We start from the raw sequence: 69443 nt of genomic DNA, 5'->3' as shown, positions 1-69443 counted from the left end.
AAAGTGGTTGTTCAAAAAAAAAAGTTAAGAAGTGGTGAAGCGATTTGGGGCCACTGATGAACCACTTGTACGGAGTGACACCGGGGAGACGACACGGCGTGGAGGTGGGCTTTACGCGTGGCACAATTCGATGGATCCATGTGGACCACCCTGTCACGTGGTACCCGTCAATAATTTCCAATTATACAAACTTGTTTTGGACAACGTATATTTATTCTATCTCTCCCCTGATCACACCATCATTCTTTCTTCTTTTTCTCCTTTTAAAATTCGGAACATACAAAATATGTTTGGATGATTGAAATCGCCAACGGAGTACCAAGTACATGGTGCCGACCCCGCACCAAAAACTTCTCGTAATTTGGACATGGGTCCGCCAGAAAGTAATCGTTTGTAGAAGAAGGTACTGGAAAAATCGGAACAACCGACTGGTAAAAACAAAAAGTAAAGGAGTGAAATTAGTGGCCAACTGATTTCACAATTGGGACCAATTATCATATCATAGTTGTGATGTTTTCTATTATTGGGGAAGTGATTTTTGGCTGGCGATCAAGGCTTGAGACTTATGAGTTTTTTGTTCTTTTAAGTTCTCAAGTTTAAAACTTTTCAAATGCTATTAATTCATTTGGGATCACTCCATATTCGATATTTGCTCCAGCTACAAGTAGATATCTACTGATGGCCGATAGGTTTATGGTTCCAAGAATTGGTCGAAATGTGACACCTAACTATAAAAAAAGTTCCTTTTAGTGACAGGTGGACCATTGATGTGCGTGCATATTGCCACAAAACCATTCGGTGGTAGAGTGAGCTTTATTCTCTTGTGGATGGAGCAAGCGATATGACTTTTGACTTGAGGTGTTACGTTAGGGCATCCGCACTGGTCTTTATAAATTTTGAACCAAATTACATCTTAAAAATTTACTTTATTACTTTAGCTACTCACTTTTCAAATGTTTATTACATCAAACTCTTTACTCCCACTCTCTACTCAATTAAATATTAATAAAATTGTCCCCACGGATGAATAGTGCCGGATTGGAAACAAATAAAAGAGGTGGGTGAGACAAAGTAAATTAATATAAAAACCTTTAATGGATGAACAGTGCCTCTCTTAAGATAAAGAGAAACTGTTGCAAAACTAAAACTTTGGCAAGTGATCCCTACTAGTAAAGAGGCTGATGTGATTTTGCTCGTTAAAATGAAGTACATGGTAGTTTAGCTACTCTAGTGTGAATGCTCTTAGTGATTAATTTACGTAGAAATTTTTTTTTAGTTCAAATTTGTTCAATTTTTTTTGGCATTTGTTAGTTTTATGTCAAACTTTTATGTGATATAGGTGAGTAAGGACGATAGGAATCGGAAAAATAAAAAATTATGACTTTTACACAAGTATTTTGAAAAATATCAAAAAAAAACTCAAAAAGTCAATGTTTGGATTTTTTCTTGAATATTTTCCAAAATACTCTACTTGTTTAAAAGTCATAATTTTTAACTTTTTCGATTCCTATCGTCCTTACTTACTCATATTCCCAAAAAATTTGGTGTAAAACTAACAAACGCAAAAAATAAAATAAGGACAAAACTAAAAAATTGTGTTGCATAACACTAGCGTGAACTTATATAAATTGGCGAGGTAAACATTCAAAGGAAATAGAAAGAACAACTAACAAGAAATGAAAAAGCTTATCACGTTACCATGTTATAAACTACGATATCACGTTGCCATGTTCTATTAATTGAAACAATTGTTTTGACATGTAGTGCAATCTAATTGATTTGGAGAGAAAAAAAAATGTTTACAACGCCGATGTATATAATTTAATTTCAGGCCATGTTACGTTTGGCCGTACATGCATACGTATGTGGAGTGGAGGGAACAAGAAGTGAAAAACGTTGAGAAGTATAACATTTAAAACATTCCAAATAAATCATTTTCAACAAGGAATGGTAAGCAGAATTACACGAAACGTATTCTATTTCTCTTTTTCTTTCTGAAGGGCTCTCTGATATATCCCTTTCATAATTTGGAGGGCCCCAAGTAAATCCCAAAAGGGAGGACCATTATTATCCATGACCACATGAAAAGCTTCAGCTTTTGCTCACCTTTCCTATTTCCCCACCTATTCTATTGGATTCTGGTCAATTCTTCTGCCTTTTCTTACTTTGGAGAATTTGTACAACTTTTTTTTATTTTTTATTTTTTATTTTATTATTTTTTTTGTTTTGAGTAAAAATTTCTGCTCCTGTAGAATTATTCAGCCTTAATACTCCTTGGGTTCAAAGGAGAGAGTATATCAACCCATATATATCCAGAGTGTTTTGAAGCCATAAGAAAAACTTTTTGTGGTTTGGGTAAAAAGTATGGAAAATTGACACAACTATATATATATTTGGGGGGCCCTGTTGCTTTTTCTTCATTGACCTGTAATTAAACCTTTATTTCCCCGAAAAGTGCGCTAGTTATATGATTTTGATTTTGTTTAACATCATGATTCATGGCAACGCGGTCTATTTTCCTTCCTTTTTTCCCACTTCTTATATATATTGTGAATCGGCTTTTGTGCTTGTACTAATTTGGCAACGGTTTTTGTACAATTGACAATACCACGTTTGTCCAAACTTCGTCGATTCTTCTCAAAATATGTAGATGCACTTTGATACTATTGTTATAGTCAACAATTGAAAACGTTTATAATGCAAGAACTGAAGGTGCTTACTCCTCATATAGAAACTCAGATGCACTTAATTTAGCCAGTTAAGTGTTGCATGTATGTTGACAAATGTGTTGCTTTCATCATCAATTTTGGGACCCTGTTTTCCACGAAAAGTTTGGTTTACATCATTGTAATCTTCACTTCTACTATTTGTATATAATTATAGAAGGACTTTGAGAGTGACAAAAATCGTATGAAACCACGAAATTTCTAAAATTGAAAGTCTTTTCCAAAAAGAGATTTCCTATATTATGATCGGCTGGTTGTCTCCTAGGAGAAATAATTCGATATTTAATTCACCGGTTATTTGTTATGCCTTCTTCCATAATGTGGATCCCATCTCAGTGAATGGCCAAACAAATTATAAGACAAGGGAGCGATCTATTGCCCTCTTCACATGATATTCTTGGACGTTCTGGGGATCCATTTCCTGATAACTTTTTCAGTATATGTATGCAATGCATGATCATATGGTACTATTAGGAATTGCCCGTGCCTTTAGGTACGAAACAATGCATTTTGAACACAAAATTTTTTTATCTCAATTTTTTTTTTTTGATCTCTCATCGCTATTTTCAATTTTCTAATCTAGAAACCCAACACCCTCTATAACTGTCGGATCGAATTTTCAAGAGATTATATCTTTCAATTTGAGAATATACTTCCTAATATAAATCTCCTAATCTTATGACTGGTAAATTCTTTCAAATGATTGCTTTTAAGTTTTTTCTTTAAAAGGCTTGATTATCTTTTTGAATTTAAATCAACTCAATAATTGATTTCCCTCTAAAGTTGATTTCCTTATATTCAATTCAATATTTGCTATTAAATTGTTTCCTTTTAGGTTGCTTCCCTCAATAATTGATTTGATTTAAACTCAAAAAGATAATCAAGCCTTTTAAGAAAAAAATTTAAAAACAATCAATTAAAAGAATTTACAAGTCATAAGATTAGGAGGTTTATATTAAGAAGTATACTCTCGAACGGACGGATATAAAACTATTCAAAATTTGATTCAACAATTGTAAATGGTATTTGATTTATATGAGTAGACAAAAATTGCTCTATTTTATAATATAGATGGTTTAGAACTTTAGAGCTACGATATCAAACAAGAGTAACATGAACAATACTTAACCTTAGCATAAGTTTCGCATCCGACTTCTACGATGTGTTAGGGGCTAAGCCATATATGTGTTTTTTTTTTTTTTAACGACGCAGGAGATTAGGATCAGTTTTAACGTACCTTCGTTGATTCTTAGAAGATGAGTCCCACCACCTACTAACAAGGGATCAAATTAAAGTTGGGACAAAGTTCCATATGAACAAGAAATGATCGCCCTTGTGAGATTTTGAACCAAAAATTTGAAAAGGAGTGAACACATAAAGGTCCCCATCTTGGCCACCAGCCCAATCCAAATTCAATATAGCTCTAGGCAGTGAATCTAGTTAATTACTTTTAACTTTTCTTTCAAAATAGAGAAAAAGTGCATCCATTTGATTCATGAACCTTCACAAAAAGTGTATCCATTTGATTCATGAACCTTCCCAAACACCACCCATTAGGCAAAAAATAAACTTGATCAGCCCTGTAGAACTTGATTTATATGTTTTAAAGATCTTTACAAATGTGGATTCGAGATTGAAGTAATTTTTTTTCTTTAAAAAACGACTTCGATAATTGAACTAGATCCGAAAAGGACCGCAGAATAAAACTAGACGATTGAGTCAAGACCTCACTAAAAAACAAACAAGGGAAAATGACGGCCCAAGACGTGTTTTGATAATTAATACCCGCCAAGGACAAGCTAAGAATATTTGATAATGCTGAAAATTTCCTTAACAGGTAGTATAAATTATCAAAACAAGTCATTGGCCGTCATTTTCCCAAAAAACAATGTAGAAATTAAAACAAGCGGACCCAGAAAAGAACTAGTAGAGATTAGTCTAGCTAGCCCAAGTCAAACGCTTTCCGAATGGGCAGTATGCTGGGCCGGAGATAGGCCCAGAACACTGAAACCTGGTTATTCAAAACCCAACCCAACCCAAAACAAATAGGAGAAACATTTTTTATTTTCCTCTATGAAAGACCATTGATCCACTATTTCAACCGTCAATCATTTTCGACATTATGGGGCCACACATATTTTACCTTCCATTGGTCCAACCAAACAACAAAAAAATTAGAAAATATTTTATGTCGACGCAAACGACATTTATCTGATTGCTCGTTTTAGAACTACAATTAATCCTTGGCTTAGTGAGCTCTTGTAAGACCTATAGAACAAACCCCATAACTTTCGGAGAAGGGGAGCGGCTCATTGTTGTTGTTAAAATTGTGAAAGATGGAAACAAGTCACGAAAAGAAGAAATTAATCGGAAAACAATAGAGCGCATACAACCTGTTCATTAGGTGAAGCCTGCAAGACCTGAGCGTTGGCGTACATTTGTTCAAAATTAGGGAGGCCCAAATTCCGTAGGGTGCAATAAAAAGTATAGAATATTAAATTAATTATGTTAGCATAAGCTGCATAATGATAACTTTTGCTGTTAAAAATGCAAAAAGAGAAGTGACAACTTAAATTATTGTAATGATCTTAATTTATGGATTGCTTAACGAATACTATTACCTTTTTTCTCGCAAAAGTACGAGAAGAGCTTCAACTTAGGGTGCGTTCTTTTGCACTTAATTTAAACTTAACTTCCTTTTCTTTTCTTTTTTTTTAATTCAGTCCATTCTTCTACACTTAACTTATTTCCCATCCTTCACAAAGCATATGTGAAATGTCCAAAATACCCCTATGTTTTGAAGAATGCATGGACTTAACTTGTTTTCATATAAAAATGGAAGGGCAGTATTGTAATTGTGTGTTAGGCAATTAAGTTTAAGTTTAAAAGAGTGGATGAACTTAACTTATTTTCATTTAAGCTCCAAAAAGAGAAAAAAGAAGTTAAAATTAAGTTAAGTTCAAAAGAACAGGACCTAATTTGAGGTTCACTTCTTCCTTTAAAATGTCAAGGACTGTCTCGCCCACCCAAGAAAGCTACTATTGAACACGTCCTCGTGGAGAGGAATAGCAGACATAAGGCTGGGGACTCCACGAACTGCATAATTATTCATTTTTCATCGGGCACGATTATATGGTGCCTCAGAGTCTTTCTTCACCACACATTGTGATGGGATTACACTTTCTCTTGGATTACATGTAGTGAAGGCCATGGGACACCACGTGGCATTATCCCATCTGGCATAAAATATTTTTCCCATGATCCACATATCCTCAAACGGACAGAGAGCTAGGAGTCAAATATTTTTCCCATGATCCACATATCCTCAAAAGCACGGAGAGCTAGGAGTCAATGGAGGAGGACTAAAGTGAGTAATAAACAGTGCAACCCATTGTACTTGTTACCCCAACCACAAACTTCTTCCACTACTCTGACCACTCGCTTAATTTGCTTCATTTTTTTAAAGTATTAATTAAAATTAAACTGGCAGAAATAAAAACAGAAATTAAAATCTAGTTCTGGGGAACTTTAACTCCCCTTACATAGTCTAGGAGAAATTGTTCATGACAGTTATGAATGCTACAGTACTATTACTAAGATTATCTTTAGCAACTGCATCAGCACTTCGATTGGCCTCCTGAAAAAATTTGAAAAATTTCTGTTTTAAGCCGGTCCAGCAACAACCTGGAATTTGTTAGAATGTTACTTATCTCATAGGTACCGAGCTCTTTCTCTTTGAGAAGATGCACCAAAATTATAGAATCCGTTTCCACAATAATACCCAAATTACCCTCCAAAGCAAGTTGCAACCCATCCCGGTGTGCCTAGTATTCCACTGCAGTACCAGAAGAAGCTACAACGATTTTTCTCTGGAAACCCACGATCCAATCTCCGTGACTGTCTCAAATGAGCACCGGCCACCTGCTACATGAGATCTCAAACTCGCAATGAAGGATCTCAATGCGGTCCGTTTCCCTCGGTTTATTATTGCTGGTGATGGATATTTTCTTTACTTTATTGGAGTATATATAATACAATCTAGTAGTAATTAGTTACCCAAATAAAATAACCATTTCTGTTTAGGATCTTGTCACTGTCGCAAGTAGTTGTTTCCCAATTATCGTTCCTAGTGGAGACTTTTTAACTTTTCAATATCCCTTTTTCCGGATCGATATCCAGGGAAGGCCAAATGGTAACTGGTTTGGATCTTTCCTTTGAGATTGAAAAAGAAAAATCTGTTATAATAATTTAACAATCAAGAACAATATCAAAGAAAATTAAGTTTTACAGAGGGCCAAATATTGTTCAGAAATTGTATGAACTAGTATATCAGAAAGAAACACGTGAATACATTATAAGACGTCGTATCTCGTATAATAATGTAGTAACAGATAGTAGTTTGAATTTTGATTAGAATCTCAAACCAAATTGGTGAGCTCTACAAAGTCCAGCAACACTATCCAAAACCATAGAGATGAGTACTCCAATAATTTTACAAGATAACTTAGGGTGTCCGAGCAACTTGACTAAGTCAGAACAAAGTTCCGTATGAATTAACCCTACCAAATTTGATAGCAGTTAAAAAGGTTTCGAATATGAAATTTTACGGGACCGGAATAGACTCTCAAGTCTCAGACATTAAACACGAAGCTAACCCATTGGGATTAATGAAGTCCAACACAACGACGGATATCTAGGCAAATCAACTAAAGAACTTTTACAGTGCCAAACACAATCAATCCAAATCTTGGACAAGAGCTAACATGCACCTAATTAATATAGGATTAAGTGTAGTTTGCAATTAATTAAACCTGTCCAAAGTGATCGAATTAAGTGCCGTGGTTGTGGGATATATAGTGGTGTCCAAGTCCAACCACTAAAAATGCTAAAAAGGTTCTTAGTAATATATAGTGCGCCAATATATGCACATAGAGGTTTGAAGTCTGTATTTGGACGCAATGAGCTTCTGGGGACAAAATCACCATTAACCGGGGCCTAAAAACCTGTCTAAGGGAGGAAGGAACTATTAAGTCCCCCGTCTCGAGTCCAGCTCTTCCCCGATCCTTCAAATGAATTGGAGAAAAAATTTCAGCCTGAAAAGAACTTTTTTCGAGCCCACTTTTATTATCGGGACTGTTCATTTTCTTGAACTCGTCAAGAGTATCAAGCATGTCAAAAAATCAAGTCGATTAATTGCATATCGTTTGACACAATTTCGAAAAACATTTTAAATCACAAAAAATGGTGGAAATGTCTTTTGCTCCAGTGCTGCGTTCTTATTTTTTCAAAGAATAAAGGTATTCCAAGACCATATCAAGCGACATCCAATCAACTTGATCTCTGGAGTTCTTGATGTACTTAATGAGCTGAACAAAATGAACGATTTCGATTATTGAGATGAGCGTACAACAAATTCTTGTCGAGCGGAGAATATTATTGGAGAGGAGCTGGACTCATGGAGTACTTCCACGTCTCTTTCATACATTCCTTTCGTATTAGCCTTGTGGCACTTTCTTCGTTTAACCATAGTTCGATTTGAAAGTTAAAGATTGATGTAACACCATAGTTTAATATTTTTAGTTTTAGCTTTCTATTCTTTATTAGTACTAGTAACACATATCGAATAAATCTACCTAGTTAATTAATAATTACGGGACAAAATTTTAAGGCGTGTTAAACATAGAGCCAAATTAGGAGTACTATTAACGGTGGCGTAGCCCAAAACCATTCAAGGTTTTTTTTTTTGCAAAGGTTAGGATAGTATTATTGATAAGAATAAACACCAATACATCAAAAGGAGCCTTCGTCCTTTTGGAGAGGAACTAAAAGCCAATGGGGGATAAAATTCCCACGTACGAATCCCTCTCCCACTCAAGTTAGGTGGTCTTTCAAAATAAAAAAACTAATAGTGTTATACATTGGCCACACAAACAACACATGTATTGTGTATATCTGCACATTACATCTAAAGTGTTCTTGCTATAATTATTACTCCCTATTATTTAGGCCATACAATATATATGTTCTTCCGTCTCACATTGCTTTTATTTTATTTTTTTTTATCCTATCTCACATTGCTTGTCCCTGTGAGGAACTCTACCCTGTATTGTGTATATTTGCATGAAAAGGGTTGTTTCCTTTTCGTATTTGAATCCAAGAAGGATTGTTTTCCTTTATGACGGTAGGAAAATTAACCTAAAAGAAAATAACTTAAAAGCAAATATTGAATTAAATGTAGGGAAATCAACTTTAAAGGAAAATCAATTATTGAGTTGACTTGAAATCAAAAAGATAATCAAGCTTTTTATGGAAACAACCTAAAAGCAATCAATTGAAAGATAAGGTTAGGATGTTTATATTATGGAGTACTCTCTAGATCGAACAGCTATAACCTAGTTCAATGAGACGCTTGTAGAGGATGCTAGGTTTGTATCAACCCTCTTTAAATAAATTAAACGTAAAAGGAAACAAAATTAAAAAAAATCAATTGAAAAAAGAAGGGGTGTATACATCCCTATTAGGAAAACATGTAACTTCTTTTTACATTAGTCTAGGTTTATATGTTAGGAAATATTCATTCAATCCGACAACTATAACCTTATCAAAAAGTACACCGGTTTAATGTATATATTATCCGTTAAGTTTAATGTTTATGGATAAAGAAGCGACTTCGTTCAACACGTATTGCAGAAACATAATTTCGATCTCTAAACAAATTAAACAATGTCAAAGGCAAAGTAATAGAGAGACGTAAATTTTTCACAAGAAAAGAGAGGTGCCAATTTATATGCATGCATGATTTTGTACCTCAAAAAATTAGTAAGAGATGAGTTCTTCTCGAATAACTGTTCTGAATAGTCTAATATTTTCTCACATGAGATATCTTTCCAGAAAGATATTTTGTGGGCATGCATGATTTTATACCTCAAAAAATTGGGAAGATATGAGTTCCTCTCGAGTAACTATCCCGAACAGCCTAATATTTTCTCACATGAGATATCTTTCCAGGAAGATATTTTGTGGGCATGCATGATTTTGTACCTCAAAGAATTAGTAAGAGATGAGTTCCTCTTGAGTAACTGTCCCGAACAGCCTAGTATGTTCCGACATGAGATATCTTTCCAGGAAGATATTTTGTGGGCATGCATGATTTTGTACCTCAAAGAATTAGTAAGAGATAAGTTCCTCTCGGGTAACTATCCCGAACAACCTAATATTTTCTCACATGATATATTTTCCCTGGAAGATATTTTGTGGGCCAACACTTGTGAGACAACTCCAACAACTATCCGAGATTAAGTGAAAAGTTTGAGTGCGGGCGGCTGCCCACTTGGCGTGTGACGTGGTTCCTGTTATCCAAGTACTAAAAGGTTACTCAGTAACCATTTGCTTGTTACTACTATAAATAATCACCACTAATCCTAGTATTGATGCTTAAATGAGAGACGATCGAGTTTAGTGGCCCTCTGTAATGACTTTGCGAATCTAGTTTCCCAGAATAACGAGGTCCTCGATCTCCTGAAATGGCCCCTGCAGTACTTGGCATAAAACCAGCTCCCAGCTGCGACTCTGCTGCTAATATTAATACTCACTTTGCTGGAGAGACAGAGCTCTCCAAGTCGAAGTTCTCCCAAACACTTCAAACATCCATGCCCTCTTCGGTCCACCAGACTCGAATCGTCACGGATGAAACCACCATCGACCTGGAAAACAATGGGCCGGCTCTGAGGGCTCAGCACTGGGTGCTGAACCCTCCCCGGCCACCAGGTCTGTGGGACGAGCTCAAGAATACGGTCAGCGAGACTTTTCTCTCTCATGGAGAAAAGTTCAAGTCTCTTATGAAGCAACCCGTGTCTGGAACAATTTCGATGTTGGGGACTCTTTTCCCGATTCTTGTGTGGGGTAGAGACTACACGGTTGCAAAATTTAAGAGGGATTTGTTGGCGGGATTGACTCTTGCAAGCCTCTGCATTCCCCAGGTAGTTTGAATTCACTTGATCAGTAATACTAGTACTTGGGGCTTTTCTTGGTCTTATTCTACTGCATGACCAGATATTTTGTGTCTTCAGAAATTCATGTTCTTCTGTCTTAAAGCACTCTCAGCCACACGATCGTGGATTGAGATTTGCGTATTTTAAGGCACGATTGAGCTATTGGGAGCGCATTAATTACAATCCTATCCCTGGTTTTAAATATCGGTATAAGGATACATACGGATACGGTATCGGTCATACAACCTTGTTTTAGAGGATATCAAATGGGTCAATATACTGATAATCATGGGTGTATCAAATGTACTAAATTAATTCTGTTACATTTGGTATTGGACGATAGATAATTAGAACCTTAATTAGTTAGTGTGGTAGTACTAAATTTTGTATTGCATATATGTTTCATGCAGAGTATTGGATATGCAACTCTAGCCAAGCTTGATCCTCAGTATGGTCTTTGTAAGTTTCATGGTTACTTCAGTTTGGTTCTATATATCGTACAGTATTTCTTAATCTTTTCATTTGTTTTTTTTTGGAATGAATTTATAATCAGGGCTGTTAATTTGTTGCATTCAGATACAAGTGTTGTGCCACCACTTATATATGCTTTCATGGGGACATCAAGAGAGATCGCAATCGGACCGGTGGCCGTGGTTTCATTGTTACTGTCCTCTATGATCCAGAAATTGGAAGATCCGGAGGCTAATCCCGTTGCCTATACAAGGCTTGTTCTTACTGTTACCTTTTTTGCAGGTCTCTTTCAAGCTGCCTTTGGATTTCTAAGGTACGTAAAACCACCTTCGCTGCTGCTTGTACCGTCGAATTTACAATTTCACCGGATCGTATACCATCTCACTCAACTCAACTAATAATAATCAGATTAATAACGAACATATATAGCTAGTACTATATATCTAAATCAATCTGATTTTATTCAGTCAATGATGTACCCACACCACATAAAACGTTGATGGGTCTGATATATAATAAAAGATGGTCCTGTAGTGGGCTTAGAACACCCACCTCAAACTAACTATATAAAATGTAGATTCTTACTAAGTGGTGTGGTATATGACAAAAAGGAATTAATAAAATTAAATTATCGTTGTCATTATAATTACTGTATCATTTAATTAAGCTAGCTTTTGACATATAATTGTGTATTGATACTGCAGGTTGGGTTTTCTGGTAGATTTTCTCTCACATGCAGCCATAGTGGGGTTTATGGGAGGGGCTGCTGTGGTTATAGGTCTCCAACAGCTTAAAGGATTGCTTGGACTCACTCACTTCACTGTCAAAACTGATATTGTCTCTGTTTTGGAAGTCATTTTCAAATCAGTTCACAACTCTGTAGAGTCTTTACCCCCGGCCCCCCTATACTGATCTCATTTTTATTTTCTTGGCATATATAACAATTTCGTATTTCACAAACCATTCGCTCCATCGTAAGTTTTTCGATTATCTCTTGTCACCATATTGGGTGATTAAACCGGTATTACTGAGCCACAGACAGACTCATTTGTCTTGTACCTGTAGCTAACGGTTCAGTCAACCGATCCGGTGCATATATCGTTTTCGTAAATTTTAACTTCCCGTCGTAGCAGTTTTCTAATTAAAAACTTTTTTTTCCCAATAATTCAGTCTATTTTTCTGTTTCTTGTTTGTATACCCTTACTCTTATTCACTGTGTGTTCTTGGTTTTACAGTGGAGTCCTTATAACTTCATCCTTGGTTCCTCATTTCTTACATTCCTTTTAATTACCAGATTCATGGTAAGTAACAATTAAAATGCAAGGCATTTCATTCCCTTTTATTTTTTAATTTTTACAAATTCGTTTTTTTTTTGGCAAGTCTAATTATTTTTTTGATTTCCTAATCAGGGTAAAAGGAACAAGAAAATATTTTGGTTACCAGCCATCGCGCCCCTGATATCAGTAATCTTGTCTACGCTTATCGTCTTTTTGACAAGAGCAGATGAACATGGAGTGAAAATTGTGAAGCACATCAAAGGAGGGCTGAATCCGAGCTCAATTCATCAGTTACAGTTTGATAGCCCACACACCTCGGAGGTGGCTAAAATTGGCTTGATTGTTGCAGTTATTGCGCTCGCGGTACGAAGTCCGGACCGTTACTCGCATTTTACTCAAATTATTATCATTCCATTTTTTGGCTGAAAATAAAAAAAAAAAACCTCTAACTATGTGGAAAATATTTGTTAAACACTGAAAAAATGATGGTCCTATATAGTGGCTGTATTATTGATGGTGGTGGACTGGTGGGTGGTGGTAAAAGTGAGAGGTCACTACTCACTGTGTTCTCATGGAGCACTGCTCCACACCAATCACACCACACCACATGTCAATCTTTTTCATAATTTATCAACACAAAAGTCATGAAACCATGCAATAGTTATCAAATATTTCCATATGTAGAGTACCACATGGCCTTGCAGCAATAGTTTCTTCGGTAAAAGTGGTGGTCGGTCGTGGGAAGATGGTTGAGTGGTCAGTGGTGGTCGTGGTGTGGGTACTAGTTCAAAATCAACGTATTCCTTGTTGACTACCAAAAATATTTTCTTTTGACAGTTTTTATTTCTCGACTTTCATGTTTCCCTGCAGGAAATACCATAAATAATATTATTTTTTTGATAGGCAAAGAAATTCTATTAGAAACTAGATAATGGGTACATCGAGAAGGAAATGGCAAACATCATTGAAAGGAAAAAACCAATCCAATCATATGCATGCCAACAATCATAATACCAGAAATATTATGTCTCGCGTGCCAAGACAAACAAATGGTTAATGAACAGTTAGAGTTCTTCCTAAATGATGTAAGGACACTTTTCAAGTAAAATTTTCTGGTATATATGTTGTGTTAATTACTTAATTTCAGGAAGCCATTGCGGTGGGTCGATCATTTGCATCCTTCAAGGGATATCATATTGATGGAAACAAGGAAATGGTGTCCATCGGATTCATGAACATCGTTGGATCTTTGACTTCATGCTATGCTGCTACCGGTACGTAAACAATTTGCAGTACTGTTTCAATTTCGACGATCGTAGATTTTGATTGCTGGATCTAAATAATTCTCTTGTAATTGCATTCAAATACAAGGATATATAAATTAGCAGCAATTTTCACAAACCGCAGATAACTGGTCATTGGAAAGTATTGTCGATGAATCAATTCACGTGTTTTAGAATTATTAATTTATTTGTTCCCCATTTTTCATTAGATTCCTTATTGAACATAAAACTACATACGATAATAAATCCAATTCTTTTTCATAAAACTATGCAGGTTCATTTTCACGTTCAGCTGTGAATTTTAGCGCTGGATGTGAGACGGCGATATCAAATATTGTGATGGCAATAACAGTGGCATTGTCACTGGAATTGTTCACAAGGCTCTTGTACTACACCCCTATTGCAATCCTTGCTTCTATTATCCTCTCGGCATTGCCAGGACTTATTGACCTTAATGAAGCTTACAATATTTGGAAGGTTGATAAGCTTGATTTTCTCGCTTGCATTGGAGCATTTCTTGGAGTGTTGTTTGTGTCCGTCGAGATTGGTCTGTTGGTTGCGGTAATTCTCTCATTTATCTGTCTATGTCTTATTCTTTATTACATTGAAAGCTAATAAAATAAAACTATCAAAAAATTAAATAGAGATTAAACAGGTGCATCATGAATTTTCTCAATTTCTTTTTCTCTTGAAAACCTTTACTTTTACGCTAAAGTATGATGTTTTGAATATTCTTTTATTAAATGATAATTTTGGATTCGTCATATTTCTCCCGCTGTATTCTGTTTTCTGCCTATGTTGTTTAGGTATAGACATAAAAAAATCTTTCCATTTTAAAAAAATTACCAAATCAAAAAAAAAAAAGTTAGAATTTTCCTCGTCCTCCCAAGGAAAAAATGGGGCCAATCTCAATTATGTGTGAGGAAGATGTAGTTTTCATTATATTGTTGAAAAGATTGGTACCAACATGAACCTATCTGCACCACTCTGCAGAATGGATATGTTTCAAAGAAAACCCCCAACGGATTGGATTGGTGATTAATTCTCTAAAATGTTTGAAACTTCCTATTTACGTATTAATTATCAATTTTTGCAAGGACATTCATTTAAACGAATGGGCCTTCCACTAGCTAGGGTGCTAGCCAGCAAACAGCAGGATTGATTTCTCTTATAAGTTAATCGAGATGTCCGTAAGCTAGCCCAGACACCACGAGTTATTAAAAAACACATGTTATTCTTGAAAGAAAGGCAATTAATTCCCCAAAAATGGAGGGTCCTACTTTTGTAGTGTGCAATAAGGGTTGGAATTAACTACATCCGTCTATTTGTTGTGTTGGTGGAGGTGTTTGGTGATTTTGCAAAGAAATTAAAGCTAGTAGTAGGCTTTATATATATACAGTAGCTAAGTGGTCAACTTTGCTATGATGGAATCGTGGAACAAAGTGCAAAAATGTATATGCCCCGGAACCAGGTCTGGTGCATTGCATATATATCTACCTACAGCTACGCTACTACTGGTTCTTTAATGGCGGATTCTTCCATTATCCTAAGCAACATATTGATGGATATTATGATTCCAAGTCTAGTCCACCGTCCTCTCAAATCGCCTGGCATAGGGATCCTTGCAACTTGATCATCAATGGCTTACTTTGAACTTATTGAAAAAGTAAGGTCCATTGGCTAGATATTTGTAAAACAGGGAAAAATGCTTGTCGTCCACACATAAATAGTGTGCAGAAATCTCACGTAGAAGCTAGAAAGATGGATGGATGTGCTAGCTAGGGGTACTTTAGTAATTTTGAACAGCATCAATGGCTTTTCTTGATTTGCAATGTGTGGAAATAAGTCATGTGATTCTGCTAACTAAAACAGAATCTAGACTGAACTGAACTAATAATTAAGGAGTAGTACAATACACGACACTCGGAACATGAAAATGATCATGAAAGAAAACGGACGGTTCAGATTTACAGTATTGTGCATGATTCTGTGAAGGCACTGTGTGAATCTGGATCGTCCGTTTCCTTTCATGGACATTTTTATGTTTCAAGTGTCATGTATCCCAACATTTTTGTTAATAATAATAATAATACTAACAATATATTTAATTGTGCCGCGCGCATTATCGTGTTTAGTGAACTGTTTTTCGTTTTAAACTTTTGGTGAAAATGTTTGAGATCGAAAGTTCATTCGTATCAGTACCAACAGATCACATATTGAAAGATGTTTTTTTTGCAGGTGATGATATCATTTGCAAAAGTTTTGCTAAATGCAATTAAGCCAGGAATAGAAGATCTAGGAAGGTTTCCTGGAACAGATGTGTTCGGCGAAGTGAATCAATACCCAATGGCTATTAAAACTCCTGGAATCCTAACAATCCGCATCAAATCTGCTCTGCTTTGTTTTGCAAATGCCAATTTCATTAAAGAAAGGTACCCTCTTAACACTTTTTTCCTTTTTTATAACTCACAGTATGCATGCCAACTTTTTTTTTTTAATCCGCAAAAGATAAATTTTATTAAAAACAGGGAAAGAGAAGGGGATCTAACAAACTGTTGGATAAAACACCACAAGAGCAAAGCCCAAATCACCCAAAGGTCTACCAGGATCCACAACATATAATATTCTAAAGCCCAACCCAACATCCAAATAAAATAATAAAGCTCAAACACCCAAAACTGGTCCAAGCCTGGACCAGCCCACCCAAATCATCCCACAAACCCTAACCACACCGGTAGCCACCGGAGCCCGGCCTCGCCGTTAAGCCGAGCCGGCCTCTCTCGGATGTAGAGACCGGCGGCAGAAACCAGCCTACGGCAGTAAAAGCAGAGTTAATCAGGGGTTGAGGGCCAACCACCGCCAATACCTACAAAAACTCCGAACAATCCCCTGTAACAAACAATCTTCATTTGCGAGATCACCACTCCAAATCGACGAAATGCCAGCCCCACGCCAGATTGAGAGCTCGGAAGGCCGCCGACCGGACTTCGGCACACAAAAGACGACCAAAGCAACACAACCATGGGAGCCACATCCACCTCACCACCACTGGACTGGATCATCATCGATCAAAATCGCCATCTTCACCGATCGATTTCTGGAAATAAGGAGACCCCGCAAAACAGGAATTAGAATAACATCTACGCTACACCTCCCTACCCACCACAGCACCGCCCTCCACCAACACCCAGCCCAGATCTACACCACTAGCCACCACCACCAACAAACACCACACAAGCACGGTCCACCCAACGCCGCTAGGCATCCGGAGGAAGCCAAGGAGTCCTATGGCCGGAGGCGGCAACAGCCGCCCCTCAAACTAAAACGCACCTCAAACTATGCATGCGAACTTAAACGTACCTAAAACTAAAACCGGTGGGATCAATCCGAACGTGCACAAGCTGGCGGGTGCTAATTGACTAGGCATGTATGCAGAGCGGGATTATCGAATTTCATTAGAGTTGATGGCTTGATTTATTCTTGTTGCTTTAAGGATCTTGAAGTGGGTGGATGAAAAAGAAGAAGATGAGGACTGCACTAAAGGAAATGCTAAAGGAAGACCCAAACTTGTAATTCTTGACATGTCCAGTAAGTAACTTCCAGTGGAATAATGAATTAAGACTATTGCAAGGCCACAATTTTTAGGTTTGAATTAGATGATTACATGCAAACTAGAGATTATTATTATTTTTTTTTTGAAAAAATGCAAACTAGAGATCACTGGATCGAATTAAAAAGACTTGTTTTCACAATTGATGGGATCCTTAGCATCCTTAGCTTTAGTGGCTGGGAAAGCAATCGTTTTGTCTTATTCAAAAAAAATTCGCATTTGTCAGTTTTGCGCTAAATTTTTGTGGATTATTGATTTGTCTCTACAAGAGGAATCGAAAAGTAATAAAAATTTATTTTTCCCCAAATATTTTTGAAAATATCCAAGATAAAGCTAGTTTTAAGATAAAGCCCAAAAAGTTGGCTTTATCTTGGATATTTTCAAAAATATTTGTGTAAAAGTAAAAAAAACTTGGGTTTTCTAATTCATTTCGTCGAGACGAATCAATAATCTACAAAAATTTGGAACAAAACCAACGAAAGCAGAAATTTTTTGAATAAAGACAAAACGCCCAAAAAACCACTAAAGCTAAAGAGAACAAGCGTAATACATAGTAATTTCAGAAATGAAAATAATGCGCAAGCTTACTTTTCGTGTAGAACACTTTGGAGGAACTAGTGATTTCCTTTTCTTCTTGTGTTTTCTTTATGTGTTCCTCGATCATAGGTTTGATGAATATCGATACATCTGGAATTGCTTCTCTTGAGGAACTACACAAGAAGCTCATGTTGCATGGCACTGAGGTAATTAAGACATCCTAATTTACAAGATCTTATGTGTTATGCTAATAGCTAGGACGTACTTCTCATGATAATCGAATTATTCAAACAATACCGACTTTCACCGACCAAAAAAAAGAAGTCCTCATGATAAGAAGTTTAATTGAAGCATAGCTATTGAATCTCTCTCTCTCTCTCTCTCTCTCTCTCTCTCTCTCTCTCTCTCTCTCTCTCTCTCTCGTATGTGTTGCAGTTAGCTATGGCAAACCCTAGGTGGCAAGTGATTGACAAGCTAAGGCTAGCCAACTTTGTGAACAAAACTGGAGGAAGGATCTTCCTGACTGTTGGAGAAGCTATGGATGCATTTCTTTGATGCCAGCTGCAGGGTGAATGTTTTTTTTAGTAATAATTTAATTAAGACTGAATGGATGCATGTTTGGCTTCCTTGTTTGTGTGTAATTTCATGGTCCCACGCTTGTTATGTAAATATAGATTGGGGACTCAAAATAAGGGGAATGAGTGTAATTTATTCTCCCCGCTATGCGAGATGCTGCAGGCATTCCGTGCTTGGCAGTGGCGTCGAGCGGCTCATCCGACTGCTCATTTCGGAACGGACGACTTGTATCTAATCTCATTGCATAAAAATCTCGACCATTCGTTGTTTGGATTAAGATTCGAGCCGTTCATTGCCGAGATGAACGGTCAGATGGGCCGCTCAGCACCGCTTAGCAGCATCCCCAGGTCTTGTGAAAATATTAGGTTGTGTGGTTTGAGTTAAGTTATATGCGTCTGTATTCAAAACACTAGTACCTACTTCTTGTAATATACGTATGAGTTTGTACGGTTTTCTTTGTTTGTTGTATATCCCTGGGCTGATCGCAAGTGGAATAATGATCTAAGCTAAGTCACACAATGTGCATGCGCATGCGGGAGCGAAATCATAATCATGAAAACGCGCGTCTTTCAAGAAAATCTTAAATTATTAAAATTCGCAAGAGCAAAAATTGAGAGCGCTTCCATAGAACGAGGATTGAGAACACGAGCATAGGCCTTCGAAAGGATATGTTATGTGACTAAAGTCATGATATATTGGCGAGATGACTAAAGTCGTGATGTATTTCCAATTCTCTTTCGCAACTATCATTTTCAAATGTGTTGTTTTAAATACCAAAAAAGAAAAAAGAAAAAAGGGAAACACAAAAGTCTTTTAATTTTTTAATTTTCACCAATTCAATTTAAGATATGAATATATGATCCCCAAATTAAAGAATTAATATTGTGATTCAGCTGGGTTGCATTATACTATAGACCATTAAAGAAATGAAACTTGGAAATTTCCAAGTGGCTATTTATTACTAATATTCATCTGTACAAGACAAAATCCCAGGCAAATGAGCCAAATTTTGGCCATGGATGAGAATTGCCATAAAAGAATGAAACAATCAATACAATCAGTTAGAAGTACATGTATACGTATATACAGAATGGATTTCTGTGGCTTCAGTGTTAGCATTTTTTCGGGATTTGGCACCCTTAAACAAGAACCCTAATCATTTAATGGAAGCCCCAATCTGATCGGTGAGGGGTTGTGTCTTGAAATATCAAAAAAACGTTCTCATTCTGACTCATCGGAGCAGCGAATGGGAATGCTTTATCAAATTACTGAGAGGCTTATTCTGGACTTTACACAAGAGATTCGTGACCCTTTCCGTCATCTGCATTCACAGAAATTAAATTTATTAGTAATTAATTAATGTCGTGAATAGGTCACAATTTTTGTGGAAGAGATTAAAGGTTGAATGAACCTTTCCGAAACTGCCCCTTGCATAAGGGACAGCTCTTCGATAGGAAAGAGTAGTTGGAGGAGATTTTCGACTATTTTCTTCTCTGCATGGGAATTTCCCAATATTTCTCCTGCTTCTTGTTGTAATGCTTGAATAACCTCCCCAATTTGCATTCGACACACTTGGGATATTCGAATCCTAATCACAATCCAAAATCACGGATGAAATTATGCATTTTCACATGCAAATACAAATCATTAATTATATCTAACAATAAAATCTATTTCATATTGTTCTCATTTTTTGAACAAAAACAATTTGCACAAGTTTGGGAAAAATCTGTGAATTTCGTTTCTCGTAAACAATTAATACGTCAAACGTAATTTTAGAAAAATAAAAACGTTACCAAGATACTTCTGCTTCTCGTTGTCACCGTGGGAGGGCCATGCGGCCATTTGCTATTCAGCACACCTGGGAGACTTGATTCCTAATAACAATAGCATATTAAGATTAGATTAAATCGAAACAACTTATTTTTTGGATACTTGAAGGAATTGTTATAAATATTTTCATAAAAAAAAATCCAAAAAAGAAGAAGAAGGAATTTCTGTAAATGTGAATTAGTACCAGAAAGAGCACGGTTGCGCAGTGTTTGAGGACTTCTAAATTCATGCGAACATCATCAAGGCTCCTAATAAATCCAAGAATTAGATAAATTTGAGAAATTTCAAGTGAGATCGAGCTAGTGTATATGGAACATGAGGAAATAGGATTCTAGGGTTTGAGGATATTTAACTTACCTGTGTTTTTGCTGCCCAAGCCCGAAGTAGCTAGCCAACGTTGCCATCTAAATATCAAATTTAGAGATATATGTGATCAGTTTTAATGGCATTTTCATCACTAAAAATTAAAATATATACGTAAATCCAAGTTTGTAGACCACAAGGGGTTCGCCAAGTGATCTTAGCTTGGGACTTAGGTATTTGCTCCATCCTAAGGTCTCATGTTCGATTCTCCTTTTCAATAACTCTTGGGGCCATCTCACCCCCACGTGTAAGCAAATGAAACGGCTGTAAGAGAGGCTATAGAGATTAGTCCGAAGTATGCGTAAACTTACCCGATACACCTTGTATTAAAAAAAAAAATCCGGGTTTGTAGCGGACAGGGCCCCGCTATGCCCCAAGCAAAGTAAAGCCCTACTGTCGCTTGAATATACACCATTATTCTAGGCCCGAAAATGTGAATTGAATTGTTATTTTGTCCGATTAATGTGATTTTCTGCATTGTAAACTTAACTTGCTGAACACAAAGAATGGTTCAGATCTTTTTTTTTTCAACTCGGGATGAACCCCCTCAACATTCACTAGAGGTGTCCCTATTTTCAAATATATGAATGCCACGTGGTAATGGATAACATTTATTTTTACAAAAATCTATTTGGAAATCATTTTCCAATTCACTAATTGCACAAAGGCGAATAGGGTTTTAATCTTTCTAATTTGTTTTCAAAGATTAATAATTTTTTTTGCCTTTCAAAAAAAAGAACAGGGTTCGAATACATTTCACTGTGCCGTCGATAATGATAACCTCAAATAAAAAATCTAGCACTTTGAGAAGGGAATTGGAAAATATTACTAGTAATTTTCTTATGATGGTGTCCAAATCAATTTAATTTACCCACACCTTGACTAATACAATTTTACCCGGCACCCAAAAAAGGAAAAAGACAATGTGATCATGACATTATTGCGTGCATGTGAAGCCCTAAAGTTTCCAAAAAGAGAAATGCATGGTTGGTTATTTCCATACCTTCATATTACCAGCTCTTCTTCCAAACTTCTCCGTCAAAACACCCAACGAGTCAATCACCCCAACCGGCACCGGTGCCGGCTTTCCAATCTCCTCGAATGCCTCCCTAATCCGAACACAATCGAATCTCCGTATATTATGCCCCGCCCAGATTCTCCCATTCAAAATCCCAAATATCTTCTCCGCCACATCCTCAAACAAAGGCGCGTCCTTTACTCCCTCTCGGGTTATCCCATCGCTCCGGCTCGACCTCAACGCGACCGCAGACAAGTCCTTTGGCCTAATGAGGGTGCAATAGCTCTCCAACTCAACAAGCTTCCGCGGACAAACCAGGATCGCACCAAATTCCAGTACGACAAATCTTTGTCCGGTTCTGTTTGGTACGGTTGTTTCTAAGTCGAAGAATACGATTTCGGATGGGGCTGGATTGGTTGGGGGGATTGGGAATGTCATTTTTGGTTGAGATTGGAAGGGTTTGTTGTCGTGGTTGTGGTGGAAATGTATGCATATATTGTTGGCGGGACTTGTTCTTGTTATAAAAGGAGATCGAGGGAAGAAGGAGGAGAGAAATGCATGGGGTGGAAGTAGAAGAATATTCTTTTGTTATTAAGTTTGTGGATTTGGTTTTGCTTGTAGGTCAAGTTAGACTTAGTTTTGGGTTTTGGACAAAGGGTGTCCTTAGCGTATTTAGGATGTCCTGTCCTATGTAAAGCAGCAAATCCAGGAATCTAATTTACATGCATGGATTAATTAATTGCTCTCTTTCTTCTCCCTAGCTTCATTTACGTACGTGTTTGTGTGTGTAAAAATATATTGTACGTGGCAAGGGAACCCCTTAAAGCCAGGAAAACATTAGACCATCGAGCGAGCAAATCTTGGACACCCAAATTCACCTACAAGCCATATATATCGGCTACATCCAGGCATTTTCAGCAGAATGTTTAAAATGATGACAATCGGTCAGAATTATAACCTTTAACGGCTTAACTTCCTTAAAAGTTTAAAAATAGATAAATACCTTTACACTCTTCTTTATACTAATTAATCTCGTATTTTTCATATATATATACACACACACACTTACATACATACACACACACACAGACGTTGATCTGAGCCGTTCAATGTGATCATAACGTGATTTTAAGGGTACTTGTGAGAAATCAGCAACAAAAAAAAAGACTGTGAAGGGCTTGATCTGAGCAGTTTTTAGCTTAGATTTGATAAATGGTTCAATTAAAAACTGCTCAAAACAAGCACTTTCCGGTCATATTTTTTGCTAATTTATCGCGGGCACCTTGAAAATTACATTCTGTACACATTGAACGATTCGGATCATAAAAATTTAATCGGGAATTATGAGATTGAGATTTAAGATGTTTTTTTAAATATTTTTTTAGGTGTCCCTGGAATTGCTCCCATATACATATATGGAAGGTTTCTAATTTCTTGGAATATCCCATTTTGAGGGGTGAAGCCTGTTGGAGAGGTTTCTAATTTCTTGACCCAATCTTGAATGTTTTGAGCGGTACATTTGAAGCAAAAGCAAAGTCATACAAGAAAGGATTCCCTGTGGGCTGTGGCAAATACGTAAACTGCTGCCGAAGCCTATTAACCAAACATGTGGGGCACGTTATGCGTGGCAATTTGGTATACGTGTAACTAATGGCATCATTGCGGCTTTTTGACCAATGATGAGAATGAGAATGAGATGGTCAGAGAGGATAAAGGCATAAAAAAATTCTTCGTTTATGAGTATATTTTACTCCATAATTTAGCACTTCACCGTTATTTACAGTTATTGTCATAATCGGTCTTTTGCGACCCAATGGGTTCGCCTGAGGTTTACACCCTCTTTTAAGTTCTTAGGTTTGATTCTCCTCATCAATTATTGGGGTCATTTTAGCTCCACGCGTAAGCTTAAGAAGTAAGTCAAGCGGTAAGACTACATAAAGATTAGTCCGAGATGCACGGAAGCTAATACAGGACACCCTGCATTACAAATCATTTTTCCGTTCATATGCGGAAAATGGAGATTTCCAGTTCAATATATAATGTTTAAAAATAAACAACAAATCAATACTCCTATAAAGATTGAGAAACATCATCCAAAGTAAGATCAACAAACACTACCACGTACGTCACATCTTACTAGGTTTAAGCCATCAATTTTATACTTAGAACATAAGATTAGGTTTACGTAATCCCAAGGAGTTAGGCTTCGTAATCAAAGCCTGTGATTTGGGGTTTGCTCCCTATTTGGTCTCATGTTCGTGCGCTATCAATTCTTATGGCACCAGTTCACGCGAAAATTTACTCCGGCTTTAAATGGGCCCACGCTAGTGAATGGTGGCTCACTAGGGAGACAAGCAGGAAGACAAGCCAACAAACAGGTAAACCAAATCATAACCCTTCTTAAGCTATACGAATGAGCCTGATTTGGCAAAAACATTTATCCACTGTACGACTTGCACATCAAGCAAGAGCTTCTACACAAGCATTACAAACTACTAATAAGTATTTAGGCAACAAGAGTGGAGAAGCAAGCTATCCCACAGCAGAAGTTAACAAAATGATACAAGATCCAATAGAGAGGAGATTACAGACCAGCGGATATTCATTCATCTTGAACAGTCCTTCAAGATTTCGGCTTGATTATTACCGAGTACAAAAGGAATGCATATCTCCTAAATCGAAATCATGATATAATTACGACAAAAAATCAAGTCTTTGATTTCGGAATCAGTACAGCCACAAGAGCATAGTTACCATCTAAGCTACACAGGAACAGCACCTCTGAGAGATATCAGTGCATTCTTGATGTTGTCCACTGCAGCCTGTAATGTGGAAAGAGATGCTGCATAGGAGATACGGATGCAGGTGTCATCCCCGAATGCATCGCCTGGGACAACAGCAACCTGAGAACCATAACAGTAAATAAATTATAAACTAATAAGAAACAAGAGCAAGAGAGGAGAAACTCACTTCACGTTGTATCCAGGATAACAAATTGATAAACGATAAAAAAAAGACATCACAAAATCACCTTGTTTGGCATTTGCTTTTTTCCCTTTTCAATTTCTTGTGCCTCTGGTCAACTTTTTACATGTTTTTGGTCAAATTTTTTTACATTTTAGGTGCCCTAAAAATTTGAAGAAGATGAACCGAATTCGAGAAAATACAAAAAACGAGCACTTTAAAAAACACATTGACGCCAAGGTAAGTTGGGAGCAGCTTTGTTGCCCTAAGGAGGGAGGCTTGGGTTTTAGAAGAGTTAAGGAGTGGAAAAAGCCACTATGATTCGACACTTATGGGCCCTTTGAAAGAAAGCTGACACATGATGGGTGAAATGGGTCCACACTTACATTATCAAAGATCAATGCCTTTGGTCTATGGACATCCCTGCTGATGTCTCCTGGACAGTTAGGAAAATTATGGGTCTTCGATCCCTTAACCTTTAATTCAATACAGAATTGGCAATGGAAGGAACACACACCTTTGGTTGGACAACTGTCACCCCCTTGGACCCTTGTATGTTAGATTTGGGGATAGGGCAGCGCAAAATCTAGGTCGATCTTTGCATGCTAAGGTTGATACTATCATTGACCAAGGTTCTTGGAGATGGCCTAGATTGAGGAACCAGGTAACTGAAACTTCTCATTCTCTCTTACCCCCATACCTGATTGTGAAGATTCTGTGGTTTGGATACCTCATCCTAGTGGGGAATTTACCAGTTTCCCTTCTCAGCCTTGGAACTCGGTGGTATGGGGAGGAGGTATGGTACCTAGATGGTCTTCCATCCTCAGGTTAGCTGTTTTACAGAGACTAAAAACTAAAGATAGATTGAGGAAATGGGGAGTGCCTATTGATGATTGCTGTCAGTTATGTAGCTGTAACGTAGTGTGGAGTCCCACTCCTACCTTTTTTTCGAATGTCCCTATGCTTTATCTGTTTGGCAACAACTGATGAGTAAGAATATGGCTCAGGGGGTGCCATGGAAACTGGATGATGCTCTACACTGGTTTTGTGTAAATGCCGAAGGCAAAAGTCGTCGAAGCACTGGTCTTAAGGCCTCTTTAGCTGCAGCTGTTTATGGTATTTGGAGAGAGTGAAATACTCGTGTTTTTTCAGCGCAAAGCTATGGATTCTGCTCAGTTGACTCTCAAAATTGTAAATGACATTAGGGAGTTTCTGAGCACCAAGAGAATGCTGCATCCTACCCAAAGCAATACTGCCTTCTTTTCAAATTGGGGGCTCCCTACAAGACTCTTAGGGCGCTTGTGATTTGTTTTGTGATTAGGCTTTTGATATATAGTGTTGCATAGTAGTTTTGTTGGTGTTGTTATCCCCTCACTGTGTATTTGTTTGTTTGAGCTTAATAAAAGTCTTGCACTTAATCAAAACAAAAAAAAATAGAACTGTTTTTACCTGGATTTCCTTAAGCAGACATATTTTCCAGAATTGGACAATCTTTTCACAAGTATTAGGTGCTTCTAGAACAGATGCTAGTAAAACGTAAAAACTCTGTACCTAACTTCCCAGTCTGATTTTCACCCCAATCTCTCTAACTAACTTTCCTAGTACCGACACTTCATAGAATTCCACTCCCAGTACTAAACTATGAATTTAGCACATAACGAGTTTCTTTAGTACTCAACTAGTTTAGCTGCATAATCAGACAGCTTTCAGCACTGGAATAAATAATCCTTTCTCAGGAGCTTATGTCTATTGCATGTACTCGTGAGTTCTCACTTCCCATTAACCTACTTACTCCATTCCCTTAAAACATAAAAGTCACAGAATTAACAGCAACTGCTAATTTCTTTCCAATAATTTGATCGTGAAATGACACCCCTGCCCTGATAAGATTACCTGACCCTTGTCCAGTAAATAGCGGCATAGAGACTCTGAGTCTTTGATCATACCAAAGCCTTCAGCTTCTGTTCCATAGTATGAGCTGAAATCAAGGAAGAGATAGAAAGCTCCCTGGAAATGAGAGTTATAACTTAGATACCAAGCTTGAAACACATAACAAACACAAAAAATTAAAATATAGATGAATATGCAATCAGAACAACAACAAAAAGACCACAACAAGCAAGCTAGCTTATCTTTCTAAACACCAAAAATAAATGTGTACATGTACATATTTACATACATATTCGAGGATATATCACTAATAAAGCCCATACCTGTGGCACTGAGATTTTAACACCTTCCAATTCACCAAAAGTCTGAACCAAATAATCTCGTCGCTCCTTAAATGCTTTGACCATAGTAGCAACTGCTTCTCCACCAGCATAACCCATTCCTAAAGCAGCAACACCTGCTTTTTGGGATATACTACTGGCACCTGAAGTGGCCTGGAATGACACATTCATGGTGAGCTGTTGAATATAGGACATGCTTCAAGAAATCCCTAAAATTTAAGAATTTTATACTGCATTATGGAATACCTTTCAAGCAGTTCTTACTAGACACATAGCAACTTTGTAACACAGAAATGTCTCAACCGCCAAATACTACATAAACACAATATCATGATGCGTATTCAATATATCGAGGTTTTGAAGAATTAAATCCCTAAGAAGCCGAATTTAAAGGGATTTCAACTTGTATGTTTTAATAACTCGGTTTTATAAAACCTATATAACTTTTGGACAAAACACAATAGTGGCCCCTTTGTCTGTACTTTGTAGGGAAACTCAAGAAGCCCTTAATTTCAAAGTTCTTTAGCTTTAAGGATTTGAAATAACCTTAATGAATATAGTTTTGATAAAGAACTTGAGCTTCTCAAAGTACCTTTGTATTTGTTGCCGTTTAACATCATATGGAGAGCTAATGAGAAAAAAACAAGGGTCATGTCACTTTTACATCAGGGGCTTAATGAAGAAAACAATTTTGAAGAAGCAAATTGAAAACATAATGTGAACGAAGTTGAAAATGCTACTCAAACACAGGAATATAGATGTATTTCAAGAATGTGAGTGGGTTCAGCAGCCCACACTCGCCCTGTGCCCCTGTCTTGCTCCACCAGGGTGCTAGAGTCCCGAGGGTATGGATATGCCATGTGGCAGAGCCAGACGGAAAAAACTAGAAGTCCTGACTCCTAATTACAGAACGTTCTTATGACACAATACCATTTCAACACTCCCGCTGATCAAAATCCAACCTCATTAGCAACAGGAAAGAACGTGAGGAACATTTTTTCACCCGCCATATCTTTAGGTTAGTAAGAAGGATGAGAAAAAAAATCCAGCGGATCATCCAAAGCTTAAAAGATTGATTGTAAACAGTGCAAAAGAGCAAGAATCACATTATCTTTTCTGTCGTGTCTTAAAAAGTCAGCATCTCCATAATGAAGGGTGGAACATAAATTCAGTTATCACCAAAAGTTTTAAGAAAGGTCTAGAAAATGGACTTTTCATGAACGGGACAATAACAGCCATATTAATGAAGGTTTATGGTATAAAACTTGGTAAGAGTTTACCACCAAAAACGAGGGGTATGGAGAAGCAAGTAAAGAGGACAACCTGGCTTTGTATCTTTCCACATGCCGCAACAAAGTGTTTAGGACCAGCTAAATATCCAAGTCTCCATCCAGTCATTGCAAAGGCCTAGAGAAATGCAAATCTATGAGGTTCATGCCTTGATATTAATATTGATACAATATCATCTTCCATGTAGACAGCTCAGGATAACAGAAAGAAGCTGGAAAGCAAAAATCTGAAGCACCTTAGAAAACCCATTGACAGTCAAAGTCCTCTCCCACATGCCTGGCAAGGATGCAAAGCTTGTGTGAGTGGCTGGAGCATAAATAATGTGTTCATAAATTTCATCAGATAGCACCTGAAAAAAACAGACAAAGATTGTCCAAAACATGTGTTAGCTAAGTGAGAATACTCAAAGTAAAGGTACCAAAAGTTGCGTGATAAGTGACATTACCAGAAGCCGAGGATGCCTTGCCACAACCTGAGCGATCTGTTCCAGCAGTTTCCTTGGGTAAACACTTCCTGTCGGGTTAGATGGACTACAAATAATCAAGAGTCTAGAATTCTCAGTGAGTTTGGATTCTAGGAGCTTTGGGTCCAAGAGAAAATCTTCAGAGATGCTGGTCGGAAGAATCACAGGGGTCGCATCAGCCAGCCTTGCCATTTCTGGGTAACTCACCCAAAATGGAGCTGGAATTATGACCTGAAGAATAAATGCCATGCCGTAAACAAATGCACAGGTCAATAATTAAATTCAAACATCTAAAAATCGGCACCCGTCATCTTGTAATATGTTAACCAACAGATATTATTTCAACTTGGGCTCACATAGTGAACCTTGTTGAACAGGATGGTGTGTGGGGATGAGTGATTTATTTTTTCGTCTTTTTTCATTGATGCAGGAGGAAGGAACACATGGAAGAGTGGTAAGCAACTGAAAAATGAAAATTTCTTCTGCGAAAGAGGTACAAAGGTGAAAAGTGGTTTCCACAACAGATCATCTCTGAACTTCAACTCATTTTCTTTCTTTTCGTCCAAAATGTATATTTTCCTTTCCTCTTTAGTGTAATGGATTTTGTGTGACCGTGGATCCTTTCTGACTTCATGATCTAGAAGATCAACATCGAAGATTCCGTATTGACACAGTCCATGATTGAAAAAAGTAAAAAACAATATAAAGTTGTTATCTTTTAGATGTGCAAGCATGAAGAAAGCAGGACAGGAATCTAATCAGTGCAGGTTCATTCCCTTACTAGTAATAAAGATTACATGGGATGATCCCTAAAAAAAAACATGCTGGATAGGAACAGTGAGAAAGGCAGAGGATCTCAGAGAAATATCAACATCTTAACGTTTAAAATGAGCACATCAATCAGAAAAGGTGCATTTTTCCCTGATGGTAGTTAAATGCTGTAGAAATGGTAGTGTCGACTGAGAAATCATCGTCTCAATCAAGAACATGATTAATGTGCAATTAAAGTTGAATACAAAGCAAAAACAGCACCCATTATGCGGTAACTGAAAGGGAATGACCAATCTAATTACATGTCACCGAGCACAAGAAAGTCAAACAACAAATTCTTGGAAGTCTGGACTATACTAAACCTCATCTCCGGGTGAACAAACAGCTAGCACTGCTTGAAGGATGCTCTGCTTCGCCCCATTACTCACGAGAATCTGATCAGGTGTATAAGAAATCCCATTCTCCTCTGCCACAAAAATAAAACAGGAGAATCCCTCTCTTACCCAGAATATCAATTACTTAAGTTGGATGAAAGCATTTGACAAATAGAAAAACAACTAACCCTTCAACTTTTTGCAAATTGCTGAGCGGAGTTCTAGGGTCCCCGCATTTGGAGTGTACCTCGTGTAGCCTTCGTGTATTGCATTCATCCCAGCCTAAACTTACAACGTCACAAAATACAGAAAGAGTGACAAAATGGCGTAAGAAATAGATAACCTGATCTGTCAACAAAAATAAAATAAACAGATAGTGGTCAAGAATTACCTCGGCTATCACAGTTGGGGTATCAAAATCAGGTTCTCCAGCTGCTAATCGGATAACAGGCACACCAGCTTGTACTAGAGCTGTTGCCTGGTCAGTTATGGCCACTGTTTTGGAGGGCTTTACTGAATTTACTCTGGGACTTAGCGAGATATCAACCTCCATTGCTCTTACAACAGGAGTTAACCTTTTCGTTTGTAGTGGTCTTGTATTCCCCGAAGATCTAACCAGAAACAGAAAAAAATTAGAGAAGAAAGTGTGTGTTGAGGAGAAGAGAAAAACTAGAATCTTGGTAAAACTTCATTGCTGATAATTCAGAGCCCTCCCCACTGCAAGACACCACGTTATTCTCAATTGCTAAACTTGGTAAAACTTCATTTCTGATACTATCAGAAATTATTTCCTCTTTCCATAAATCACTCCGTGCCAAATATTGCTGCAGTGGACTTAGACCTAGTCAGTTTTTCAATTGAAACGTACAATGTATACATATCTCTCCTTAATTGCAAAACCAATCCACTCTTTCCATATACATCTCTCTCTCTCTCTCTCTCTGCAATAATTTAGTGCATCATCTCCTTTCCTTTTGGGGGTAAATTTTTTTCTCATGGCCAGAAAAAGCAAGTATACAACAGAAGCAACCAAGGACAAACCCTGGAACAAAATCAAAGATGCCACAGTGAAGAATCAAGAAAAAACATTGAAAGATCAACAAAATACAAGCACAAAAACTAGCAACTAGCCAAGAGCTAGTCATTATCGACCACAAAACCCAACATGGACAAACTGATTGGGACGGAGGGAATCAAAATTCATTACCTTTAGAGGAGTTTCAAGAAATTCTACTCCTTATTCATCTCTTCATCCGCTAATTTTCATTTCTTAAAAGGCAATTATGTTTGTCAGTCAAATTCTGTTATTATGACCCACAAAAATCCCTAAGTTGCCCTAACTAGCTTCAAACATCTGTAAAAATAAACTTCCAAACGTTCTCTTCTCCTTGCAAGTTTATAGAATTGCATATAATACGGAGTAGTATCATTCATCGTTTTTTATGAGCGAAAAGTTGACGGAGTTGATTGCAAATTTACGTGTAGGTACAGAATATGAAAATAATGCGCATACGGTTCTAGTTTTTTACCCCACTAATCGCCCCTTACAATATCATAATATGGCTTTGCTCAGAATACTTCGTTGCACCATCCATAAATCCAGTCTTCTCTTCTTCTTTCTTTTTTGGTGCTAAAAATTCAGTCTTGTCTACTGGTATCAACAATCAACTTTAATAGGCTTGTTTTGGCCACATCAAAATTTTGAATTTTTTGCATCACAAAGTGACTTCTTCATACCAGGCAATGCATATACCAGTTCAACAAGAAGAGCAATAAACAGTAATTTGCCAAATTGGTGTACCCATGTATTTTGGGTCGTTAGATTGTGTGAGAATTTTTTTATGTTTTAAACTTTAATCCGATCCAAAGGCCAAAAATGCACGGATACAGAGGCATATAGGAATTTCGGCATAGAGGAATTGATCTAAAAAAACCCAATTTGGTTCGAATCAGTAGGCCGCATCCCCAAAAATCGCTTGTATTAGAAGAAAATAAAGGTTTCACTGAGTAAAAATTGAAGCAAAAAAGAACGAAAGCTAGAGAGAGAGAGAGAGAGAGAGAGAGAGAGAGAGAGAGAGAGAGAAGGATTGACCGCTTACTTGAGGGAGAAATTGGGGAGAGGAGAGGAGAAAGAGAGTGATTTGGAGAAGCTATCGGAATCAGACGAAGCAGAACGTACTCCGGCAAGTTGGTGTCTCGAAGATGTGATTGTGGAGCCCCGCAGGGAAGAGTTTGCCATGCCGGAGAGAGAAAGAAAGAGGGTAGGTGAGAGAGAGACAGAGAGAGAGAGAGAGAGAGAGAAATTGCCTGATTTTGTTGTGGAGCAAAGAAGAAGGATGAGCGAGTGAGTGAGAGAGAGGCAGAGACAGAGAGAGTTGGGCAGTTGGGGCGGGGTTGGTGGGAGAGGCGGGCGGCGGGTTGGTACGTAAGCTACACCAAATTTCCTTGATAGTTACTGTACCAGTTAATCCGTTACAATTTCTGTAACTTTTGTAGAAAATAAAGGTAATTTTAAATTTAAAATTATGTATTTATGTAAATAATTTTCATACTAATATGAATCTTGTTTGATAGATCTCATTGAGATCTTTTAAACGGAGCAAAAAAAATTAAAATATTATTTTTTATTTTTATTATATTTGAGTTTGAAATTATCTTCTTTATGAAAATGAAAATTTAAAAAGAAAGCAGGAGCCCCTTTGTGGAAAGTCTTGGGTTCGAGCCCCACAGAGGGCAAACCCTTTAGGGGACCAGGGCTATGGATAGCTGCTGGTCTCCCCGTGCTAACTCTAACACTCTCACTAACCTCCGCTGATGTATATCGTTGTGGCAAAAAAAAAATTTACTCCTACTACGTTTGGCCAGATATGAAACTCTGGCCCTAAAATATAGCCCCTTTGATGGTGAGAAAGGGTGCGATAAAAAATGGGAGCTTTTTCTCACAAAATCTCACAATTTTTTGCGAGATTAGGTGAGAAATGGGAGAAGCCAATCAAAACATTTCATTTTTGTACTTTTCTCTCATTTCTTACCAAAATAGTCAATCTAAATAAGTGATTTGGCTAGAAACCCAAACCATTTCTTTTCTTTTCTCTTGAAATCACTCCATCCAAAGGGGCTATTAGAGTTTAAACGCAAACTTGATATAACTTTTTACTTTTTAGGTTTCTCTCAGTATGATGAAGCAATAATTCAAAAAAAAAATTGACAAAAAAATAAATCAAGTAAGAAAAAATTAAATAAACACAAAAAATAATTCAAATGGATTATTAAGCTAGAAAAGCCCTTAGAACATAAGAAAAAGTTTTGTGATCACCAGGAGTTAGGCTTCATGGTCAAGGCCTGTGTTTACGGTTTTGCCCCCATTAGATCTCATGTTCAAAACTTCCCGCATGCAATCAACTCTTACGTCATTAGTTCACATGAAACTGTACTCCGGCTAGTTCACATGAAACTGTACTCCGGCTAAATGAATCTACACTTAATGGTGGGTCAGCTCCACTAGGGAGACAAGCAGGAAGACAAACCAACAAACAAAACATGTAAACCAAACCATAAATAATCCCTCTTAACCTATACGAATGAGCCTGATTTGGCAAAAATATTTATTCAATACACGACTTGCACATCAAGCAAGAGCTTCTACACAAGCAACTTCCGAATGTCCAAGCTAAATCCCGCAGCCGAAGATAACAAATTGATACAGGATAATCCGTACAACAATAGAGAGGAGATTACAGACCAGTGGATATGTGTTTATCTTGATTAGTCATTCAAGATTTCCAATTGATTATTACTGAGTGCAATAGGAATGCAGATCTCCTCAATCAAGATCATGATATAATTACCACACAAAAAAAAAAAAAATGTCTTCGATTACAGAATCAGTACAGCCACAATAGCATAGTTAGACAGGGACGACACGCCTAAGATAATTACCACAAAAAAGTCTTCGATTACCATCTAAGCTAGACAGGGACGGCACGTCTAAGATATAAAAGTGCATTCTTGATACTGTCCGCTGCAGCCTGTATGGTGGAAAGAGATGCAGCATAGGAGATACGGATGCAGGTGTCATCCCCAAATGCATCGCCTGGGACGACAGCGACCTGATAACCACAACGGTAAATCAACTATAAACAAAAAAGAAACAAGAGCAAGAGAGAGGGAAATTCACTGCTTTTCCACGTTATATATGAAACGGGATAACAAATTGATGAGCGTTCAAGATAGACAACTTCACAGAATCACCCTGTTTGGTATTTGATTTCAGCAACTATTTTTTCCCTTTTCATTTTTTTGTGCCTCTCTGGTACACGTTTATGGGTGAAAGGTGCCCTAAAAATTTAAACAAGGTGAACCAAATTCGAGAAAATACCAAAAACGAGAACTTTAAAAAACAATAGAACTGTCTTTACCTGGACAATCTTTTCACAAATATTAGGTGCTTCTCGGACAGATGCTAGTAAAACGTAAAAACTCCATACCCAACTTCCCAGTCTGATCTTCACCGTAATCTCTCTTAACTAACATTTTGAGTACTGACACTTCATAGAATTCCACTCCCCAGTTAAACTACGACTTCTCATGTATAACGAGTATCTCTAGTATTCAACTAGGTTAGCCGCATAATTGGAGAGCTTTCAGCACTAGAAGAACGAATCCTTTCTCAGGAGCTTGTCTATTGCATGTACTTGTGAGTTCTTAGTAACCTACTTACTCCATCCCCTTAAATGTCACGTAATTAACGGCAACTCCTAATTTCTTTTCAATAATTTGATCGTGAAATGACACCCCTTGTAAAGATTACCTGACCCTTGTCCAGCAAATAGCGGCATAGGGACTCAGAGTCTTTGATCATACCAAAGCCTTCAGCTTCTGTTCCATAGTATGAGCTGAAATCAAGGAAGATATAGAAAGCTCCCTGGAAATGAGAATTATAACAACTTAGATATCAAACTTGAAATACATACCAAACAGAGGAAATTAAAATACAGAAGAAAAAGCAAACAAAAGAAGAAAAAAACCACAAGAAGGAACCTACTTCTTCTTTTTAAACACCATGAACATATACTAGCTGTTGGGGCACACCCTCCTGTGTGTGCATGTGGAAGGGCAAGTGAAAATATTTGGGGAGTGGGAGTGTGGGTGGGTAGTTTTTTTCGGGGGTGGGATAGGTGGTTGAGTTTAGTGATTTTACTATTTCACCCTACAGTTAATCATATTACATTAAAATCGGATGTACAACTTGGGTTTTGATTAGGACAAGAGTGGAAATTACTTCTGTGACACGGCTTCCAAAACAGGTCACACCAAAAGGTCCTCTCCCTTTATATATAAGAATAGATGTTCATGTAACTACATATAGTTATATCAATGATAAAGCCCATACCTGTGGCACTGATATTTTAACACCTTCCAATTCACCAAAAGTCTGAACCAAATAATCTCGCCGCTCCTTAAATGCTTTGACCATAGTAGCAACTGCTTCTCCACCAGCATAACCCATTCCTAAAGCAGCAACAGCTGCTTTTTGGGATATACTACTGGCACCTGAAGTGGCCTGGAAAATGACACATTCATGGTGAGCTGTTGATTATAGGACATGCTTCAAGAAATCCCCAATGTTTAAGAATTTTCATGTCACAAAAAGAATTGCTGGCTCCAATTAAGAATTTTTAGACTGCATTATGGAATAACGTAAACAATATCAAGATGTGTATCCTATGTGTCGAGGTTTTGAAGAATTAAAGCCCTAAGATATGGTAGTCAAAGGGATTTCAACCTGAATGTTGCGATAAGTCAGTTTTATAAAATCTATAACTTTTGGACAGAACACAACAGTGGCCCCTTTGTCTGTAGGGAAACTCAAAAAGCCCTTAATCCAAAGTTCTTTAGCTTTAAGGATTTGAAATGACATTAGTGCATATAGTTTCAATAAAGAACTGGAGCTTCTCCAAGTACTCTCGGTACTTGCTGTCGTTTAACGTCATACGGAGAGCCAATGAGTAAAGAAAGACAAGGGTCATGTCCCTTTTATATCAGGTTAATGAAGAAAAAAATTGGAAGAGGCAAACTGGAAACATAAATGTGTACAAATTTGAAAATGGAATATAGATGCATTTTTCAGAAAGTGAGGGGGTAACAGCAGCACCCACACGCCCTGTATTGCTCCGCTAGGGTGCTAGAGTCCCAAGGGTACGATTATGCAATGTGGTGGAGCCAGATGGAAATAACTAGAAGTCCTAATTACCATAACGTTCATATGGCACAATACCATTTCAACATTCCTGCTGATCAAAATCCAACCTCATCCTCATTACCAATGGGAAGGAACACAAGGAACATTTTTCATCTGCCGTATCTTTAGGTTTGTCAGAAGGATGAGAAAAACAAACTCCACTGGATCATTCAAAGCTTAAAAGATTGATCGTAGATGGTGCAAAAGAGCAAGAGTGCATTATCTTTCTTTTCATGTCTCAAGAAAGTCAGCATCTCCATAATGACGGGTGGAACAAAATTCAGTTATCACCAAATGTTTTGAGAATGGTCAAGAAAATGGATTTGTCATGAACGGGACGCTAACAGCCATATTAATGAAGGTTTATTGTATAACACTTGGTAATAGTTTACCACAAAAAACGAGGGTTGTGGAGAGGCAAAGAAACGGCATACCTGGCTTTGTATCTTTCCACATGCCGCAACAAAGTGTTTAGGACCAGCTAAGTATCCAAGTCTCCATCCAGTCATTGCAAAGGTCTAGAGAAATTAAAAATTATGAGGTTCATGCCTTGGTACTAATGTTGATACAATATCATCTGTAATGGAGACAGCTCGAGAAACCAGAAAGAAGCTCAAAACAGAAATTTGAAGCACCTTGGAAAACCCATTGACAGTCAAAGTCCTCTCCCACATGCCTGGCAAAGATGCAAAGCTTGTGTGAGTAGCTGGTGCATAAATAATGTGTTCATAAATTTCATCAGATAGCACCTGAACAAAACAGCCAAAGATTATCCAAAACCTGTGTTAGCTTAGGTGAAAATACTCAAAGTAAAGGTACCAAAAGTTGCATGATAAGTGACATTACCAAAAGCCGAGGATGTTTTGCCACAACCTGAGCGATCTGTTCTAGCAGTTTCCTTGGGTAAACACTTCCTGTCGGGTTAGATGGATTACAAATAATCAAGAGTCTAGACTTGTCACTGAGTTTGGATTCTAGGAGCTTTGGGTCCAAGAGAAAATCTTCAGAGATGTGGGTCGGAAGAATCACGGGTTTCGCATCAGCCAGCCTTGCCATTTCTGGGTAACTCACATAAAATGGACCTGGAATTATGACCTGAAGAATAAATGCCATGCTGTAAGAGTCTACGAAATGCACAGGTAGATACTTAGGTTCAAACATTAAAAATTTCAGCACCCATAATCTTGTAAAATGTTAACCAACAGATATTGTTTCACTTTGAGCTCACATACTGAATCTTCTTGGACAGGATCGTGTGTGGCGATGTGTTAGTTATTTTTTCGTCTTTTTCATCAATTGTGTTTGGCGGGAGGGGGGAATAGATGGAAGAGTGGTAACCAACTGAAAATTGCTTGTGCCAAAGACGTAAAAGGTGAAAAGTGGTTTCCACAACAGATCATATCTGAAATTCAACTCGTTTTGGTTCTTTTCGTCAACTATGTATATTTTCCTCTTTAGCGTAATGGATTTTGTGCAACCATGAATCCTTTCTGACTTCATGGTCTAGAAGATCCCCATCTCAAATTCTGTATTGACACAAAATCAAAAGTTTAAGAAAACCATAGAAAGTTGCTACTTTTAGATGTGCAAGCATGAAGAAAGCAGGTCAGGAATCTAATCACTGCAGGTTCCTTCCCATACTAATAAAGATTTCATGGGATGACCCCTCAAATAAACCATGCCAGATTGAAGACAGTATGAAACGCAGAGGATGTCTGAGAAATATCATCTTAACATGTCAAATGAGCACATCAATCAGAAAAGGTGCATTTTTTCCTGAGAAATGGTAGTGTGAACTAAGAAATCATTCAGGAGCATGATTTATGTGCAATTAGAGTTAAATACAAGCAGAAACGGCATACATTATGCAGTAACCAAAAGGGAGCGACCAATCCAATACTTGTGACAGAGCACACGAAAATCAAACAACAAATTCTAGTGATAATTTTGGAAGTTTGGACTACACTAAACCTCATCTCCGGGTGAACAAACAGCTAGTACTGCTTGAAGGACGCTCTGCTTCGCTCCATTACTCACGAGAATCTGATCAGGTGTATAAGAAATCCCATTCTCCTCTGCCACAAAAGTAAAACATGAGAATCCCTCTCTTACCAAGAATATCGATTACTTAAGTTGGACGAAAGCCTTTTGACAAATAGAAAAACAACTAACCCTTCAACTTTTTGCAAATTGCTGAGCGGAGTTCTAGGGTCCCCGCATTTGGAGTGTACCTCGTGTAGCCTTCGCGTATTGCACTCATCCCAGCCTAATCTTACAAGGTCACAAAATACAGAAAGAGAAACAAAATGGCGTAAGAAATAGATAACCTAATGTTTCATCAAAAATGAAAACACAGATAGAGTGGTCAAGAATTACCTCTGCTATTACAGTTGGGGTATCAAAATCGGGTTCTCCAGCTGCTAATCGGATAACAGGCACACCAGCTTGTACGAGAGCTGTTGCCTGGTCAGTTATGGCCACCGTTTTGGAGGGTTTCACCGAATTTACTCTGGGACTGAGTAAGATATCAACCTCCATTGCTCTTACAACAGGAGTTATCCTTTTCATTTGCAGCGGTCTTTTGTTCCCCGAAGATGTAACCAGAAACAGAGAACAGAATTAGAGAAGAAAGTGTGCGTTGAGGAGAAGAGATAAACTAGAATCTTGGTAAAACTTCATTGCTGATAGTAATTCAGAGCCCTCACCACTGCAAGACGCCACGTTATTCTCAATTGTTAAACTTGGTAAAACTTCATTTCTGATACTCTGAGAAATCATTTCCTCTTTCCATAAATCACTCCTTACTAAATATTGCTGTACTCTTCCAATTGAAACGTCTAATGTATACATCTCTCTCTCTCCAATTGAAACGTCCAATGTACACATCTCTCTCTCTCTCTCTCTCTCTCTCTCTCTCTCTCTGCACTAATTTAGTGCATTATCTCCTTCCCTTGTGGGGGGTAAACCCCTGGAACCAAATCAAAGATGCCACAGCGAAGAATCAAGAAGAAACAATGAAGAAAGATCAACTAGCGAAGGGCTATCCCCTTTTTTGCTTCCACTTTAGGGCTTCTTTATCTGGTTTTATCCAACTTTTATGGCTGCCACTGTCATTATCGACCATGAAACCCGAAATGGACAAAACCAATTGGGACTGGAGGGCTGGTGCTGTCTCTCAAAATAGAGAAATTTTTGGATGCCGGGCAGGGACCACGTCTGCCAGGTGATGTGGCGCCCGAGCAACACATTTGAACCATCTAAAAGTGTATTGAACGACTCAGATTAAAACACATTCCTTCCTCTCACCCCAATACTTTTTCTCTCCAAATCCGAGTCATCCAAAATTAAAATACAAGGCCCGGATGCGTCGAGCGGACACCATATGATACTTGCTCTGCACTGAAAATCTTCTCCTCAAAATACGAGGTATAATAGTGGCCTATAGGTACTACTGTCATTATTGACCATGAAATACTAGATCAAATTCACGATTCCATTATTGTCAAATTATGTGTTTCAAACAGATACTTGATATCTAATCGAGCTGATTTTATTTTAAATTATTTTACTTAATGAACTTTACGAAATGAACGTTTTCGATTATCAAAGCGAGATCAAAGCAGACCCCACTCGCCCAGAACTGCACTACATGGTTCTTAAAGGACAACACCAACCCCCCAGTATTGGGAGGGAGGGAATCAAGATTTTCTTTCGATGAGTTTCAAGAAATTCTACTTTATCCAAAAAAAAAAAGGGTTCCGATCATAATTGTTTTTTGTTGATTTCTCTCGTCATGATGAAATAATAGTTCATAAAAAAAATCGACAAAAATTAACAAATGCAATTTTTTTTTTTGAAGAATGACAAAAAAACAAAAACAAAAACCATTGAACCTATTAGGCCAAAATATGCCTCAGGTCTTGTCTACTGGTATCAACTATCAATTTTAATTGGATTTGTTTAGGCCACATCAAAATTTTGAACATATTTTTTTTGGGAACAATTTCCGTTTTATGAAGGGACGAGCCCAAAAAGCCAAGGGAAAAGCCTTGGACAGAAATACAACCTACCAACAACACCCAATAACAAAACTGCTACCAACCAGCAGAACAAAAACAAAATTTCCTAGCTACATACTGCCAACAACGTTTGAGCACAAAGTGACTTCTTCATACCAGCTGGCAGATATACCAGTTCAACAAAAATAGAAATGAACGGTAATTTCCCGGCCAAAAGCAAAAGAAGCAAACGCTGATCGGTTCAAACGAGTGCATTGGAGTGCATGTTACGCATTCCCAATTGAAAAGGAGAACAATAACAATTTGGTTCGAATGATCAGTTAACCGCATACAAAAAAAGAGAGGAAGAAGTTTGTATTAGAATTTAAAAGAAATAAACAATGAAAACTACAGAGAGTGGTGGCTTACTTGAGGGAGAAATTGGGGAGATGAGAGGGGAAAGAGAGTGATTTGAGAAAGGTATCGGAATCAGACGAAGGAGAACGTACTCCGACAAGTTGGTGTCTCGAATAGTATATGATTGCGGAACCCCGCAGGGCAGAATTTGCCATGCCGGAGAGAGAAAGAATTAAAGAGGGTAGGGGAGAAAGAGAGAGAGGTTCCCTGATTTTGTGGGGTAGCAAAGAACAAATGAGAGAGAGAGAGAGAGAGAGAGAGAGAGAGAGAGAGAGAGAGAGAGAGAGAGAGAGAGAGAGAGAGTTAGTTGGGCAGTTGGGGTGGGGTTGGTGGATGAGGAGGGCGGCGGGGTTGGCAGCTAAGCTGCACCAAATTTTCTTGACTACGTTTGGCCAAATTTGAAACTCTGGACGCAAGGTTTAAACTCATGGCTGCAAAGTATAAACATCTGGAGCGGATAAAAAAAAAAAGTATAAACATCTGGCCGCAAACTTTATAACTGGCTGCAGACTTCTTAGCAGTGGCCGCAGCGTCTAAGCTGGTAAATTGAACGAACTTTCAATATACTGCAAACATACCAAAAAGTTTAGGAAAAATGACGGTCCAGGGTTAGAATTCTCGTTTAATGACCGGTAAGGACGTGATTTTCTGTTAATGACCGGTAAATTTTGGAAATGGGTTCATCCTTGTTAGTAATTTGGGCCTCCAAAGTGTCCTGAGCCGTCGTTTTCACAAAAGTTTACATATGGCTTCCATTTCCCATCTAACATAAATCCAGAAACTCAACAGTGAATAGTTAGAAGGAGTTTTTAAATATTTATCCTTATTAGCCATGCCATGTAAGTTTTCATCCCATCTACTTTTCGTGCTTATATTTTTAGCTTCTTAGTGTGCAAATTACCTTTTTTTAGCCTTTTCACTATGATATACATATATTATGTTGTATTGTTTTCCTAATTTAGTAAGATTGGATTGTTTTCCTAATTTAGTGGGGTTGGATTGGATTGTTTTCCTAATTCAATGGAATTTGGTAAATGTAAATATGATTGATTACTTTTATTTTTCAAATTGAATCGAATCGAATCAAAACAATAATGATTCATGATTTCATGGTAATTTAAATATGATTGATTAATTTTATATTTCAACTTGAATCAAACCAAAATAATTATGATTTAATGAATACACCATAATTTATTTAAAAATACAAATTTAAGCCACGATTTCATGAATACACCATGATTTTATGAACCAAAGAAATGCACCTTGATTATAGGAATACACTATGTTTTAATAAAAAAAAAATCATGAATAAACCATGCATGAATACATAGACCATAAATAAAATAAATCATGAAATACATAAATAATTAAACCATGAATACATAAAATGTTACCATTATCAGTTTGTGTCATTATCCTTGAAATGAAAACAAAAAAAATGCTACCAGTTTGTGCCTACATGTATTAAACAAATGGAAAGAAGTAATGGGGGTACAAACTCAATTCCATTCGAAATGAACAAAAATAAACGGCCTTTGATGCTTCTCCTGCTACACTTCTTTCCCACTGCCATTATCTTCTTCATTGGATTGGATTGTCCTTAGTTTCTCGCACCATTCCGATTGAAAGAGAGATTATGTTGCAGACCAAATCGTAAGACTTGCTGGACTGCCGGCAAGGACCACCGGTGATGGGATTCGTGGAGAGGTCTATGCATCTACCCCATGCCCCTCGATTGCCTCTGATCCATGCGCCGCCACTCGCTGCAATGTGGGAGAAGGATATGGTCGGCGAAGACTGCCAGTGATGGAGGCCGGAGGACTAGATTGAGTTTTGCATCTTCCCCATGCCGCCAGTTTTACCCGAAAAGACAATTTTCAAAACCTGCAAATGGAAATGGAGGAGGTTTCGGGGGGTTAAATAGTTTTGCCAAGATTTTTGGGTTTTTGATAAATGATTTAGGCGAGATTTTTGGGATTTGAGACTTTAGGACTTATCTTTCCATCCCAAAATACATTACTATATAATATAATAGTAATATATATAGGACACCACTAATGCCACGAGAGTTTACTTTAGTTTCACAATTTTACCTGGAGTCACTCTCTCTCTCTCTCTCTCTCGCGGTCGGGCCTGCTACATGCAAAATTCAGTTTCCCTTAGACCTCCATCTCCTCTTTGGGTCTCTTTCAATTCTTTCGATTAATCTGTCACCGGTATCCCCCAAACGAACAACGTCACCAGATCTATTTGCCTCCCTTCCAAGATCTGATCCTCTCTCTTCTATCAGTATAAAATGTCCAACACCACCGTCATGTACATTCCTCTCTTACCACTACCATTCTATTGCTCGATTAGAATTTCAACGGCTGTCCTGATTGATTTTAAGATAATCGGCAGTTGCTTCACTTGATTTGAACATCTCGAACGACGATGCAAAGAAGGCGAAAGTACTTTGTTCTTCTTCGAAAATATTGGGCCGGTCAAATCTAATTAGATAGTGGACCTCGAGTCGACTCTCAAAATATAGATTTTAAAGAGAATTGTTTAACCATCATATTTTATGTCGGTTGAGTAACATCACCACCAGAGTGAGACGGGATAAGGGAGAGCAGTAGACCAAAGATGAGAGAAAAGTTGGACGTGGGGAAAGAGACAGGGGTACACTTGTCAGATGCTATAAAATGTCGTGGCATTATAAATTCTTATCGTGGCATTAGCGGCATCCATATATATAATAGTATAAAGAATGGCAAAATTGGGTTTATTTAATAGTAGGAATGAAAACATAAGCATTCAAAATAATGACCTGGATGAAAACATAAATCAGGTAAGGACTGAGAATGGATATTTAAGTACCCCTAGTTAGAATCAGAGAACTGTTCTACCAGCACAAATAAAATGACAAATGTAGTTATTACAAAATATAATGGAAATTAATTCTTATTCATGTGAAATTGAATGATCTCCTATATACATTGTTTTTTCAGTTACACAGAGAAAAATTTATAGCAATCTATCTCTATTATAAAACAGAAGGGTGTGGGGACAAGTTGTTGGAACGGCTGAGATTTATTTGATCCAAAGGCTGTAGTGCATCATTCCACTTCCCGATTAAGTGCCCATGGTTTTGACCTAAATCACACAACTGCCATTCCCTTCCAACCGGAATGCGTAGTGCCGTAGGCACGGGCTAGCACTAGTACTATATATTAAACAAAAGTGAAGATTAGTGAGAAGGTGTGTGAGTGCGACACGTGTTCCTTCATTCTATAGGATTGAGATGAAGAAGTTATTTTTTTCCCTTCACTCCAAATCAGGCAAAACTTTGAATTTCCTTTATGATTATCTTCAAATAGTTGGAAACTCAATCAAAATAAGGAAGTTATCATAATCTTTGGAGAGATTTTCTCCCTTTCAACAACTATCTCTCTAAACATAAAGTCAAGATTCAAAATTCAAACTATATCAATATATATACACACACGCAAACACACTTAGCTTCCTATGAGGGTGCCCTCAAATAAGCTTATACCAATAATAATACGTCCGCGGATCCGAACCATTGAAAACACGATCTAACGGCTGAAATCGAACATATTCGGACCATTGAAAACACGATCCAACTGCTGAAATCGACGTCCACACTTTTGCTTATTTGAGGGCACCCTCACCTGAAGCGGACTCTGTGTGTGCGTGTGTGTATATATATATGGAAATTAAAAGCTTTCACGATAAATTATCCCATCTTTTCCAATTCCGTAGCCCGTCCAAATAACCTTTCAATTCAATGACGGTATCTTTTTATAAGTCTTTGCATATTTTGTTCTTCCAAGCCATTGTTAGAAGTTCAATATCTTTGTTGTCAATCGATTCACCGTTTGATTCTTTCATTGTTTTTTCTTTTGAATAGCTTCCATAGGTTGCTTTCCTAAATCATTTCCATCCCATGTATTAAAACTTTTTTGTTTTTGTTTTTCTTCAAAATAGATCGATATGTGTATCAAGTAAGGCCATTGGCCCGGGGGCTAATGGTCGAAACGTTCGAAATGATTTGCTCTCCTTTTCAATTTTTTTAATTTGTTTTCACGTACATGTTAGTTTTCATGTCTACTTCATGGAGTTCTGATGAGATATAGTTAATTTTAATTAATTGTTGTTTTCAGTAAAAACACTGAATCAAGTTTTTAGGATGGTTCGTGGGAATATTGATGCTAAATGATGAAGGGATTGCACCAAGGAACTAAAATCTACCATCGACCTTGGGGTTTTGAGAAGTAACACCACCCACATCAGGTAAATGAGGCTTAGTGGTAAGACCAAATTAATTGCCACATTGTAAAATGACTTTTTCGTGAGGAGAACCATGAGGGGACACATACTCCTTAGTTTTTTGCATTTCTTAATATTACTATCATTCTAAAACTATAACTAATATACTGATGATATATATCTTGCATCTTAAAGTAATGATTTCTGAAGGAATTTTATTTGATTGCCAACCTAATATAATAATACCCTCTCATGAGAAATGATTTATTTACAATCCTAAAAAGAGAGTAAATAATCCTACTCCATGCCCGTGCATGTTGGAATAGATGTGGGATGATTCACCTTTTGCACGTTTGTTCACCCTCTCCCATTTAAGATAAGGAATGCTTCTCTCAATGGAATATCTGATTTTCTTTTTGTCGGGTAAATAATAGTACTATCTGATTTTCTTCTCTCCCTTTTGTTTGCACAAAAAGTAAATGTTTCCTCGCCGAAGAAAAGTGTATACAACTATATACTTGCTCGCAAACTTGATCGGTGTTTGAAAAAAAAACTTCTTCATCTCAATCCTATAGAATGAAGGGACACGTGTCGCGCTCACAGGCCTTCTCACTAATCTTCACTTTGTTTAATTTAATATACCAGTGCTTGCCCGTGCTTACGGCACTACGCATCGCGATTGAAATTAGTGTATTGTATTTGTTCCACTTTTTAGTGGCGCGAAAAAGAACTACTTGAGAGATATAACTCAACATATCGATCGTAACTATAACTAAACCAACCCATTTACCAATTTAGACCCCGACTAATACAATTCAACTACCTACGGATAAATTGAAATCGTATGCCTTGTAAAAAGAAAGAAATTACATGACTGAATAAAATATTACACCATTTTAAGAAAGAACAAATGTTAATTTCACATTAAAGACACTGACATAATTATTTCGTATGCCTTGTAAAAAGAAAGAAAGAACAAATGTTAATTTCACATTAAAGACACTGACATAATTGCATGTTTTTACACATCAGTTACACAAAGAAGCCAACCTAAATTCATAACATGCGGCTCAACCAATGGTAAATTTAGCTGTGGAACTCGAGAAATGGAAGGTTCATATCCTTGGACCTTAGCAAACGCAGATAGAAATCACCTTAAGGAGGGAATCATTGTAGAGCTACGGTTTCCAAACACGCATTACCATGGAGGTCAAAACCTGAAAACAGAAGATCAAAAAATTATAAGAAAAAAAAATCCACCAAACCACCACATAAGCAACCCTCCGAAAGAAATAGAATTCACCAATTTTACCAACTCAAGCCAAGAAAACTGTAATAACGTTAAAACCATCAAGGAAGAAGATTCTTGCTAATAATTTTTGTGTTTCAAAGCAAACTTAGTCCCCATGCAACACCATTAAAAAAAGTGCACGAAAGCCATATTTGTAGTCCCCCCTACAAATTAATTTTAGACCATATTGGAGTGTTATTGGAGAAAGAGCTCTGGTCAAAAGCAGAGAAATAAAGAAAGCTCAAAAAAGCGTACCATTCGCTAAGCGAGCTTCCAATCTTGATGATGATGAAAGTATTAGAGGGCGATTATATTCTTGCCCCTATCCCATACAATTATCTGGAAAGAGAAAAAATGAATTAACATCAAGAACGATTGCATAGCAGTAATGCGAAACCAAAGTGATTTTGAAAGGTTAAACCCCAGAAGCCACTATTTCCTAGCACAACGCTTCTAATCTTAGAGCCCCAACAAAAGATGAGGAAAAACTAATTTTCTACAGTGATCAAGTGTTTGTCCGTGAGTCTTAAAAATGAGTCTAAAAACTAATTTTCTACCCTGAGTGCTAACGTTGGGAAAGATGGTCATGAAAAAGTCGGGTACAAAAAGGTCACCCAAAGGTTATAATGATGGGTAACTTCAGCTTTGGAAATGGTTTTCCAAGAGCCAAAAAAAGAGAGGACACGGTTCTTCTATTCAAAGCAAAAAAACAATGAATGTTGCACATGCATTGCCCTGTTGAAATGAGAAGTCCCTGTATGCAGCCTCCTTATTCAACTTCAACAAAGCAACAATTTCTAATTATTCAACAAAGCAACAAAACAACAATTTCATCCATGTAGCACAATCCTAAATCAAACACAGGCATTTCATCAAACACTTCGTACACACAAACTTAGATAGTATAGATGGTTGAAAGTATATGTTAATTAATGTTTAATCATTTTGTGCATTGTGATTGCCGTGCATAGCATGGATTTACTGCTAGTATTTCATTAATCATAAAAGATAAAAAAAAAGAAAAGAAAAGAAAAGAAACCAATGGAATAGGGAAAAATTGAGAGCTTCAAAGAGTAAAATGTCTCTCCTACGGTTGTGTAGCCTACCTCCTAGCCCATTTTGTTTTGGACAAAAACAACAAAATAAATTATAACACATCGATCGTTGTTGACAAGACGTCAAAAAAATAACCAAAACATAAATGCTAATTAGATGTTCCAATTGCCTCCGTATATCATTGAGAGCCACCAAAAACGACTAACCCCCAAAAACACTGCCAAACCCCTATTCTTGACTCATGACCACTGTCGTGCGCCCTTTTCACCCCACACACAGCCGGCCTCTTCACAACTCCGAAAAATACCGCTACCATATCCACACCTAGCCACCATCGCCACCGCTAATTCCCCGGGGAAACCCCATAGTAAATAAAAATTACATGGGAGAGGGGAGTGTTAAAATTAAGTTTCACTAAAACCTAACCATTATATCAAATACATACTAGTACAGGCATAGTAGTTGTAGTTACAAACTTATCACTTCATCAATGATAAAAAAAAAAAGAAATTGATTTTCGCGCTCCACTTTTGTATGCAAGCACTCCATTTTGTTCACGTTAAAAGTGGAGCGTCTGCGTACAAAAATGAAGCGCCAAAATCAACATTCATAAAAAAACCAAATTAAAACTTCTCATTTTATCCGTACGTGTATTCTCAAAAGATTTATTTGTGCGACTATGTCGTCTTTCACAATAAATATGTGTCCTACTTTATCTCTTTGTTTTTTCTGCATATAGACATATCCTTCCATGTTGTATGACAATATATCTTCTTTCTTAATGGATTAATTACTAAACCTAAGAAGTTGATTATTTTGCATGTAACTTTACGGTGTCTTGGTCTCAAGTTTTCCATCTTCCTGATCTTGGTAAGATGGCTCTCGATCAAGGCCGCTCAGGTTGCTCTGCTGGCACCTCCGGGCAACTCTGCGTCCCCTCCGCCTTGTCCATTCGCACCTCTGGGTAATCAGTCATCTCCTCTGCCTTCTCGGCGTGCACCTCCAGGCAGCTCGACGGGCCCTCCACCTGGTGAAGTTGCTCCATTGCTGCTACGGCTGGATCCACCATGTCATCATTCTGGCATCATAAAAAGTGTTCCAAAAGGGTTACCATGCATTGATTATTGCACCTAGCTAATAGTCAAAGGTTTTATTTGATTTGGTAAAGCACAATCAATTCTTTTGTCTATCTTTAGTGTTGTTTTGCTTGTGATTCCTCTCATTGGCATAGAGAAATTAAAAAGTTGTGGAGTCAAAAGTGGCTAATAAACGAAATTCTTGTAGCCAGCTTTTTTGGCTTTTTCTTGTGTTAGAACTTGTGCAAAGATACTAAGAAGTTCTAGAAAGAGGCCAGTTGCCTGAGCGGAGCGAAATATATATACTCTGTGTAAAAACCCTGCTGTAGTGATAATAAGAAAAACTCGATCGCTCTCGCTCCTATGGACGTACCCGATTTTGGAGAACTACGTAATTTTGTGTGTTGATTTCTTTACTGTTTACGTATTCACATATCATGTGTGTGTGTTTTTCTGTTCAACATCTTGAATCGGTTTTTAAAAAAAAAAAAAGGGTTTTAGTCATAATTTTTTACTTTTTCGATTTCTCTTATTGCAATGGATTCATAATCTCCAAAAATTTAACGCAAAACTAACAAATGCGAAGAAAATTAAAATAAAGACAAACAAAAGGCAGAATTGGCTTTTCTAGGAAAACCCCTAGTTTGGACTAAATAAGTTATTTGGCTTTTTGTTTTATTCAATTTTTTTCGCATTTGATAGTTTTGTCTCAAATTTTTGTGGATTATTGATTATCTCGACGAGAGAAATCGGAAAAGTAAAAAAAATTTACTTTTCCCTAATATTTTTGAAAATGTTCAAGAAAAAGCCTGAAAAACCAGGTTTTTTTCTTACTAGTTTTTTGAGCTTTATCTTGGATATTTTTTTTAAAAAAGGGATAAAAATTGTAATTTTTTACCTTTCCGAATCTACAAAAGTTTGATGCAAAATTAATAAATGCGAAAAAAATAAAAATAAGGGCAAAAATGAAAAACCAAATACTCCCTCCGTCCCTTTTTAAATGTCCTACTTCGTAACTCCAACTTATTAAAAAAACATCATCATTATACCTTTCACATTAACTTTTTCCTCCACTTTCCCTACTTACCCATAATTATTACACTTTTTACTCACTAACTTTTCAAAATGGAATCTACTTTTAGGGACAAAATAGACAATGTACCAACTTTTACCCATTAACTTTACCAAATGGACACTTATTAAGGGACGGCCCAAAATGGAATACTGGACTATAATAAAGGGACGGAGGGAGTAACTTATTTAGTCGAAATTAGGTCCAAAGATACTTGGAAGCACGTACTTGAGGAAAAGAGGTTGAGGACATAAGGGAAGAGAGGAGCACATTTGAAGCACAGGAATTGTGCCACTGCTTAAGGCTGTCATCCATCTCATCATCATCACTCCTTTGGTTGGTCATAGGCTCCTTATTTTGATCCGCCACATCGCATAGTTGACTGTAAACTGTTGCTGGTGAATTGGTCCTGAAATTGTGCCATAAGAATATGGAAAATTCTAAAATCAGCCTATTAGACCGACAATAGTAAGTGTATGAATGTGTATTAAATTGCATAAAAAATAAACAAAAAAAACAAATTTTCTTACGTTATAGTGTGCTTATTGTCAACCCAGTGGGCTGACAATAGCAGGACCGTAAGAATATTTCATCAAATTTGGAGAATTCCCCGAAATTTTTGTGATTAATTACGTACCCATTCCGTATCCTAACAATATGGTATTCATAGAGTAGGAATAAATAATAATACACACTCAGCACCTATAAATGATTGAACAGCTAGAGTTCTGCTGCTTCTGCAATATGACAATACCGGTCGACAATGTTTGAGGAAGGGATTCTGAGTTTGGGATTAACGAAGCAATAAGTTTCTTCTGAAATACTAAGAAGAAACTTATTTTTGAGTTTGGAATTAAGGCGGCTAAAGTTTAAAAAAAAAGGTAAGTTGGTTCCCTCCTTCTCTCCTTCGACCAGAGACATTCAGAATAGGAATTCTACTTTATTCAAGAATGCTAATAAAGGCTTTGGATTTTGGCGCTCGGTTGGGAATTAAAATCGTAGGAGGAAGAAACTATAATTTGAAGAAATGGGTTAAAATGGAAGAGGAGAAAATTGCGGAGAGAGAATGCCTTGAAGAAGTTCACAGAGGTAGAAGAGGGAGACGTACACATTGAATTAAGAGGAAATTAAATGCTTCTTTATCTTTGGAGTTTTAGAGGCCTGTAGTGCGTTTTTGTTGATTTTGGCGTCGGTCCTTCGTTTGGATTTGGAATCTCGCTCCGGTTTGTGTGTGCTTTTGTGGAGATATGGGCTTTGGGATTTGGATTGGAGTTTTTCTTTTAGGTTTTAGAGTTTTTGTTGGTTTTTGCCTTTTGTGGCCGGAGTTTTGGGTTTGGGGGTTGGTTTTTGGGTGTTTCAATTAGGAGTTTATCAGGTTTTGGCTTTTTTGGCTAGTGCCTTGCAGGGCCTTTTCGGTGGTCTCAGGTGGCTATTGCCGGTGTGCCATTATTCTATTTAATTTTTGTAATCATTTATGAAGATTAATAAAATCTTTTTGCTGAGGAAAAAAAATAAAAAAACAATGTTTGAGGAAGAACAGGATACAGATCCATACAGTGCGGATTACATCTAACTTATCTCCCCATGTAACTTAATTACTTTCGGCTGGAAATTAATTAGGGAAATAACCCATATGTTTACCTTAGAGAAACAAAATTAGGATGACCAGAATCACCAAACATAGGGTCTTGATTAATGTCCCCATTAACTCCTCCATTCTCTGGCAGCTGCCAGCTAACTAAGTCACTCTGAAATGATGAAGTTGATGGCATCCCCTTTGGTGACTCGAAGTATATCTGCCCAATTGAATTCATCTGCTTTCACAACAAAACCAAATATCAGCTACTTCAAATTACGTACTGTTCATAAAATTTTCTTTTATCTATGGGGTTGAATTCCACTCAACTGAAGCAAATAAATAAACCCCAACCAAACCCAGCCCGCTGGGCGAAGTCAACATGAAAAAGCTAATAAGTGATTGTCTTCTATGAAATCGCATGTTCAAATCTCACAAAGGTTAAGCATTGGAAACCTTGAGGCCATTGGAGGATTTGTGCGGCCGGTCATTAACTTCAGAAACCCCAGAATTAGTTTAAGTGCGCACAAGCTTGCCCATACACACACACACACACACACACATATATATATATATGATTTTCAAGAAAAAACTGAAGCAAATAAAAATGTAAATGTAGAATTTGATTACGTACTTGTATAGTTGGTGGTGCTTCGAACGCCGATAAATGCTCATCCATTAATTCTTTCTACCATGGAGAGGGAAAACCATACTAATTATTTAATTTCGACAGTTAATCACTTATAATTAGCATGAATTGTTCTTGGTGATCAATCAATATATTGTACCTGTCTTTGCGTGATGCGGTCCATGGCGGCCAACAGGTTCTTTTCACTTGATTCAAGTTCCTCCATTGTTGTCAATGCTTGTACATCTGGCTCAAATATACTTCGAATCGAACCAAGCGTATACCAAATAGTTGGAAATTTTTTCAGATTTTCATAATTAAACCATTAAAGTTCAAAGAAATAGGTAATTTTTTTCTGAAAAAAATAGTAATCACCTGAGTTGTTCCTCAGCCGCTTGGAGCTGCTGTTGCAAATTACTGATTTCTTGTTGGAGTTCCTAAGAAGAAATAGGCAACTCATTAATCACAAACATAACTCAAGTAATGTACGTACGTCTCCATGCCCTTATGATGTATAAAGCTCTTTATAACGGGGAAATCTGATTTTTTTTCTCTCTTTACCTCTGAGGTTGAGATAAGCTCCTCCGGTGGACTGGTCATAGAAAATGCACAGTTAGAAAACAACCTCAATTCAGAGAGAGAGAGAGAGAGAGAGAGAGAGAGAGAGAGAGAGAGAGAGAGAGAGAGAGAAACCTTCCAAATTCAAGGAACATGGAATCTTCATTTTTTATTTTCTGGAGGGTGCTGACCAAATACTGCATGCATAATTAAGTAGTATATCAATCTTGTTTCTAATAATACAACCCTAAAAAAACAAAAGGCAACAGTGAGTATCAAGTGGGCATGGTAGCATCATACCTCACTGTTGTGAAGAATGCTGCAAATCACAACAAAAATTGAGATCAATATTGTTATTTAACCGTAGAATTACCTAACAAGGAAAAAATTGTTGACCAAAATCAGCCTAGCTAATTGAAAACAAGTTTATAAAAAATAATCAGCCTAAAACTAGAAAAATCCATACCCTCCTCTCTCATGATCCGAAAGGTTTACATAACGGCTAAGCACATCTTCAATCCTACATAGGAAAAATTATATTAGCAAAGGCAAATAATTAACTTGGAAAACGAAATAAAATGGTGTAATGCAATATATATTTATGGCCTATTAAACAATAAGACAAAAACACCTACGCAAGAGTATTTCACAAAATGTGTCATGCTTTTTAAAATATGGGTAGTTTGTTTACGTTTTCGATCCGTCTATTCATGATAGAGTGGGAAATGGAGTCGAAATTCTTAACCAAATGCTGAAAAATCTTCACTATGGAAGATAAAAAAGATTTTCCGATGAGACTCACATTTAAGAGAAACCAAACACAAACAGCAACAAAAACAAAGGCATGCATGAGTTTGGCCTCTTGGCTAGGCTTCTGGATGTTTGTATACATGCCTTGTACATTTAGAGAGAGAGAGAGAGAGAGAGAGAGAGTGATCATCAGTTGAAATGCACCTTCTTTTGCCAGAGAAGAGACTGAGACGGCCGGAGGGAGAGAACATGATGAGAGCGACGTCGATGTCGCAGAGAACCGAAAGCTCGTAGGCCTTCTTGATGAGTCCATTTCTACGTTTGGAGAAGGTCACTTGTCGACTCGTGTTGTTTTCTATTTTCCTAATTTGAAGCTTAACGCGACCCATTTGATTTGCGATCAATCTCTGTATATTAGGAGATAATGAAAATAATAGGAGAGAGAGAGAGAGAGAGAGAGAGAGAGAGAGAGAGCTGTTGGGTTTGGAGGATTTATAGTTGAAAACCTTGAGGAGTGGAAAAGTTGGTTTTGTGAAGTGGTGAAGGAGAGAGATTCACTCCATTCCTTCCGTAATTTTCCCCAACCCTTGCAATTCTTCCGGGTTGACCCGTTGTGCGAGTTCCAAACGACGTACTGAGTGATTGCTAGTTCTATGTTGTTAATTCCAACTCAGCATCGGCGAAGATGATGAGTACGTACACGTGTCTAACGGATTTGACTTTTTCCATTGATATCTGGTTTTTTTTTGGTTTTCTTCCCCGGGACTTTGTCTCACCCGGTCACCCCTTGTGGGGGTTTCTGTGGTGAGTTTTTTCTATCATCTTGATGGTTTTTCGTGGTTAGAGACGAGTCTTGTCTTATGAGATGTTCGTTTGTGAATTTAAGTTTCTTTTGTAATTACTTTCCTCCCTCCTCAATGTATGATTTTCGAATCAATGAAAGCACCTCTAAATTTATAAATAAATAAATAAAAAACCCCTAATCATGCACGTAAACAAATGCAAACCAAACACTGTGAACTATGGAAAACGTATAAAGGTACCAATCATTTATCCATAGGAAACACAAGTCATGTGTTAATTCCAACCTAGTTCTCAAATGGTTTGTCAATTACTATATTTCTACGTGCAATTTTTGAACCAAAATATAGCATGCTTCAGTACATGACTTTTTAAATTTATTGACACCAAATTAAAAAGATCGCAATAAGATTTTTAATTTGGTGTTAAATTTTTTTATAAATTATACTCTACACAAAAATATCTTATTGTTTGGTTAAAAAATTACATGTAAAAATATAATGGACAATTATTTAAAAACGGAAAGAGTACATCTCATCCGTCACGCAAATGAACTGTTAATTTATCTTCAATTTTATCATGTGAAAGGAGATCCGGGAATGCTGCTAAGCACCCCGCAGTGTTAAATAGTTCATCCGGCCGTTCATTCTGACAATCGACAGCTCGAATATTAATTCGAACAACGGACTGTCTAAATTTTAATTCACTCAAATTAGATCCAAATTGTCAGTATCGAAATAAGCGATTGGATAGATAGCTTGGCACCACTGCGAAGTATCAACATCTCCCATTCCGTGAAAGGCCTAGAGAAAATTCAAGGTCAAAGTCCCCTTCTCATTCCCCCTCCAATCAAATTCCAGTGACACGTTGGCTTGTTCTAGTTCGGTTGGGTTTTTTAGGATTTTGATTCTAAATTATTACTTTATTCTAAAATTTACTCATTATTTTTATTTTTAATCATTATTTTTCTTTTTATTTCTATCTCTTTTCAATTAATACTTTTATCTCTCTATCCTAATCATTACAAATTTAAATTCTAAATCCTAAATCCAAATTCAAAAACTAAAAAACGAACAAGCCCTTAATTACAGTTCCCAGATCGCTGATCACCACATATCCTCAAACCCGTGTGCATTCTCGTTATTTTCACAAAATTGTACGTTACTGGATTTACTTAGAGAAAAAAAAAAGGAAGAAGGAAGCTGCAAATTGTACGTTACTACCCTTCCCTTCTCTCTTCTTCGAAGTTCGTCTGGACATAACGCACTGCGAAGCAAAGCCCTAGCTGTTTGCTTGTTTGGGTTTTGCTTCGAATTTGTTTGCTTGCGTTTCCGCTTTTGTTTTCTCTAATGGCTGTTTTCATGTACCGATTCAATTAGGGATTCGTATCTCCACACCTTTATCTTGAGAAAGTGCGGATTTTTCTCAGCGTTCTGGGGCTGCGTCGAAGATTATTGTGAGTAGCTTACTCTCTTTGTTGCACACTTTCATGTGTTTTATTTTGCTTATCTTTTGTATCTGTGCTTGCATTTGGTCGATTGCTTTAAGTTAGGTTTGATTTAGGGTTTTCGCTCCAAAATGGGTAAAATAGTTCTGCGAGTGGTTATTTGGGTGTTCCCCACCACACATTGGTGTAGGAGTCACACACTTTGTGATGGAGCCCACACCAATGTGTAGTGGGTAAGGACGCTGGAGCCACCACGTGGTGCTACCGGAGCAATTAATAATTTTCCCTATGATGAAAACGCGCAGGTTTATAATTCGTTGTAGATAATTTCTGTCTGAGAAATAATCTTATCCCAATGCCTCGGTCCGAATGGAAAATATCAATCTAGGTGCATGGGGTCCTAACAAAATTTATTTGGGTGGATTTGGATAATGAACTTTTGGTTTGATGTGTGAACTCCCCCTGGGAGAGGTTATTGAGTGCTCTTGGAGCAACTCCACACCAATAAAAACACACCACAGGTCTGTTTTGTCCCCTAATTTACCAGCACAAAAGTCATGGGTCGCATAGTATTTACCGATTACTACTCATGTGGGGTAACCACGTATCCTCGCTCCAAGAGCAAAGAAATAATTTCTCCCACCTGGGGTTTCCAGTTCATGTTTCCTGCGTTTTAGATATCTGTTTGCCTGTTAAATCATTTCCCTTTTTCATGATGGTTGCCAATAACGTATTGGTAATGGTGGTTGTGTGGTTCTTGTATACTAATATTCCTATGTGGTGGCAGCACATAGGTAACTTAGTGGTGCGCCAGTGTTTGGGACCATAGGGTGCTCGTCGGTTATCAATAAATGGATTTTAGTACAAGTGTTTTTGCAAAGATAGCAGCTAGGTTATGTTTGCCCTACCTCCTTTCCCACCTTTCTAATTTATTTTTCTTTTATTCCTTTTTTTTATCTTTCCCTTGCTAGTTTATTTTAAACTTACGTCGTTTGATAATATTTTCATGTTTTAGTTGCTTCAGACAGGGAATTGTGTTTATCGTTTAGTAGGAGACGGTTTGCCTGTTTTACCTCCTTAAGCATTCTTTCTTATTGGTTCACTAGGGTTGATAAGTTTCTAGGGTTGTTATGCCTGTTTTTCCATGGACGATTTGTGATGACTACTGTGTTCATAATGTTATTTAGGGTGAGGTTTTGCTAGAAAAGGAACTTCAGAAACTATGAAGGTCTCATCACCATATCCAGTTCTTGACAATCGGCCAATCGATCAGTGGAAGGTTACAGAACTGAAAGAAGAGCTTAAGAGACGGAAATTAATTACAAGGGGTTTGAAAGAAGATCTAATTAAACGGTTGGATGGGGCGATTAGAGAGGAAAGTGAGTCCGCTATGGAAAATGCTGATAAGGGTTTTGATGGTACTCTGCAACCGGTGCTTCAAGCTGGAGATGCAGGGACAGTTTCAGCTGTTTGTGAAACGATTGGGGACATGATGAATGACGGCAACAAGATTAACGAGGTAGATGGTGGAATAAATCATGCTGATGCTGTTAAAGAGGGGGAAGTAACCGGGGAGACTGATTCTGCTAGGGATGAGGAGATGGTGTTCAATGACAGTTATGGAGAAACCAGCGTCGTAGTAGAAGATAGTGTGGTATCTGAAGTAGCTGTGAATGTACAAGAGTCACAGAACAATGACTCACAGAATGTGAGGGGGGATAAGAATTCTGAGCTGGAGAAGGAGATAAAGCCTCCTCGTGAAGCTAATGAGCTCAACTCTTCTGACCCAAACATCCAGGTATCTGAGGTCAGCACTGTTTTAGGGTTTCAAGTAAAATCTGATTCTATTTCTACTGATTGTGTCTCAATTAATGAAAAAATTGAACTAAAAGATAATATAATTGCTGATAATGTTAAATTAGAACTAGATGTTAAGACTGAGATGGTCCAGCCATCATCAAGCAATGTTTTCCCAGACGGTGGCAAACTGCATCCCATGGATGTTGAAGACCCCCATGAAAAAAAGTTACCTGTTGAGGAAGAAGGAAACATCCATGTTGCTAATTCAGAGATGAGCAACAAAAATTTTGGTGCAGATGTGGTTTCTTCAGAGAAATTAAATTTGGACCGAACTTCTGGTGATGATGATTTAGTGGAGGATGATGCGTTGGAAAGTAAACAAATAGTTTCCAATTATAATTCAGACAAAGTGGTAGATATGGAGGAGAAAATGGAAGTTTCTGTGGTGGAGGAAGCTCTTGCTGATGATATGCAGGATGATATGCCTGTCGATGATGAAGACATTCTTGAGGAAAACATTAATCCACCCGCTGCTCTCACTGTGAAAAGAAAGATTCATGGTATGCTTGTGCATCCTTTTTTGTGCTGTTCTCACTTTTTATCCATCTGCATCCTTCAGTGTGTTCTTTACTGCACAAGCACTGTTTAACATTGTTTTTCACTAGATAAGCTGTTTTGGTTTGTTATATATTGCACATTTGCACCCGTTGTTGCCCTCCTTTTAAGTCAAGGTAGATGTGGTTTCTTCAGAGAAATACAATTTGGACCAAAGTTCTGGTGACAATTCGATGGAGGAGGATGATGAATTGGAGAGTAAGTCAGTCATTCCTAAGTCTAGCCCAGATGAAGTCGTGGATAGGAAGGTGAAAACGGAAGTTCCTGTGGTGGAGGCGGCGGCTCCTGCTGGTGATATGCAGGGTGACATTGCTGTGGACAATGAAGACAGTCATGATGATACTAAGAATGCTCCTGATGCACCCACTGTGAAAAGGATGCTTCATGGTAAGCCTGTGGGGTTTTTTTTTTCCTGTCCATTCTTGCATTTTTGTGGCCCATGTGCATGCTCCACTATTTTCTTGTTGCTGTGGTTTTGTTGATCCTGATGCTATGGTTTTGTATGATAACATTTATTAGTCACTTTTGTCACGTCTGTTTGATAAGCTGCTTTTACAGACCAAGAGGTACTTGGGAAGGATGAGACTCCCAAGAGGCAAAGGAGGTGGTGGAACTCTGAAAACCTTAGAGTTCCTGATCCTCAAAGCAGCATTGCATCTTCTACTACACCTAAGGATGTCTTCCCTTCTACTCCCTTGAAACGCCAGTTCTCCAGATCTAACTCTGGAGCTAGTGATGATGCACCCAAGGAACGTGTTGGTGAGTTGTTATGGTTTCTTAATTAAATATAAACATCCCCAGTATCATTTACCTTGGAGTTGAATTTTGAATTTCGTCACTTTTCTGTTTGGTTAACAGTTCCACCATCACCAAAACCTCCTACGAATTCTCTGAGAATTGATCATTTTCTGCGTCCATTTACCCTAAAAGCTGTGCAAGCACTTCTAGGGAAAACTGGTACCATCTCCAGTTTCTGGATGGACCACATCAAAACCCACTGCTATGTCACTGTAAGTCTTATTATCTCCATCTCTCAATCTCTCAGCCCCGCTACCCCCATCTGGGTATAATTGCGGATCCAGGATTTTTGTTTGTTAGGGTATCATCAATTTCAAATACTTAGTTCTGCAAAACAGATCGAAACAAACTTTGTGTTACATTGTAATATCAAAAGTAATTCAGACTTGCTCGTAAAAGCAAACCCAGGGCATCACTTTTGCTTCAAACAAAAGTCTAATTGACGACACATTTCAGAATTGTCTACAATGAGTTTTCACATTTGGAAGGGTGAGTTGGCTGATGCAGACAGGCTATATGTGAGGTCAAGTCTGTTTTGCTAAAAGATGGGTTAATATGTAAACTTCTTTCGGGTTAAAATGGTCCAAAACTAGCGTACGAAATAAGTGCAAACATAACCAAGAGGCACATGAATCAATTGCCGAGTTCAAATGATTTGAGCACAGGGCTCAGTTTCTGAAACTTGCAATTATTTGCATAATCCTGCTAAGGTAAACCAAATAAAAAATATCAAATTCTAGTGGGTTCAATTGACCCCAGTTGATTGCATATTTCTTCGCTCATCCTTGTGAGAGTGCTTGTGGCTGTGGCGCTTATAAACAGTTTCTGTTTTTCTTCCTTTTACTTCGTGCGCATTAAAGTGTTTCAATATATTTAAATAAATATTATTGGGGTAATTAAACTATTGTCATTACTTTCTTGATGCAGTATTCTTCTGTGGAAGAAGCCGTAGAGACTCGAAATGCAGTCTACAACTTACAATGGCCTACTAACGGAGGACGCCTTCTTGTGGCTGAGTTTGTTGACCCTCAGGAAGTGAAAATACGAGTGGAAGCTCCTCCTCAATCACCCTCAACTCCAGTCACTCCCGGGCCCACTATCCCTCCAGCTGCACCAACATTGCAATTGCAACCCCAACCTTCACCCCGCCAAGTTGTTCAGAAGGAGAAGCTCCCACCACCACCTCCTCTGTCTAATCCTCCACAGGCAAGGGAACGACTCCCGCTTCTGCCCCCACCTCCGCTTCCTGAGAAACTGGACCCACCCATTGTCACTCTGGACGATCTATTCAAAAAGACCAAAGCGACCCCATGTATCTACTTCTTACCATTGACTGATGAACAAGTTGCAGCAAAGCTGAAGGCGCAGGGAAATAGCACCAAACAGTAGGGCTATATAGGCTTGTTACTTAAACCAGCTGCTATTCGGATTTTCTAATGGGTTTTCCGAGCAAGTAAGAAAAACGATAAGAAGAAGTATTGTGTAATTATCTTTGCAGGTATGCAGGTGTTGCTTCTAGGAAGGAGTTGTTCTGGGCAATGTGGTGCGAGATAAGCCAGTTGGTCGATGTATTAGGGTTTTCCCGAGGATTGAGTCGGGTTGAGGACGAGTTTAAGTTAGGTTTGAAACAATTGAGATTAGTTTCTTCGAGTGGGCAGACTGAGCCATGGTTTCTCCGTGTTTTCCTAAGTAGCCGGGGGTTGTCTTTCGGTATGGGATCAGTATTCCCTTCCAAAATGTGGAATTTGAGGATCATTTTCTTGGTTGTGTACTTTTGTGTTATTGTAGAATCTAAATTAGAGCTATTGATGAAAATAAAATACTAATATATGTAACGGCACTTCTTTGGGGAATGACTTTTTGTTTTTTCTGAACACGTATCTTAGTAGTATGTGACAAATGCCATATATGCAAAATTTGCTCTTTTTTACGTTTATCCTGGCTAAATCCAATTAAAGAGGCTCACAGGAAGGAAACAGATAAGTAAAGATGGGGCATCCTTAACCGACTGAAAGAAAAGAAAGAAACTATTGTCATGGTTTTCATTTTCCAACCTGTATTGAGACCTAGGTCGCATTTTCCTTCTGTATTTCATTCTTAGATGCTCTATTTGGATCTCATGGAAGCGAGGAAAGGGAAGAAAAAATAATTAAGAAAAAAAAGAGGGAAAATTTTGCACTTTCCCTTTCTTTCTCTTCTTTTTCACATGTTCCAAAGCCTACGAACACAACTTTCACAAAATACCTTAGGCCTTGTTCGGTTAAAAAAGCCACTCAGTATTATTTTTTGTTCTTATTTGAATTTTTTTTCATTTGTTATTTTTTTATGAATTATTACTTTGTCAGGACGAGAGAAATCTAAAAAATATAAAACTATGACCGAAACTCAATTTTTTTGAATAAAGGCAAAAATAAGTTGATAAGCTAATTTTTTTTATCTTTATTCAAAAAAAATTGATTTTTGATGGTAATTTTTTACTTTTCAAATTTTTTCGCCATAACGAAGTAATAATCCTTAAAAAATTAACTGAAAACTAATAAATACAATTTTTTTTAATAAAGACAGAAAGTAATAAAAAAATAAATTATTTAACCGAACAAAGCTTAAACTCCAAATTCACCCACGAAATTATATATTACTCCTTCGTAAATTCATATGCATCGAACGGTTTAGGAGGCGATTGGGTTCGGTATTGTATTTCGATCTTACTATTGTCAGCCCACTAAGCTGACGATAATCACATTAGAAGACAAATACGTATTCCTATATACTTTTCATACCATTTAATACTCATTGACACACTCACTGTTGTCAGACTAGCAGGCTAATTTAGAATTTTCCTTTGTATTTTAAGGCGGGTTTTCTTACATCGCTCTTTCTTCGTTTTCCCTCATGATTGGGGTTTCGACAACTCTCTTTCCGACGTATTATTATTGTACAAATCTCCGTTGGTTCATCTCCCCCATCCCGCTCTCGAATCCCAAAACTTGTCTCACTCCCTTCCTATCTGTTTTGGAGTATAATCTCTCTCTCTCTCTCTCTCTCTCTCTCTCTCTCGTGGTTCGCCAATTTTACCAGTTTATCGCCGTCCGTTCTTCAGTTCCCACCAGTCAGAGGGCTCTGTCTCAACGCAATTCAGCAATTGATTAATCTGATTACATGCCCCATCTTGTTCGAGATTCACGTTAGGGTTTAGTCGTCAAAACTCCCGAGTAATTCACGCGGGGATTCGGAGTTTTTCGTTGTTGTTGTTGTTGTGTTGCTTTGTTTTCTAGGGTTTCGGGTGTTTGTTTTTGGAGCTGGGATGAATAGCGTTTTCAATGAGCAGATACTCTCAGACAAGCTTTCGAAGCTCAACAAAACTCAGCAATGCATCGAAAGTATCCTCCCCTTATTCTATGTTTAGTTAATGTGCCTGATTTTGCGTTCTTTATCTGCTGGAAGTTAGGGAAAACACTTGAGTTGATACCTTGTTGACTTGAGATTATTTCTGCCAATTCTGCATGGGATTTAAGTTGAACAGCTACCCTTTTTGTTGATGTGCATCTAATTTAATCCTTTTGCAACTTCTACTTTGTGCGGTGCTGACAATTCGATCTGATGAATGGAATTGCAGTTTTATGAGAGAGGTTGAAACATTTTGCTTACTATTTTTTGAAATGATTGTTTGCATTTTCGATTGTTCAAGCAATGTAGAAAGAATGATAAGTAATTTTGGATCATGATGTTTTGTTTTTGAATAACAATTTAAGCTGGGCCACTTCTGTAGAGGAGTCTTACCTGCTTAGATATGGCTGTGGCCATACTTCGTGGCTCCTACATGCATATCTTACATTTTGTAAACCGTGTTTTACATATTATCATGTGCAATAAGTACCCACATCCTGCCTATTTGGGTGAGAAAGAAAGCTGTACCCTACCAAAAGGAGGAATACACTCTTGCGAGGGAGAGCTGAGGTCCTCATAATGGGTAAATGTTCTTAATCTGTTGTCCAATATGATTTAGGTAGTCCTACGGAAATCCATATACCTTCTTATTTATGTATCTGTACGTACATTTGTATGTAATCCGTGTGCTTATTGCCTCTTCTTTCGGCTGCAAGAGTCAGAGATCTAACGATGAATTTCTTGCCGGCTTTGTTCTGGTGGCATATATTTAACTCCCAAGGTTTAGGGGTTTTAAGCCAGAGTCGATCTTCTTTCTTCTCTGGAATCCCTCCCTTTGGAACAATCCATAACTTTAAGTGTTACTCATCAAAAAAAAAAAGAAAGGTACCCACAGCAGTTATGTATGGTATATCTGTAGCTGACATTCATCTTACAAAGTATGTCCAAGAATACAACTTTTGGCATATTCTTCTGCATAAATCTCTCAAATTATGGTGCAATGCTCCGTGGCAACATGAAACACCATTTAAAGTAAAGAAAAGAAGCATTTTGTTGTGTTGCTCGGTGTACTTGGAAACATGGTTTAGATGAATTGGCTCCTATACACATTTTTGCATCCCACTCTGACACATGTCCCCGAGTCCATTCACATGAAAGAGGTGTAAGCCTATTCATTCAGAGTTCCTCACATTTGAGTTGTTTCATGAGAACTCATTAGATAGCGAGGTAACAACTATCTAATTGTTACACAGTCATGGGTAGAACTCAATCCCAAAAGCTAGCTATCGAGATCAAGGTGCCCTCATGCTTATATTCTTCATATTACTTTGGTATCCAAGCGATGTGGGGCTTCCACCAGCAAACCGTGTAACACTAATCAGATGGCACTGTCTCAAGACTTTATATGTGTAAGTTTGTTGTCTTGACTTCCACCATTAGCGTTGTCGCATTGGTGTATTTTTCACCAGAGCAAAGCAGAGCAGGTTGTTGCAACATGGGATAAAGAGTTCCAAAATTCACAGATGGTTCAAAAAGTTCGCCTTCTGTATCTTGCAAATGACATCTTACAGAATAGCAAGCGCAAAGGAAACGAATTTGTTAATGAATTTTGGAAGGTTCTTCCATCAGCACTCAAAGACGTCATGGAGAAAGGCGATGATCGAGGAAAGAATGTGGTATCCAGATTGGTACGTTCACGCATTTGCTTTGCAGTTTGGACTAATTGACTTATATAAACAGTTTTCGCCCCTTCTGATTATTCTCGTAATTTGCCTTTTTCTGCTGCCTTTCAGATTTCAAAGCATTGTTTTTCTGTTGATTTATTTTTATTTGGTGGTAAATTCCTGTTGATTTTTTGATACTTCAGTCTTGTACTTCTGATTTCTTACTTCCCTGTCGAGTGCAATTTTGTTCACCTCCTTAAAAGAGGGTGAACATTACCCTTCTTCCTATTGGTTGAAATGGTGTGGATCCCGCCATAAAGTGATGTCATGCTTACCATGCAATACACTTTTTGGTAAGCTTGACATCACTTTATGGTGGGATCCACACCATTTCTCCTAATAGGGAGGAGGGTAATGGTCACCTCTCTTAAGTGGAGGGTGAACAAAACTCAACTCCTGCCCTGCCTGTTATCTGTTATTATTAGAATATGTTTGGGTGTAGTAATTTCTCTCTCTCTCTCTCTCTCTCTCTCTCTCTCTCTCTCTCTTGCGCGCGCGCGCGCACACGACCGGTTTTGGTTCTTTTTCTTGGATCTTTTCTTTTTCCCCTTAAGAAAGCCCTGTTTTTTTGTTGTTGATCGCTTCCTACTTTTCAATGGAAGTTTCTGTTTCATTGCACGTGTCATGATCGCAACCCACCAATATCCAACATGAGATTGTGTTTGCTGCAGATCATCATGTGGCGTATTTTGTTGTACTGTTGAGGAAATTGGTTACGTTTAATAAATTAGTGGTTGAATAATCGTTAGGTTGGTATATGGGAAGAAAGGAGAGTTTTCGGATCCCGTGCAAGGAGTCTTAAAGATATATTGCTTGGAGAAGAATTACCTCCACCCTTGGAGGTCAGCAAAAAACGTTCGCGTTCTGTCAGAATTGTAAAAAGAGATTCACGCTCCATTAAAACGGTGAGAATCAGTTTCTATATCAAACTACTTTAGTGCCTTTTTCATCTTCATGGTTAATATATGTCCTGTAATTTCTTTGGAAATCAGAAATTGACAGTTGGAGGCACAGCAGAAAGAATAGTTTCCGGATACCATTTGGTCTTCAGTGAACATTCAACTGAAAATTTGGAGATGAGTAAATGCAAGTCAGCTATCCAACATGTTAGGAAGATAGAGGAAGATGTGGATCTGGCCTGTCGCAAAGGTAGACTTACAACAATTTGCAGTCAACGTTACCATGTTTGTACTGAAGTGGTTTCAAATTTTTATCATTTGGATCGACTGTTCTATGCTCATACGATAATGTCATATTGTTGGGTGTTTAACCTTTGGTTTATTTGTCATTTAGCAAAGGATCCTAAGCGAAAAACTTTGTCCAAAGAATTAGAGGAGGAAGAAAATGTTTTGAAGCAGTGTATCGAGAAGCTTAAAGTAGTTGAAGCAAATAGGATAGCCTTGGTGTCTCAGTTACGAGAAGCGCTACATGAAGAGGTACTTGGCACATGCATTATTTTTCCTTATATTGCCTAATTGCAAATAAGTTTCTGTTGCATTTATAGGAGAAGTAATGATTGGAAAAAAAGTTAACAGCTGCTTTTTTGGTTATGCATTTGAAATTTTCAGGAATCAGAACTGGAGAGTGTTCGCACTCAGATGCAGGTATGTTTTCTGACAAATCATGATTCTTCTACATTCCTTCTTAACAACAATTGTGGTAATATGATGCTCTACTCTATTGTTTCCCCCACTGTTAAGTTTTACTGTAATCTGAGAGTACACAAATCTAATGTAGCCAAACCCCGTGATTCTAACACAGCACATTCAATTGATTTTTCAGGTAGCACATGCTCAAGCAGAGGAAGCCAGCAATATGCGGAAGAGACTCGATGACGAAAATTACGTTGGAAGTTTCAAACAATCGCCCGCGACCCCACCATTGACAGATGCAAATTTGAAAAAGGGATTCCAAGTTCCGAAGAAATCTGCCTCAGCTATTGCAGCTGAGGTTGCTGATAAGCTTACAGCTTCGACCTCCTCTCAATCCATCATGACGTCAGTTCTTTCCACATTCGCAGCCGAAGAGGCAAAAAATGCTGAGCTGGCAAAGTCTACTTCAGCACCTTCTTCATTGCCATCCGTGCCCATCAACTCGTTCAGTAATGTGCCAGCTCAGCTACAACCTAACACATATCAGTCAATTATGATGCTTCCTAGTCCATCCCAGCAATATATGCAACCATCAGGGGGGATGGTGAGTTCATACTCATATGGGAGCATGCCACCAGTGCAGGCTCCACATCCACCCCATCCCAACATGTATAGTCCAGCGTACCCTTTGGCTCAACCACAGTTGCAGTCTCAACAACAGCCATTTGTATTAACACAGCAGAACTCCATGCCATTACCTCAGCCACAGTTGGGACCTCCAGGTTTCAGCCACCTGGGGCTTACTCAGCCTTCTGGGATGGTTTACTATGGGCACCCGAACCATTCTCATTGACCATTCTTGTAGGTAGATAGTCCAATTATTATATTTTGTTATACAAAATCCTGTTTTCTGGGAATTTGTTTGATTGCGGAAAGTGCCTTGGTTGGATGATTAGGTCTGAAGAACTCTGACAATTATCATAACAACATTTGGAAAGTAACTGGTGGTGCCTGTAGCGGTGTTTTTCTTAATTTCGACTTCAGGCTGGGTTACAAGGACCAGTGGATAATCTTATTGTCCAGCTACCTGTAAAATGATGGTTCTGAGATCACAATTTTGTTTTTGCAAATCAAAACTGTTGAAGTAATGCTTCCTTCTTGGATATTGTCAAATATGTTTGTGAATCATCTTATCTTCCATCTGTAGTTTGCAACTAAACTACTTTGTCTACTTTCAACATTCCCCTGGCTTTTAGATTCTTGCTCAATTGCTTTGTCTGATAAAAATCGGATACTTTGGATATGCAAAGCAAGAACCCTGGGTGAAATTTAAGCCTATTTCAGAGTTAAGAAGCGTTTCACTTTTCTGGCTTAGGCTCATCTGGTGGTGCGCTGAGCCAGAGTGGTCTGATCACCTTAGACAAACATGACTTGAACAGGATATAAGGTAAGTTGGCATACTGCATTTTATTTATAGATGCTTGTTTATCAGATGGCTGACCACTTATTCAGTTGTAAAAAAAAACTCAGCCAACTAATCTTTAAGTGGTGGGTCTGAATCTGAGATCGACTTTGTGCTTTTAACATCGAAGGTTAGGTTTGTACCCGATTTACCTCTCGCGGAAATCAATTAAGTGGTTGTACAAAGTGGGCATACTTAAAGCATGTATGCATGAGAACATATATATTTCGCTAGCAATGAAAAGCACACCTTATAAATCAAAGGAGATAGAAAGCTTTAACAGAAAGGAAGATTGCATTGCTGTATCATATAAGAGTACAAAGACACATACCAAGCGCGCGCACACGATAGAATTCAAAGAAAATTTCACTCTATATAAATTACATATACAAAATTACAAAAAACTCTCCGGGCACCAAAACCAGCACACCACTGGGAGCCACACCGGCTCCCCACTCTACCTCACCCTCTCAGCTCTCACATTGCTATACCACCACCCCTAACTCTAGACAATATCAGATTATATAGAAAAAAAAGGGAGATTTGTCCAACGCCAAACAAGGATATGGCACACAAAATAACCAAGGCTCCTCTTTAATGCACTGCAATCTGATCTTTACAGGCTGCAGCTGCAACTGAATTCCACAGCTTTCAGAAGGCCTTTTTTCGTGAGCCAATCCTTAACAATCTGATAGGTTGAAAATGTGTCCTCCTAGACCCGGTGATTTTTCCCCTACACTCGCAACCATTCCACTTGGGTAGAATTCAACAAGATGGACGGACGGACGTGGATATGTTGAGAGAGATGGATATTTATTCATGGAATAAACAAACAAACCTCGATCATATGTCGGAGCTCGATGCTTATTGTGCTTAGATTAACGGCCTCTGTGCACACTGGGATAATGCAACGATGCTGCACTGGTGACCCAGAATCCACAGTGGCAGGGGACTTGTGCACTATGTTGCCCTTTCGTTGACTCCTTCTGTGAATGGCCAACGTTCACGACTTGCTCGAGATAGACTTGCTAGATGTGGTTGTGTTTTGGTTCTCATTATCATGGAGTTGAACATGAATTACGTACCTATCTAGCTTACTCTGTTGTTTGAAACGCACAAAGCAAACGAAACTTGCATTTTTTCATGATTGTATTCCATCATCTCTTAGTACTTTAAAAACACTAATTAATGATATATAATGGGTTTTGATCCAATTTAAAGTGAGGGACATACCAGCGTTTTACCGAAATGAATTATTTTTTTGACCCACTGAGGGTAAAATGGTCACATCTCTTGATATACAAAAGAGATTTTATCCGAACTGGTTGGGTAAGAAAGAAAATTGAGCAAGCTTTCCAAAGGTTCAAACCACACGCAAATCGGATTTCGGGAGTGTGTGTATCATGCTCTCAAAGTTTGACTTGTTTTGGATTGTGGGATGCGCCTGGGGCGCATTTGAAATGCGCCTGGGCGCATGGAATTGCGCCTTAGGCGCAATAATGCTTCAAAAGACGTCGAACTTTGAAGGGTTGCCCTGGACACTCCCGAACTCCAATTTGCGCGTGGTTTGAACCGTTGAAAAACTTGTTCAATTTTCTTTCTAACCCAACCAGTTCGGACAAAATCCCTTTTGTATATAAAGAGATGTGACCATTTTACCCTCAGTGGTTCAAAAAAATAATTCATTTCGGTAAAACGCTCGTATGTCCCTCACTTTAAATCGCATCAAAACCCATTATGTGTCGATAGGAAGAGTTTTTGAGGTAAAAAGAGATGATGGAATCAAACCATAAAATAAAAAATAAAAAAATCAAGTTTCGCTTCAGAAAATTGGGTAGAAAGAAGACCACTACAAAAATCGTCAAGGCCACCAAGACTAAAACACGTTATAGGTTCCATTCGATGATCAAATCCCTAGTTCGTACGTATTTCTTCATTGCTTAAGTGTTTCAAAATTTTCATGGAGTGTCTACATTTCATCGAAACATAGGAGAAATCGTTTCAAAGAGTTTTTACGTTGTGTTGGTAGTCGTAACTTCCAAAATTTGGCTTCGAAACTACATAAGCCCCGCTTTCGGCGAATGACGAAACAGTTTTTCCCAAAGTTCGATGAAGTGCAAATTATTTATAAACTCTTTGAAATTCACTTAACAAATGAAGAAATTCCTACAAACTAAGGATTTGATCACCGAATCAAACTTTGAACATGTTTTAGCCTTAGTCGCCTTGACGATTTTTGTAGTTGTTTATTTCTACCAAATTTTCATGAAGGGAATTTAAATATTTTTATGGTTGGATCGGACCGTCTCTTATTACTTGAAGAACTCTAGCTATTTATATATAATGGGATTGATTCGATTAAAAATGAGGGGCATATGAGCGTTTTTCGAAATGGATTATTTCTTTAGAACCATTGAGGGTAAAATAGTCGTATTTCTTGATATACAAATGATTTTTTTAACCAAACTGCTCGGGTTAGAAAGGAAATTGAACAATCTTTTAAATGGTTCAAACTATGTGCAAATCGGAGTTCGGGAGAGTCCAAGGCACACACACGAAAGAATTAAGAGAAAATTTCCCTCCATATAAATTATGTATACAAAGTTACAAAAAACTCTACGGGTACCAAAACCGGCTCACCAACGGGAGCCACACCGGCTCCCCACTCTACCTCACCCTCTCAGCTCTCACATTGCTATACCACCACCCCTAACTCTAGACAATATCAGATTATATAGAAAACAAGGGGAGCTTTGTCCAACGCCAAATAAGGATATGGCACACAAAATAACCAAGGCTCCTCTTCAATGCACTGCAATCTGATCTTTACAGGCTGCCGCTACAACTGAATTCCACAGCTTTCAGAAGGCCTTTTTTCGTGAGCCAATCCTTAACAATCTGATAGGTTGAAAATGTGTCCTCCTAGACCCGGTGATTTTTCCCCTACACTCGCAACCATTCCACTTGGGTAGAATTCAACAAGATGGACTGACGGACGTGGATATGTTGAGAGAGATGGATATTTATTCATGGAATAAACAAACAAACCTCGATCATATGTCGGAGCTCGATGCTTATTGTGCTTAGATTAACGGCCTTTG

General features: G+C 37.8%; 7 protein-coding genes across 11 annotated transcripts; 3 read left to right on the top strand and 4 right to left on the bottom strand.

Moving 5' to 3' along the window:
• The first annotated feature begins 10118 nt into the window (after window positions 1–10118).
• On the top strand, window positions 10119–18918 carry LOC131298194 (low affinity sulfate transporter 3). The gene is made up of 12 exons (XM_058323539.1): window positions 10119–10705; window positions 11128–11176; window positions 11294–11501; window positions 11893–12067; window positions 12424–12489; window positions 12598–12828; window positions 13613–13739; window positions 14023–14309; window positions 15987–16180; window positions 17242–17336; window positions 18025–18101; window positions 18331–18918. The coding sequence occupies exons 1-12, from the start codon at window positions 10250–10252 to the stop codon at window positions 18448–18450; spliced, it is 2085 nt and encodes a 694-aa protein (XP_058179522.1). The 5' UTR covers window positions 10119–10249; the 3' UTR covers window positions 18451–18918.
• Window positions 18919–19392: 474 nt separating this feature from the next.
• Window positions 19393–22479, bottom strand: LOC131298192 (protein NEN4). The gene is made up of 6 exons (XM_058323538.1): window positions 21671–22479; window positions 20662–20708; window positions 20489–20552; window positions 20268–20348; window positions 19883–20059; window positions 19393–19792 (listed from the first exon to the last, which is right to left on the bottom strand). Exons 1-6 carry the CDS (start codon window positions 22121–22123, stop codon window positions 19703–19705), a joined length of 912 nt encoding a protein of 303 aa, XP_058179521.1. The 5' UTR covers window positions 22124–22479; the 3' UTR covers window positions 19393–19702.
• Window positions 22480–24205: 1726 nt separating this feature from the next.
• Window positions 24206–32234, bottom strand: LOC131298191 (bifunctional aspartate aminotransferase and glutamate/aspartate-prephenate aminotransferase-like). Its single transcript, XM_058323537.1, has 11 exons — window positions 32066–32234; window positions 31878–32029; window positions 30170–30389; window positions 29967–30060; window positions 29767–29870; window positions 28616–28864; window positions 28406–28519; window positions 28204–28287; window positions 26863–27033; window positions 26543–26656; window positions 24206–24588 (listed from the first exon to the last, which is right to left on the bottom strand). Exons 2-11 carry the CDS (start codon window positions 32015–32017, stop codon window positions 24448–24450), a joined length of 1431 nt encoding a protein of 476 aa, XP_058179520.1. The 5' UTR covers window positions 32018–32029; window positions 32066–32234; the 3' UTR covers window positions 24206–24447.
• A 1122-nt stretch (window positions 32235–33356) lies between these two features.
• On the bottom strand, window positions 33357–40675 carry LOC131298190 (bifunctional aspartate aminotransferase and glutamate/aspartate-prephenate aminotransferase-like). 2 transcript variants are annotated; one of them, XM_058323535.1, is made up of 11 exons: window positions 40447–40675; window positions 38396–38597; window positions 38192–38285; window positions 37991–38094; window positions 36866–37114; window positions 36655–36768; window positions 36454–36537; window positions 35171–35341; window positions 34589–34702; window positions 33738–33887; window positions 33357–33688 (listed from the first exon to the last, which is right to left on the bottom strand). In XM_058323535.1, exons 1-10 carry the CDS (start codon window positions 40587–40589, stop codon window positions 33747–33749), a joined length of 1416 nt encoding a protein of 471 aa, XP_058179518.1. In that variant the 5' UTR covers window positions 40590–40675; the 3' UTR covers window positions 33357–33688; window positions 33738–33746. The 2 variants fall into 2 exon arrangements, with proteins under 2 accessions (XP_058179518.1, XP_058179519.1); XM_058323536.1 differs by lacking the exon at window positions 40447–40675 and adding an exon at window positions 38725–39036.
• Window positions 40676–47672: 6997 nt separating this feature from the next.
• Window positions 47673–53168, bottom strand: LOC131298189 (agamous-like MADS-box protein AGL104). Its single transcript, XM_058323534.1, has 11 exons — window positions 52921–53168; window positions 52433–52486; window positions 52267–52285; window positions 52102–52163; window positions 51970–52000; window positions 51784–51845; window positions 51569–51668; window positions 51415–51468; window positions 50846–51018; window positions 49433–49613; window positions 47673–48134 (listed from the first exon to the last, which is right to left on the bottom strand). Exons 1-11 carry the CDS (start codon window positions 53103–53105, stop codon window positions 47943–47945), a joined length of 1113 nt encoding a protein of 370 aa, XP_058179517.1. The 5' UTR covers window positions 53106–53168; the 3' UTR covers window positions 47673–47942.
• Window positions 53169–54570: 1402 nt separating this feature from the next.
• On the top strand, window positions 54571–60030 carry LOC131298188 (uncharacterized). Of its 4 annotated transcripts, none has more exons than XM_058323529.1 (8): window positions 54571–54728; window positions 54897–54973; window positions 56152–57324; window positions 57500–57766; window positions 57926–58138; window positions 58238–58389; window positions 59105–59562; window positions 59676–60030. In XM_058323529.1, exons 3-8 carry the CDS (start codon window positions 56187–56189, stop codon window positions 60001–60003), a joined length of 2556 nt encoding a protein of 851 aa, XP_058179512.1. In that variant the 5' UTR covers window positions 54571–54728; window positions 54897–54973; window positions 56152–56186; the 3' UTR covers window positions 60004–60030. The 4 variants fall into 4 exon arrangements, with proteins under 4 accessions (XP_058179512.1, XP_058179516.1, XP_058179515.1 ...); XM_058323533.1 differs by having other exon boundaries at window positions 54620–54728; window positions 57515–57766; window positions 57938–58138; XM_058323532.1 differs by lacking the exon at window positions 54571–54728 and having other exon boundaries at window positions 54735–54973; window positions 57515–57766.
• A 1023-nt stretch (window positions 60031–61053) lies between these two features.
• On the top strand, window positions 61054–66028 carry LOC131298187 (uncharacterized). The gene is made up of 7 exons (XM_058323528.1): window positions 61054–61557; window positions 63005–63252; window positions 64038–64193; window positions 64281–64437; window positions 64582–64724; window positions 64857–64892; window positions 65071–66028. Exons 1-7 carry the CDS (start codon window positions 61482–61484, stop codon window positions 65731–65733), a joined length of 1479 nt encoding a protein of 492 aa, XP_058179511.1. The 5' UTR covers window positions 61054–61481; the 3' UTR covers window positions 65734–66028.
• The last annotated feature ends 3415 nt before the right edge of the window (window positions 66029–69443 follow it).

This window comes from Rhododendron vialii, chromosome 8a, assembly GCF_030253575.1.
Source record: "Rhododendron vialii isolate Sample 1 chromosome 8a, ASM3025357v1".
In the NCBI taxonomy this organism is placed as follows: Eukaryota; Viridiplantae; Streptophyta; class Magnoliopsida; order Ericales; family Ericaceae; genus Rhododendron; species Rhododendron vialii.
The sequence above is the reverse complement of the archived record's forward strand: the minus strand, read 5'-3'. Positions and strand labels throughout refer to the sequence as shown.

Coding starts and splice junctions, on each gene's coding strand:
- LOC131298189 (XM_058323534.1), bottom strand. CDS start 53,105: ATGGGTCGCGTTAAGCTTCAAATTAGGAAAATAGAAAACAACACGAGT. Junction 52,487..52,920: donor CTCTTCTCTGGCAAAAGAAG/GTGCATTTCAAC, acceptor TTTCCTATGTAG/GATTGAAGATGTGCTTAGCC. Junction 51,669..51,783: donor GCGGCTGAGGAACAACTCAG/GTGATTACTATT, acceptor TTCGATTCGAAG/TATATTTGAGCCAGATGTAC.
- LOC131298192 (XM_058323538.1), bottom strand. CDS start 22,123: ATGACATTCCCAATCCCCCCAACCAATCCAGCCCCATCCGAAATCGTA. Junction 20,553..20,661: donor CTTGGGCAGCAAAAACACAG/GTAAGTTAAATA, acceptor TGGATTTATTAG/GAGCCTTGATGATGTTCGCA. Junction 20,060..20,267: donor CGAGAAGCAGAAGTATCTTG/GTAACGTTTTTA, acceptor GATTGTGATTAG/GATTCGAATATCCCAAGTGT.
- LOC131298187 (XM_058323528.1), top strand. CDS start 61,482: ATGAATAGCGTTTTCAATGAGCAGATACTCTCAGACAAGCTTTCGAAG. Junction 61,558..63,004: donor AACTCAGCAATGCATCGAAA/GTATCCTCCCCT, acceptor TTCCACCATTAG/CGTTGTCGCATTGGTGTATT. Junction 64,194..64,280: donor ATTCACGCTCCATTAAAACG/GTGAGAATCAGT, acceptor TTTGGAAATCAG/AAATTGACAGTTGGAGGCAC.
- LOC131298190 (XM_058323535.1), bottom strand. CDS start 40,589: ATGGCAAATTCTGCCCTGCGGGGTTCCGCAATCATATACTATTCGAGA. Junction 37,115..37,990: donor TTTGTTCACCCGGAGATGAG/GTTTAGTGTAGT, acceptor TTTATTCTTCAG/GTCATAATTCCAGGTCCATT. Junction 34,703..35,170: donor TTAAAATATCAGTGCCACAG/GTATGGGCTTTA, acceptor TCTCATTTCCAG/GGAGCTTTCTATATCTTCCT.
- LOC131298194 (XM_058323539.1), top strand. CDS start 10,250: ATGGCCCCTGCAGTACTTGGCATAAAACCAGCTCCCAGCTGCGACTCT. Junction 14,310..15,986: donor AGATTGGTCTGTTGGTTGCG/GTAATTCTCTCA, acceptor TTTTTTTTGCAG/GTGATGATATCATTTGCAAA. Junction 18,102..18,330: donor TCATGTTGCATGGCACTGAG/GTAATTAAGACA, acceptor TATGTGTTGCAG/TTAGCTATGGCAAACCCTAG.
- LOC131298191 (XM_058323537.1), bottom strand. CDS start 32,017: ATGGCAAACTCTTCCCTGCGGGGCTCCACAATCACATCTTCGAGACAC. Junction 29,871..29,966: donor AATTTGCAAAAAGTTGAAGG/GTTAGTTGTTTT, acceptor TTTTTGTGGCAG/AGGAGAATGGGATTTCTTAT. Junction 28,288..28,405: donor CTGTCAATGGGTTTTCTAAG/GTGCTTCAGATT, acceptor GCATTTCTCTAG/GCCTTTGCAATGACTGGATG.
- LOC131298188 (XM_058323529.1), top strand. CDS start 56,187: ATGAAGGTCTCATCACCATATCCAGTTCTTGACAATCGGCCAATCGAT. Junction 58,390..59,104: donor AAACCCACTGCTATGTCACT/GTAAGTCTTATT, acceptor TTCTTGATGCAG/TATTCTTCTGTGGAAGAAGC. Junction 59,563..59,675: donor CAGGGAAATAGCACCAAACA/GTAGGGCTATAT, acceptor TTATCTTTGCAG/GTATGCAGGTGTTGCTTCTA.